This window comes from Euprymna scolopes, chromosome 6 (assembly GCF_053919585.1).
Source record: "Euprymna scolopes isolate OS-2025 chromosome 6, ASM5391958v1, whole genome shotgun sequence".
NCBI lineage: Eukaryota > Metazoa > Mollusca > Cephalopoda > Sepiida > Sepiolidae > Euprymna > Euprymna scolopes.
The window spans coordinates 33819176-33891264 of record NC_136487.1 but is presented as its reverse complement, the minus strand read 5'-3'; positions in this window follow the sequence as shown (position 1 = coordinate 33891264).

Sequence of the window (72089 nt, the reverse complement as noted above, 5' to 3'; positions counted from 1 at the left end):
ACTCTCTTTTGAACCCTTTCATGGAAAGTGCTCGACTCAACTTCAATCTATGATTTCCCGTGCTAGAAATTTCCAGCAAGGAACCAACGCATAAAAACTTTCATTTCTATCCCTGTATGTGTAGCTTCAGGCAAAATTTCAACCAATAGAACTTTTTCAAAATGGCTTCCCGTATGTGAAAAAAAAATGCAACAGGTTTGCTTCTCTTTATGAGTGTTTGTGAATCTAATGTCAATATCTTAACCCGTTCCCACAAGTAATCAAACTTAGTTTATTTATTTGATCATCCTCTGATGAGGTTCTTTATCTTTCAACAATCATTCTGTCCCATTACCTCTTATCCTCAACTTGTCTTTAGCATTGATCAGGGATGTCTCATTAGTACAAAAGAAATCTAGGTTATTTGGACCATCTATAACTATAAAATCTGATTTTCATATATAAATTAAGCTAATAAATTCTCTCTGTGGTACCAGTCTACGAAAATTATTGTGAAAGAACTGACCAGCTCAATTACCACCCTATCAGTGTCCTCTCCCTCTTTGCTAAAATCTTTGAGTCATTAATAAATCAAACATTAGTCCACCACCTGATAAAAGCTAATCTCCCTGATTTAGGCAATACTTCAGATATTTTAACAATCTTCTTTGATTTCATATACCATGCACTGGATAAGGCAGGGGAAGCTGTAGCCTTTGACATACCCAAAGTCTGGCACGAGGGACTCCTAATAAAAATGAAATCATATAGTATTACTGGATCTAACCATTTAAAATTTTACATAAAGGGTATTCAGACATGCAGCAAGCTCTTTAATCAGTTTTTGGGAGAAAATTTTGCCGCCACGAGGTCAAAGTTGAAAAAGTTAACCGTTGCAAACTCTACCAAACTCCTCCAGCAATTTTAGGTCTAAACACTTGAAATTTTAGATGCAGATTACCTGTACATGAGTCAAACTTTTTAATATATATATACACACATATGCATATAAAGTTATGAACAATACATAGGGGCTGAGCAAAGCCGAGCTGTACTACTATTGCTAAATATAATTAGACAGAAGGAAAATCTAGGTTGTCCTTGATGGACATACATCCAAGCAGCATTATTAATACAAGAGAGTCTAAGAGGTTGGTTCTTGTGTCCTTATTATTCTTGATATTCATAAACGACCTCTTTGATAACATTGTGTCTGAGATGGGTATATATGCTGATTGTGTAACGTTCTATAATCGGCATGAGGGACAAACGGGTATACACATATCTAAGACAATGACAAAATCCCTAGAAAATGATCTCCAGTTCGTAGTGGACTAGGGTCGCAAATGCATGGTACTAAGACTAAACTTTTTTCCTTTTACAATTACAAATCGCCTTCTGAGCCACCGATAGCCATGATTAATAAGACCCTACCTGAAAGCTCTTCCTTCAAACCCATTAGATTAACATTTGTTATGCTGTTAGTCTACCGGAAAACACTGGAAAGGAAAATAATCGATTATTATGATGCATATTATAATAGTCGATTATTATGATTTGAAAAAAGTAGAATTTTAGAAGGAATATTATTAAAGTGAAACAAGTATTTACAGTCGAAATATTTATATTAAATAGGGTCCAGGAATGTAACTTAATAGATGAAATGTCATTCTGATGTTTTTCACTAAGAATCTATTGAGCAATTTTAGGAATTTAGGACAAAGAAAATGGATCAACAAATACATTTTGGAAGCAATAGGTGATATGTTTTGATGATAACGTAGAGAGTGATGTCAGAAAAGGACGTCAGTTGTAGATTACATGTAAAAAGAGGAGAGTTAGATTGAACGATCTGTAACTGATAGTCGTTGTCCAGCACAAATGTAAAAGATGTGTATCGGTCTTTCCGTCTATAAACTGTTTAGTATGTCGACACGTACAAATAACCATTATAAACAAGAGAAACATTTAACCATTATAAACAAGAGAAACATTTATACACTAGATGAGAACCCATTGGAAGACGTCACACACATTCAATAGACAACACGTTAACAAGATAAAAATACACATTATAGGCAACACACATATATATGCTCGTTATACATCCCTCTATACAACTTATTCACAGATAACATAAATTAGAACAAAAACATTGAAGACATTGCAAAGGCTGCTGCAAAGAAGGTAGGTTCCCTTTACCGTCTAGAAAATTACTCATTTTTGAGAGTATCCTGCATCTCTACAAAGCGACAATTCCCACATGCATAGAGTATTGTTGCCACATCTGAGCTGGTGCAGCCACCCCTAGTCTCTCCCTCTTAGATAGGATCTCAAAAAGAATTTTCAATCTACTTCACTGTTAACTAAACGCCAACCTTTATCCCATCGCTGCAATGGTGAGTCAATGTGCATATTTTACAAGTAATTTAATGGGATATGTACAGATGATCTCATCGCACTTATGCCTCTTCGACGTACATACCCCTGAAAAACCCGTTTAGCAACAAAATCCCACCTCTTCACTATCGATGTTCCTGGAAAGCTTTCTACCCTAATAGCTTCTTTCCTCAGATTGCTAAACTTTGAAATTACCCTCCTATTACCTGCTTCCCTGAGTGTACTGACATGCAGAAGTTTAAATGTAATATAAATTAGCATCTCACTAATCTCCTTGAGTAGTTCCCTGTGAACGTGATCACAAATAGTAGCCTCTTACGTTCAAGTGGCAATATGACTTGTTTGGGCCATAATTATAAAAGTCTGTTTTTTTCATAAATAAATTCGTGTAATCATAAGAAAATTGATTTTATGGTTCAAAAAGCAGCACGGTGAATGAGAACAGACTTTTTGAAATCTTTATCAATACTTTCTGTCAGTGTTGTTTTGTTTTGCTTGTTGTTTCTCCTAAGTTAGTTGGGAATAATAAATACCCTCTAGATTAATTCACCTGCTCGAGCAATAGAAATTCTCAACCACTCAGCATTTGCAGGAAATGTTCAACATCAACTGCCAAGAATCAAAGAAGATTTCTTAAAAACATAAAACGTGAAAAAAAAAAGAAAAAAAAATTGTTCTAAATGAACTTTTGCAATCGATTCAGCAGATTCCTCCTCTTTATCTCTTTCACATCTTAACAAGAAATTTTATGAAATTTGTCTTTGTTTAGTTTTAGACGCATCCGCTCTCTCGCACATCTCTATAAGAGTATATGTCTCTCGTCTGTCTGTCTGTCCCTTGTTTTTCAAGTTTTATTTTGAAATATCATACACATATGGAATCAGATGTGATTTGGAAACAGTAAATGCCAAAGTGGGGCTCATTTCTCGGTCAATTAAAATTACCTTATTTCAAGTTAATTCAAGTTTGCACAATACCCCTAACCCTATATACTGTTTATGCATATGTGATCTCAGTGTTAAAGTTTACTAATTTGCATATTTGTTGTGAGCGTTGTTAAATGCTGTCTACCACATCGAGAAGGATAAAAGCAGTGGACGAACAACAATAAAAGAAACCACGCTCACAAAAAATGTGACTTGCAAATCGGGTGAATTTATTACGTGCGACTGGTACAAAACATCTTTATTAGAAAGAACAGGAGGAGAGACATCTCCACATATCCTACACATTCATACCGGATGGCGTCCAGGTGAAAGAGAGAGGGAGAGAGAGAGAGAGAGAGAGCAAAGAAGTTGATATCGCTATTTATCGGTTAAAACATGCAACTCTAGGTGCGGTAATCATATATCTCTCAAGCTTGAGGGTGTTGTGCATTGTGTCCATGTGTGCACTGCATGCGAGCGAAGTTGAAATATAGTAGTTCGACAACACGCCTCTATATATTTTTGTACACAAAGATACTTTATTAATTAACTATCATGTTTAGTTTTTGTTTTAAATTCATCGATTGTTTTAATATAATAATAAATAATAGTTCTGTTTAAAGAGGGGTAGAATCGAAACAGCACACTCGATGCTATATGTCCGTTACTTTTCTTATTAAACTCTTCAGACATTTGTTAGGTCGACATTAAAGTAACATAAAAAAAAATCGGATTTATGCGTTTGAAGTTTCAAGTGGGTTCTGTCCCCATGAATCACTTATAGGTGGGACCTGTTTAGGAATGTTAGTTTATTTCAACTACAAAAGGTTAGCAAGTCAATGAAATTTATCTGTGCCTAAATCAAAACGTGGATTCCATGAACAAAGCTTCTTTCTTAGAACTGCACGCCTGTGGAACTCTGTTCCGTCTGCCTGCTTCCCACCTGACTACAACTTGGATGTCTTCAAGTCCAACGTAAACAAATTCCTAATGAACCGCCCCCTTAAGTAAACACTTCATCAAATCTTCACACTAACGTACTGTACTTGCAATAGCCCTTATCCCTGAGTGGCTTCCGGGCCTTGATAAGTGGTGACCACCGTTTGAAAAAAAAAAAAGAAATTTAGAAATACCAATGATAACGGGTTCACATCTTCGTTATGACGACAGTTGTTGCTTTCTGGCTTATTATTTGGATGAACTGACTTGCTTTTTAGCAAGTTTTAAATTAAAATAAAAAACAAAGTCACCTACACAGGCATACATTCACCATCGTCACGACAAAAAGAGTTCTTCTTTCTTTTCTTTACAGCCATATTTTAACGACAAATAAATCTCTATAGAATTTACCAAAATCTTAACGTTTATCTATACATGAATAAATGCAAAAGTGGTCATTCCCTTTTTACAACAATGAAATATTTGGATTATTTGGATTATTCGGAATACTATTTTCATCTTGCGTATTATTATCACAACATTTTAGCCGATGTAAACTACAACCTTCTTCAGATGCTTTTTGGTGGACCTGGAAATTTGCACGGACTTTCAAACAAAACCTTTTACTTAATACAAGCATACTATTCTTCCATCAGCCATGACTGGTAGAAGTCTTAATCTGCAATCGTTTTCTGAGTATCATCTGCACTCAGGGTTGAACCTTTAACATCCAGACGAGTGTCACTGGGAACTGAATGCTACCTAGTACTTTATCTGTTACGCCAGTGGTCCAAATAATACAAATTATCAATTCTCATCTCCAAAGTTCAGAAACATAATAAAATGTTTATTTTTTAACATTTTTTTAAAAATATGTTAAATAAAGAACATAGTAATTAATACACTCCAACTGGCATGAGTAATTATAGGAGAGGTGACCTTTGTATGACAAAGCACGATCTAGACACCCATGCACACCCATCGTTCATCGCTGGCAAAAGTGCATTGAGAATGGTGGTGACTATGTAGAAAAAATTAAATTCTGGAGCACAAAAGGTCACTCGTTTTTACTGACCATTCCTATCTTCGGAGGTCTTTAACTTTTTGAGTTAAAACCAATGGGAGGCTATACTTTTGAAACGACGCTCGTAGTTATTTGAGACTACTTATAGATAATAGCAGAATATGATTTTAATTAAAATGAGAGAGAATCTACACCAGCTGGCTTTAAAAAGCGGAAATTATATACAAGATCGTTATCTTTTAAAATAGCATACTAGCCTCAGAGACTCTTTGCGCTCAGCAAAGCAGCTGATGCTGGCATATTGATACCTGCCATGTGTCAAGAGATATTCACACTACCTAGATTGCCTTAAGTTCTTTAGAAAACAGGTAATGCGTCTCTGGTATATACTAAACGGTCATCAAAGCATGCGAGAGAACAGCATCTGTGAGTCGACGTAGCCAGAATGAAGGAAATGATCGCGAAGGAGGAGAGCCAAACTAAATAGATTAGAGGCTGAGAACAGGGGAAGGTGGTTTATTTAGAGAATGGACACAACTTAGCCTGATACGTAGTGCTAGTTAATGCCCATTACTAAAGTAAAATAAATTTGTATGAATCAGTATTGTGTAACTTTTTTTAACTAGATTTATTCTATTGTTATACCAATATTTTATTTTATTTTTCTTTTAGAATCAGATATTTACATGAAGGTTGCCAACATCTATAAATGAAAGTGGTGCTATGGAATCGACTAGATTCGAACTTGATGCTGCAGGGAATAGACAGCATCAGCACCCACTTTACTATTTTTTGTATCAATCAGCATGGTACAACCTTGTTTTCAACTGGCTTGATTCCGTTGGTAGCATTGGTTTCCCAGATTATTTCTAGAATCTTGTACTTACAGGGGAGCTCACATGAAGGTTGCTAACATTCATAAGTGACGGTAGTGGTATGGAAGTGACTGAATTCGAACTTGATACATTAATCAACATGTTACAACTATTTTTTCATTGACTCGATTCTGTTATTGATATTGCTTTTGTTGATTCTTTTTAAATTGAACTCTTAAAGGATTGACCATGTGAAGGTTGCGAGCATTCGTAAGTGGTTCTATGGCACCGATTAGATTTGAACTTAGGATCCAGGTTGCAAGTCAGCCTCATTATCTATTCACCTGCCCTTTTTAAGTATGTAAGCGATCCAGAGTATGCAAGTATGTCGACAACAGAATGAAGCTGATCAAAAACCTAGTGACTTGTACAAAAAGTGGTAATTACTCAATTTAAGAAAGAAAAACAAGTTACCATTGTTTGAGGACAAGCTCGTTCCTCTACAACTGAAATCAATTTTATTAATACAGTTTTATAAACACAAGAGAATAATCAGGAAAGAGTGATGTTGGCAAGTATACAAAACTATGTAGAGTCAGTAGATATGCATGTTGTTGCAATATTTTTTATATAAAAAGGAGAGCATGATCACCAAAAGTTGGAAGGTTCTGCCGATAGACACTGGTTATAGGAACTGACGAATCAAATAGAGCCACGTTCTGCTAGCAACCAATTAGAAACCAGAATTACTCCATAAAAATATTGAATCGTTTAGCATTCCAGCGCATAATTTTTCATGTCAACACGAGAAGGATCTTTTACTCTTTGCCTCTAAAATTATAAAGTCCTGGACTTGTACAGAACAAGTATCCACTGCAAATTCTTTATCTCCAGGAAACTCTTCTTAAATAAAACATGGCTTTCAATTAAAAATATGTAATATACAAGAGGGATTGAGTCCGTATATTTCATTTTGCTTAGCTTAAGTCGTGGCTAATACCTAGACGTTTTTTTAGTGTGACGTTTAAACAGACTGTTTAAAAATGTAGTAAAAGGTTTGGCAAAAGTACCTGCAATGTTCTTTTTTTTTTACATAGGCGTCACCACTTATCAAGGCCGATAGGCCACTCAAGGATAAGGGTTAAAGAGTGTACAGTAGTCAAAAGGACAATATAGTAATCGATAGTAATGGAAGTTCGGTAAATTTGTTAACTTAAGTGAATCGGCTCATCAGAAACTTGTCCACGTTGGACTTGAAGACAACCATATTATAAACAGCTGGAAAGCAGGAAAACGGAAGACAATTCCACAGGCGTGCAGTTCTAAGAAAGAAGCTTTGATCATGGAATCTATGTTTAGGTTTAGGCACAGATAAAGAGTGGGGAGAATTATTGATAATGTTTTCAGCTAGTCGAGTGTTTCTTGTGAAAGTTTGGCGAGGAGGGACCATAGATTGAAACTCAGTCGAACACTTTCCATGAAAATAACGATAAAGCAGAGACAAACCCGCAACCTCTCTTCTGTGAGATAGAGGTTGCAGCAAAGAGAAAAGGACATCTCCCACCAGGCCACGAAGTCTATTTTGAACTCTATCAAGGCAGGACAAGTCTTTTCTAGCAGCTCCTGCCCACATCTGGCAACAGTATTCCATCCTTGGACGTATCTGGCTCTTATATAGATAGAGAATTGCATCAGCAGTGAGATATCTACTGGATCGATAGAAGGATCCGACCATTTTTCCAGCGGCCTTGGCAACAGATTTGATGTACGTATTCCATTTAAGATCAGGAGTAAAGGTCAAGCCCAGAAGCCTGTCAAAACTTGAGATCTCCCCAAGACGAGAGCCATTCATTTTAATTGATGCTAGATGGGGATCAGAACGTTGATGATGTAAAGATAGAAGCTTGGTTTTAGATGCATTAAAAGTAACCAGCCACTCCTTGCCCCATTGTACAACGTGATCAAGATCAGAGGAGAGAGAATCGGAGAGAACTTGGTCATTTACAGTCTTAGATGTGCTACCATAGATGGTAGTGTCGTCAGCAAAAATGTCTATGAATGATCTAAGGATGTGATTTGGAAGATCATTAATGTAGATCAGGAAAAGAGTTGGGCCCAGGATCGACCCCTGAGGGACTCCAGCATTTATACTGTGAGCTTCTGATTTTTGCCCATCAACTACTACTCTTATGAACCTATCAGAGAGAAATGATTTAATAATTGAGAAGACATTTCCAGCTATACCATAGCTGGAGATCTTGTGAAGTAAACCTTTATGCCATACCCCATCAAAGGCCTTTGATATGTCAAGAGCAATTGCCCTAGAAAGGTTGCCTCTGTCGGAAGATTCGCTAATCCTATGAGATATAACTGTAAGCACATCTGGTGTAGATCTAGCAGAACGGAAACCATATTGTGTGTCCCTAAGAAGGTTATTTTTGCTGAGATGGTTGATTACTTCTCTATTTAACACAGATTCCAGCAACTTACTCATGACGCACAGGAGACTTATTGGTCTGAGAGGGAGATGAACGATCACCTGAATTCTTAAATACAGGGCATACTGATGAGATTTTCCAGGGTGATGGGAAGCAATTCTCCTTAAGACAACGTTTAAACAGTTTTGTAAGTATGGGCGCTAGTTCTAGTTGAAGTTTTTTGAGTACTATAATTGGAATACCGTCAGGGCCGGTTGCTTTACTGGAATCAAGGTTTTTGTAGAACTGTTCTGATCGGACAATTCATCAATCACTTCCTGATAACTTGCCAGTGTAAAAAAAAACATATCAGTGCAAAAGTTTTTGCTGGTTCGTAGAAGGAGCATCTTAAGCTATTGTAATTTATTTCATGCATATTACTATTGCTTAAACATATCAACATCAATTTATAACTTTTTTTGGTTTCAAACTAGCAGGGAGACCCAATGTTGCCCGGGATTGAATGAGGATCTAGAAATGTTATTGGTCATCAAAATGGGTGAAATCAACCATTTTTCAAGCAAGTCAATTGATTGCCTGCTCTAGTTGGAGACCCACTGCAGTGCACCAGGAGGAAGCTTCATACCAGATTAACTCGGTAACCTTTCCATTTAAATAATAAATTAAATTCAAACATATTCCACCTGTTTACTTTCAATTCTTGCTATCATACACAAAATTATAACATTGGTATGAATTTACTCCCTTATAATGTGTACTTATAATGTGTCCTTATAATGGAGTAAGTGTTGACTGTTATGAAGTGATCATGCTAACTTAGTTCTTATTGAGCAAAATACAACGAAAGACCATACCTCCACCGAGACACAACAATGTGTTACCTGAATCAGCTTTCATAGATTTGTAATAAATGTTAGCATAATAGCAAGTTATTTTTTTACACTATATATTTTTTTACACTATATATTTTTTACACTATATATTTTTACACTATATATTTTTTACACTATATATTTTTTTACACTATATATTTTTTTACACTATATATTTTTACACTATATATTTTTTACACTATATATTTTTTACACTATATATTTTTTTACACTATATATTTTTTACACTATATATTTTTTTACACTATATATTTTTTTACACTATATATTTTTTTACACTATATATTTTTTACACTATATATTTTTTTACACTATATATTTTTTACACTATATATTTTTTACACTATATATTTTTTACACTATATATTTTTTTACACTATATATTTTTTACACTATATATTTTTTTACACTATATATTTTTTTACACTATATATTTTTTACACTATATATTTTTTTACACTATATATTTTTTTACACTATATATTTTTTTACACTATATATTTTTTACACTATATATTTTTTACACTATATATTTTTTACACTATATATTTTTTTACACTATATATTTTTTTACACTATATATTTTTTACACTATATATTTTTTACACTATATATTTTTTACACTATATATTTTTTACACTATATATTTTTTTACACTATATATTTTTTTACACTATATATTTTTTTACACTATATATTTTTTACACTATATATTTTTACACTATATGTTTTTTTACACTATATATTTTTTTTACACTATATATTTTTTACACTATATATTTTTTACACTATATATTTTTTACACTATATATTTTTTAACACTATATATTTTTTACACTATATATTTCTAAGCTTTTGTAGAATTGCAAAACTATGCATGTTTAAATCCTCAGAGTGTGAAAATAGGAAAATCAATATTAATATTTTAATCGATACTTGTCTGGCTATCATTATTATCATATTTGGTTTAACAACTGTTTTATAGAAGGAAAAAAAAAGACCAAAATCATGATCAGTGGAGCAGGTCTCATTCTTCTTTAATGTTCAGGAAGATTCTTGTGTGCTATCTATTGGCAGCAATAGCGTTTTTGCTTGCAAATAGTCGGTCTGAAAGGTGTGCAATGGCGTTTCAGATGTGCAAGGTGTTAGTAATAAGCATATTTCATTGATATTAAAAAGGCAAGTGTTTAGGTTGATTCTGATAGTTTATCTTGTTGGTTGTTTTTTTTACATGGAGGTCACCACTTATCAAGGCCCGGAAGCCACTCGGGGATAAGGGTTGTTGCGTGTACAGTAATCAATGGGATAGTATCGTAGTAATCGTTAGTATTGGAGATTTGATAATGTGTCTTACTTAAGGGGGCGGTTTGTAAGGAATTTGTTTATGTTGGACTTGAAGACATCCAAGTTGTAGTCAGGTGGGAAACAGGCAACTGGAAGAGAGTTCCACAGTTATGCACTTCTAAGAAAGAAGCTCTGCTCATGGAATCTATGCTTGGATTTAGGCACAGATAAAGAGTGGGGAACATTAATGGCACTGGTTTCAGCCAGAGAGGTGTTTTTCGTGAAAGGTTGGCGAGGGGGGTATAGATTTGAGCTCAGACGAGCCCTTGCCATGAAAATAATGATAAAACAAAGTTGTTTTTGTTTTACAGCATATCAACCCTTTTCAGGTTATTTAATGCCGAATCCAGTGAAGAAATTTTTTAATAGAATATATTTTTTTTTTCAAGTCGGTTTCTATTTAACCCATAGTTGGAACCCTAACAGGTACTACCACTCCGGGTCAGAGTGGACCTGGAAGCAATGAAAATTAAAGGGTGGCTCCACACTCCCCAAAGCCTGCAAACTGGGGCCTCACCATTCGATATAGTTTTAGGTCATATACAGGATCAGATAGTTTATCTAGAAGACATTATATGAGTTTCTGGTACTGTAAACTGGCTACCAAATCATCAGTCAAAACTACCTGGAAGAAAGTCAGTGAACTGTAGCCATTACTTCTCTCACGTCACGAACAAAATTCATAGCCATGGTTATAGCATCAATGATAACAGTGCAATGTTTCGTGTAGATGAAACCTGACTTTTGGCCAAAGTAAACCTGGAGCGATTGCACCACAAATACAAAGCAATGATTAGACAAATGAGAAACCAAAAGATGTGAGAGCTGCATAGTTGTAGAATCTGCTGGAAATGCTTAGTCTCATAGACGTTGACGTCATTAATTGAGAAAAAAGGTTTCGTTGGTATAGTATGCAGAATGCTTGCGTGGTCTTTTCATGATAGTTCATGATTCGCAAGTTCCCAGTAGAGGGAGGAGAGGTTACCTTGGAGAGAACTTCTACAGAGAGATTGCATAGCATGGAAGCTCTCTTCGGTCGAGCCTCATGATATAGTTTCTAGGAAGTGTGAAATTATATCCATCATACATGCAACTAATCAGCTTCCGGTATGGGGTGGATGTGAGGTAGCACCAGTGTATGTAACGCCCTTCATCCTCCATATGAATAAAAAGAATAACTAACGCGTGCTTAATAACCGTAATAACTTGTTGGATGCTTAACATTTCAAGAAAGCGTATGCATAACTTTCATTATATAGACTACTGCTTTCATTTGACGCAAAGGATAAAAGTGTTGTGTACACTCAAGTAAAGTGCCAGTTTTCTAGAGATTGAAGGTTCAATAACTACTATAGGTGATAATAACCCTAGATTATTTTTTTAATTACTTAACACGTCTACCTTGTCATGGCTGAAAGAAATGTAGCAAGATCCCTGGCGATACCAGATGGTCTTGCTTTTCAAAGAGAGGAAGAGAAGGTAGGAGAGGGGGTGTGATATTTGATTAAGAAGAAAAGAAAAATGTCCCTAGGACTTCATCAAAGAAAGAAGAAAATAGTAGATAATAATTGTTCTTTAAGGGTTTTAATTTCCATTTTGTACTTATGTAACGATAAGAAGGGGCAAAAATGTCCATAAGAAATAAAATATTTCAATGCAAAAAAATAAATAAATAAATATAATGAGATTCTTGAGTTTGGCAGAAAAACAATACAGGATCGTTTTCTCGTTGAGTTTAGAAAGAACAATTCAAATATTATGGAAACAATGACTTGTGTTCAAAATGTTTGGGTCAACCTGTTGTATTTAACTACCAGGCCACCAAGCCAGTGATAAGTTAGTTGGACAGATAAATAAATAAAATTGACCCTAGAGAGAGATATTGTCACGAAAGAGAAGTAAGAGGTTCACAAGAAAAGAGAAAATGAAAAGAATATAAAATAAGGGGATAGAGAAAGAAGTTCACGAGAGAAGAAAAGAGAATAAGATAATGGAATAGAGAAAAAAAGAGGTTCAGAGGGGGAAAAAAAGAAAAGTAATCTTCAATATGACAGAGGGGGAAAGAGGTCAGTTTTATAAAAACGATTGTCTTTTTAGAATTAGGGTCTTTTTACTGGCTGGCATCGAGACGTCCACATCCCTCTCGCCCTACCTGGGGAGAGGGTGGGGGCGAAACTCTCATAAGAGCTAAGTTGAAAATCTCTTGTTCTTAGCTGGGAAATTAACTAGATGAACTTAAGTTATACAACCTGCATCACAAAGCTCGGATCAAAGAACTCGACTTTAAACAAGTGTAAAAGGATTTATAAATAATTATTTCGTTTGGTTTATATGGTTTTTCTTTGTTTCTCGATTGCCGGCCTGAATGAAGATGCAGTTTGTTTCAGGTATGCCCTGACGCCAGATGATGAAAGAGATAGACCGGATCCAGCACAAAGCCAGAGTGATGGCCGAAGTTGACAATGTTGCCACACGGACTTAGGGTTATGCACGTTTCGCGTGCCCTGAGCAGCAGAGAGATATTTTCCAGTGACCAGTGAGAGTCTGGTATCCTTTGAGGGGTCCACCACTAGACAAGTAAGAATGTAGCCCTGCTGGGTTGCATCTATGGTCCTGCGAGCCGGGAGCGATGAACACGGCCAAGAGTACATCACAAGTATGCTCCCGTGAACCAGGTTAGCGACGGATGCGGCCTGGTCCCAGACAAAGAGAGGGCGTTAGTGTTATAGAACGAGAACAATCTACCTTCATGATTCATGATAGATACGACATAATGATGTTGACACACGTTGGTTTTTCGTTAGTTCATTTTGTTTTTGTCTTCGAATTTTTATTTGAATGAAAACTCAACTTGTAGCGTTTTGGGTTAAAATCTTGGTTATTAAAATTCAAGCAATAAATTTTTTTTATCTCAATGTTTTTAAGCGGAGAGAATTGCTGCTGTTTTTGCTTTTTTTTTTTCATGGAAGTCACTGCTTATCAAGGCCCGGAAGCCACTCGGAGATAAGGAATATTGCGTGTACAGTAATCAATGGGATAGTATCGTAGTAATCATTAGTATTGGAGATTTGATAAAGTGTCTTACTTAAGGGGGAGGTTTGTCAGGAATTTGTTTATGTTGGACTTGAAGACATCCAAGTTGTAGTCAGGTGGGAAACAGGCAGAGGAAGAGAGTTCCACTGGCGTGCACTTCTAAGAAAGAAGCTTTGTTCATGGAATCTACGTTTTGGTTTTGGCACAGTTAAAGAGTGGGAACATTTTTGACAGTGGTTTATGTTCGTTTGTCTGTTATGCTATTTGCGTGTCCGTTATTCTCTTTGTCTTCTGATTTTCTCAAAAATTGGTTCATGAGTTTTCTCAAAATGTATAACTTAATAATATAATGATAAGCACATATAATATTCTGAGGCGGATCTTTCAGGGAAATTCTTGTCCAGCTCTTGGAGGTCAAGTTAATTTTTTTCTTTTTTTACTTACGTTCATCCCCAACAAGGCATATCGTCACTTGGATGTAAGGGACTATTATTTGAGACCATGCCTAGGAAAGATTAACAAGATGTTTGTTTACAATACATTTAAACTTCTGTATATCAGTAGAGTCACGGAAGCATGTAGCAGAAAGAGGATTCCAAAGTCTAGCTGTTCAAAGAATAAACTATTACAGTAGAAAGCTTTCTGGTATTTAGAGACTTCAACAGTGAAAGGGTGTAATTTGGTTGCTAAGCAGGTTTGTCATCGGATATGTATGTTGAGGCGGCACAAGTGCAATGAGTTCATCAGAACACATTCCGTTAAAATATTTGTAAAACGGACACGGAGATGCGACATTGTGGTGATGAGACAGGGGTTGGAGCTTAGTTGACAAAGTGGAACCTATTAGATTAAAGACTTTTTTGAATGCTATCCAAGAAGGAGAGACTAGTGGTAAATGCACCAGCCCAAATGTGGCCACACTACTTCATGCATGGGCGAATAGTGGCCTTGTAGAAGTACAGGATACTTTCAGGTGTGAGTAGTCTTCTAGCATGATAGAAAGAACCCACCTTTTTTGCAGCAGCCTTCGCAATGTCCTCAATGAATTTGCTCCAGTTCATATTTCCTGTGAATGCTAAACTGAAGGGTTTGAAGGAAGAATTCTCAGGTAGAATGTTATTTGTCATAGATATCGGTGGTTGGAGAGGCTTCTTGTAATTGTTAAAGGAGAGCAGCTTAGTCTTACCAGCATTAAATGTTATTATCCATTTATGGTCCCATTACACTATGGTTTAGAGGTCATTTTCTAAAGATTCTGCCATTGTTTTTCTTTCCCTCGTGTATGTTGTATCATCAGCAAATATATCCATCTCGGACACAATATTATCAGAGAGGTCGTTAATGAATATCAGGAATAATAGTGGTTCAAGGATCGACCCCCTGAAGCACTCCTGCATTAATGTTATGCTGTTTAGGCGTACGTCCATCAATGGCAACTTATATATTTATATTTAGTATACGTCCAGTTATACTGTAAGATTTAATTTTCATTAGTAGCTCTTCGTGCCAGACTTTGTGAAAGGCCTTGGATATATCAATGGCTACAGCTTTGGTTTCGCCTGGGTTATCTAATGCATTCAGAGATGACTGTTAAATCATTTGCAGTAGAACGACATTGTTATACAAAGAGTATGAAAAAAAATATTAGTGAACCCCTCACACCCAAGAAACCTCCAAATTAAGTAACTTTGAGCCTGGTCAGTATCAAATGAGTGACCATTCGGTAACATCGTATATTATGTGGGAGGACGATGACATACTACAAAATAAAAAAATATCTAAAAACTAATATCATTCAAATTATCTCACCTGAGCGAAATAGACATATGACTAGGAACCAGCTGTGAATGATATTCTCTAAAAATTTCCTCCCTTGAAGAAACCTAGCTGAATCCATTGAGGTTGTGTATTACACCAGAACAGAAGAACCTCCACGATAGTGTTCAGTTTGAAATTCTGTACAGGATTCCAAGTTGGACATAAAGATTTCAGAATTCAAAAAGATGTAGCTGAAAAAAGTTGGATTTTATATAGACTGAGACGTTGTGAAAATAACAACCAAGATGTTTGTTTGTTTTTGTTTTACGGCATATCAACCCTTTTCGGTTTATTTAATGCCGAATCCAGTGATTTTGAAGAACAATTTTTTAATAGAATATATTTGTTGTTTTCAAGTAAGTTTCTATTTAACCCATAGTTGGGACCTTAATAGGTACTACCACTCCGGGTCAGAGTGGATCTGGGAGCAATGGTAATTAAAGGGTGGCTTCACACTCCCCAAAGCCTGCAAGCTGGGGCCTCACCACTGGATATAGTTTAAGTTCATATCTAGGACCGCAACCAAGATGTGAACTTAACACTAATCTGAATCAGCCATACAAATCATGTGGGTTTGTCTAAATTGGTTTCATTTACATAACAAATGTAGCTTTATTTGTTTATGAAAAAATATTTTATTTTACAAAACACTAAAAAATAAAATAAAAATAAACAGCATTACTTAGACATAAAATAAAAACCAATGAAAACTTTCAGGGCCAATTTATTTTATCTTATACTATTATTCTTTTGTTTTTCATAATTTCTTTCTTTTTTTTTCTGTTGTTTAACTAATTTTGGTTGGAAGAAAAAAACATTTTTATGGCTTTCAGGACTACCTTCTCATTTAGGTTTTATTACATTACCAAAGACATTTCGCAACACAAGAAAAAAAAATGTATTTCGAAGCAATAAAAATATATTTTTTAATGATCATCGCGAAAAGATCTCTCTTTACCATATCATTAACAGAAAGAAAACGAATGCAAAATTCAATTGGAAGACTGGCGATTTTCAGATTGGCTTTAACGTAAATTCAATTTAAAGTATTAATTCTCTAAGATGTTGCTTCATGTGGTCATCATAAAATTGGAATAAGAATGGTTATTCTTAAAATATGTCCCATTAATATGCGTATTTAATAAACTTAAGATTAACTGAAAGATGGGATACTAGGAAATATACAAAAATGCTATTTAGAACTTAGTTATAAGGAAGCTAAAATGCACTGTAAAATGCTATCTTAAACTTAATTGAGAGACAAGTACATTTTTTAACAAGTTAACAAGAAAGTTCTTGCGGTTTTTAACTTTTAAATTCAGATAAACACATCTCGGCTTTATGCCAGTAAAGTAAAAATCTTGCGTTCTGATGGCAATGAAGTCACTAAAGGCGTTTATGATATTGCTTAGGTTTTCAAAGCATTTCTCACCGAGAAAGTGGTCCAGATGCTTGAAAAAAGTGATAGTCAGTAGGTGAGATGTCTAGAGAGTATGCCAGTAAAGTAAAAAATCTGGCATTCTGGTGCCGATGAGATCGCTAGAAGCGTTTTTGATATTGTTTAGATTTGTGAGGCATTTCTCACACATGAAGTTGTCGAGATGCTTGAAAAAGTGGTAGTCGGTTGGTGAGAGATCCGGAGATTATAGCAGATGAAGCAGAGTTTTGTAGCCCAATTCGTTCAACTTCTGCAGGGTGGGTTTAGTAACATGACGTTGGGCATTGTCGTGAAAGAGAATTGGGCTTTTCTGTTAACTAATGCTGGATGTTGTTGTCAAAGTTTCTGATGCATTTCATCTACTTGTTGGCAACACTTTACTGTCGTAATGGCTTCTTCTGTATAAAAAAAAAAACGTTAATAGATGAGACCGGTCACAAACCACCAAACAGTTAGCATGATCTTCTTTTGGTGCAACCCTGGCTTCGGGAACTGTTGTGGAGTTTCGTCAGCATCTAAACGCTAAGGTGAGCATTGCCAGTTGTAAAGAATCCACTTTTTATTGAAAGACATAACTCGGTCGAGAAACAGGTCGTTCTTTTGTGTAAAAGAAGGGAAGATTACACTTCATATCGGCGTTTATTTTGGTTGTCGTTCAATTTGTGAGACACCAATTTCTCAAGCTTTTTCGCTTTCCAATCTCTCTCAACTGGTTGAAAATCGTCATATATATTACGTCAAATTCAGAAAGAAGTTCTCGAGCAGGATTGGCTTTGACTAAGACTCTTAATTGATCATTATCGAGATCCGATGGCCAATCACTATGCTCATCATCTTAAAGATTTTCGTCATCACTATGGAATTTCTTAAACCACCATTGTGCTGTGCATTCTGTAATGGTCCCTGGGTCAAATGTTTCGTTGGTATAATATGAAAATAGAACGAATTTGCTTTTTTCCATCTTGTAATCAACGTTCTGAAAAGAAAACATAATTGTTTTAAAACGATTGTAATTTAAGCGATAAGATAGAGTGAAAAACGCTCTTTAAAATAATATAGAAGGTAAAGGTATCATAATGCACAGATATTTGGAAATACTTAATTTGAAATCAAAATTAAAAATTCTGAAAAATCTTTCTTTTCAACCTAATATGAGGAAGCTAGGATGCATTGTAAAATGCTTTTTCATACTTAAGTATCAAAACTTTTTTAATTCATTTACAACAGCATTAAGCCCGAATTTATTGAGTCAGATCCTTCTAAATTTTTATTGTTCACTTGTTTTTGTCATTAGAATCCAATGCTTTGCTCTGACTGTAGTGTAAATAATGTAGTCTCACTCAGTATAATAGTGTTTTTTGTTTAGAGCTCACAGCGATATTTGTTTTTTTGTTTTACTAACTTGCAATCAGAACTCTGAGCTCAACTCAATCAAAAACTATGTCCAACCAAACATAAAAAGTCATCTTAGGGCTCAGAGACCCATTTTTATCTGAGATCCACAAGAACTCAACTAACCCTACTCCTTTCACATCCTGTTAGAAAGATAAATATATATCACTTGCACAATACTGCAAGACCATGCTAGATTTATAAGCTGTTAATCTATGGATATAAAAACTCACTGTCCGTAGAGCTCACTATGTGTTATGAACATTAATTTGCAAAGTCTCAAGTGGCTCGCGTTCAGATCATGGAACTTCTTATCCAGAACTACATTATTATTTCAAAGATATCATTCCATTTGATCAATTTTACCATTACTGGCCTTTGTAACATGTATCTTTTGCATTTGTAACATTATTAAACATGCAGCATTGTGAATGTTTACTGTGGCGAAATTAATGCAACATATGACTTACACAAGCGACAGCACCTCTGTCTATCCTGTCTATTGAAGAAATCAAAAAAGGAAAGAGAAAAGAAAAACTTTCGTCTATAACTCTTTATTAATATATATATATATATATATATATATATATATATATATATATATATATATATATATATATGGCATTAATTTGCATATAGAAACAATGACTGCTGTGAAAAGAAATGATGGGGAAAGCACATGGCGGTCTACTTTTTTTGGACAGTTGAGAGAGAGAGAGATAGAGAGATAGAGATAGAGAGAGAGAGAGAGAGATAGAGAGAGAGAGAGAGAGGGAGAGAGAGAGAGAGAGAGCGGTCGGTGAGGATTACCGTTGAAGTTAGGGGGTTGGACGAATATTTATTATTTTTAAATCCCAGTTTCATTAATTACATCAGAACAAGGATGAATTCGCGATGGTAAAATGTAAAAGAGTATAACTAAACACGCAAAGTCATTTTTCTGAAGGGGCGAGATTTGGTATCACATGCGGACCACCACGTTTGAGATAAACTGCTGCTTGCAAACCCAGAATCGATGCAGACAGTATAATTAAATATCTCTAGTTTGTGAAGGCATGCAGCTGTCGTCAGCAAGATCTCACATCAATAGAGGAGAATGGTGTGAACAAAACAAATGAAGCTGTTATTAAAACAAGGTTAATGATGGAATTTCACTATTGCACGAGAAATGGCTCTTGCTGATTCTCTACTCGTTCTTCTACAGGACATACTGATGAGGTTTTCCAGGGTGTTGGAAAGCACTTCTCCTTAAGGCAACGGTTAAACAGTTTTGTAAGTATGGGGGCAAGTTCTGGTTGGAGCATTTTCAGCGCTATAACTGGAATGCCATCAGGGCCAGTTGCTTTACTGGAATCAAGGTTCTTGATTAGCTTGGCGACCTCATGCACGGTTATTTGTATGTTGCATAGCGTGTTGTCTGTTATAGGAGGAAATACAGGGAGTTGATGGTCATTGTCGCATAGGGTAGAATTAGCTGCAAAGTTCTTGGCAAATAGTCTGGCCATGTCTGATGCTGACGAGATGAGCTCAGGTCCATTGATGATAGTTGGGATAGAACGCACACTTCTGTTCAAGATCCTGTTTGCTATTTGCCAGAAATGGTGGGAACCTAGCTGCTGCTCAGCTACTTTGGATTTAACAGACTGAGTATATTACTCTTTTACAGTGGTTGCTGGTAGTCCTGAAAGCAGTTTCAGTACATCTATTATGTTGGTAGCTACGGAAAAAGTGATTTCTGTGCGCGATGGCAGCAGCACATTCAGGGGAAAACCATGGCTGGTTGTTAGGTTTTTGTTGGAATATTTTCGATGGTATGAATCGGTCTATGCCTATAATTAACCATTCGGTCAAGTCTGATACTATAGAGGACACATCCTTGTTAAACATGGAATGCAGAGGTAGGTTAGATATGAATGTACAGAAGCTATCCCAGTCAGCCATAGAGTATCGATATACAGTATGGCGGAGAGGTACATCTGAAGACTTATTACATTTCATTTTTATCTTAACTGCTACAACAAAGTGGTCGGAGGATCCCAGAGGAGATAGAAGGGAACATGAACACAGCTCAGGGGAAGTTGTGAGGAAAAGGTCTAGAAGGCTTGCATACTGACCGGGTGTATTGGGCACACGTGTGTTTATGAACAATCTGAGTGAGGTCATAGGCAATGGCAAAATCATGACAAAACCTCCCCTCGTCATCAACGTCTCTCTCTCTCTCTTTCTGTGTGTGTGTGTGTGTGTGTGTTTGTGTGTGTATATATATATATATATATATATATATATATATATATATATATATACGAGGGGCGTTCAATAAGTAATGCCCCTGACCCACTTCTCATAATAGTAGAGCAACGAAACTTGGCAGAGTTATTAGTCTTTCTCTACATAGGAACCACCCAGAGTTATGCATTTCTCCCATCGTTTGATGCAGTGCTGGAGACCGTTTTTGTAGAACACCCCAGGTTGGTCCTCCAACCATGGCGAGGGTACCTTTGCTGATCTTGCTCCGCCTCTTGATTTTAATAGCTTCTCTTAATTTCCTCAAAAGTGAAGCATAATAGGCTCCTGTAATTATGGTACCCTTTGCCAGGAAATCTGTCATCACAACTCCATCCTGGTCCCAGAAGACTGTGAGCATGATTTTGCCAGCGGAGGGCTGCACCCTATCCTTCTTTGGAGGTGGTGAGCCCAAGTGCTTCCACTGCATTGACTGGGCTTTGGTCTCTGGTCATAGTGATGGACCCAGGTTTCATCCTGTTTAATCAGTCTTTTGAAAAACTTTGACTCATCTTCTTGGCACATCTCCAAATTCATCTTCGAGCATTCAACGCGTTCTCGCTTCTGGAATGGTGTGAGCAACCTGGGAATCCATCTGAGAGACACCTTATGCATATGCAAATGGTCATGAATGATAGTATCCACAAAACCTGTCCTAATCTTGACATCTTGGGCTATTTAGCGAATACTAATGCGCTAATCTTCCAAAATGGCAGCCTCAACTTGATGGACAGATGCCTCAACAATAGCAGAAGCGGGGCGTCCAGATCTGGGAGCTGTTTCCACAGACTTCCGGCCATGTTTGAATTCACGATGCCAGCGTTTTACTAGGTCATATGATGGGGCATTATCACAATAAGTTTCTTTCATTTCATCAAAAGTCTCCTGTGGTGTGCGTCCTTTCAAATACAAAAACTGGATCACTGGACATTCAACAGGCTCCATTTCACACCTGACTCAGTTCAAAGACCTGTAAAACAGAAACCACAATTAGTTCACAGCTGTAATTTGCCAGATAATCCGTAGAGATATAAATCATTGCACATGCAAAATTTCAGATAGATCAGACAACTGGAAGTGGAACAGGGGCATTACTTATTGCACGCCCCTTATATATATATATATATATATATATATATATATATATATATATATATATATATATGGCACATTTACATTTAACACACCGGTTCCTGCCAAATCACTGAAGTTAAGCAACGATGAGCCTGGCTAGTACCAGATAGCTGACCATTTGGGACCTCTAGGTGCTGTATGTGCTTTCCGCTATCTCAGCGTTGTTTCCAGTCGCCCTGAACTTCTTACCACTAGTCTCAAGAAGTGCCGATTCAAGAGGGGTGTGGTTATGGATTGTGCAACCCTTGACACAAAATTACATGCACAGCTGCCCCTACAAGAGATATCCATTTGTCTTTCAAGAGTGAACAGCAGCATCGTATATATATATATATATATATATATATATATATATATATATATATATATATATATATATATATATATATATATATATATATATATCTTCAATAAAAATACCTTGAAGTTATCTTACAGTTGTTGTGAAAATTTAGAGATGATAATTAAGGCACATAATAACAAAATACTAAATAAAAACAATGTAAACAACAACAAAATAAACAATAAAAAAGTAGACACCATGACAAAAATAAAACCAACACTAGCAGAAATAATAATAATAATAATAATAATAATAATAATAATAATAATAATAATAATAATAATAATAATAATAACAATAATAATAATAACAAACCAACCCCGGACAAGAACAACCATACCATAAATAAAAATAATAATAACGAACAAGATAAATGCAACTGTAGATACAGCACACTTTACCCAGTTCAAAATAAATGTCTAACAAAAAGCGTAGTTTATCAAGCAACAATATTTGCGAAAGAAAACCCGAATAACAAGAAATATTACGTAGGCATGACTTCCTTAGATTTCAAAACCCGATACTATGACCACAAAAGTAAATTCAAAAATAAAAAAAAACACCGTATAAAAACAACACTAGCGAATAAATACTGGGAACTCAAAGAAAGCAGACATTCGCCGGTAGTCGAATGGAAAATAATAAGACAAGTTACCACGTGCAGACATTTAGATTACCCATGTAAATTATGCCTCCATGAAAAATTTGCTATCCTGTACTTTAAAGAACCCCAAAATCTATTAAACTGTAGACGAGAAATAGCAAACAATTGTGTTCACAAAATAAAACTTACTCTAGAATAGCGATACAAAAATAGCTTTAAAACTAACAAAACCAATAGAAAACAAATAAATAAATTAAATAAACATGAATATACATAAACGACCACACACACACACACACACACACACACACATATATATATATATATATATATATATATATATATATATATATATATATATGTGTGTGTATGTATGTATGTATGTGTGCATGTATGTGTGTACACATACGTATATTTATATATATATTTAAAAAAAGAGCAGAAATAAGGAAAATCGTCTGCCTTAAACCACTAACCTAGTTCTAAAACAGATCCTTTGTTCGATAAAATGCATGCCAATTGGCTGATAGGAAGGGGCGCGGTTGATACTAGAAAGCTGATTAGCTAACTAAAATCCTCAACATGTATAAAAACGAGAAACAACCACAGAATTCGCGCATAAGCCTGACGAATCCTATAGTGGATGAAACGCCGAATATTCAATGTAGCTTAATCGCCATATATATTTTATAAATTACTAACTAGCTCTACCTACGTATTGAGCACTTTTGAAGTAAATACTTAAAGTTTACGCATAAATCTATACTTTCATATATTAATTTTATGTGAGTAAATGAAGTAGTTATATATATATATATATATATATATATATAACTACTTCATTTACTCATATATATATATATATATATATATATATATATATATATATATGATGCTACTTGGAATTTCATCGTTATATTTTTGTATTGTCATCTTTGTTTATGAAAAAAGAAAAACCAGGCCATCTTTAAATTGTTCTGAATCTGCTTTTTATTGGTTTTCTGTATTCAGAGAAAACACCACAATGATTGTTCATGTTCATTGTCAGTAGTTAATTAGCACATTTAGTCAGACTGAAATACCCAACTATCGCATGTGATGTCACAGTGACATGAGATCTCCACTTTTCCTACTCAATATATAACATTACTAGCTGTATGTGTAGACATTTAATGCAGTTAAACACAATTGATGTATGTCGATAGTCACACCGTTACTGATACGCAGGAAAATTTTCTACACAATCTCACATGGAAGATGACAGTGGCTAAGTGGTTAACAACAACCTAGTGTGCATAGTTCGAATCCAGTTCGTTCAACAGAAACACTTTCATTTAGGGATGTTGGCAACCTTCAGCTAGTCTCTCCCATAAATACCCTATATCTTTCTAGAAAGAATTCTAACTAGAAAGATATCAGGGAAACAAATGTCAACGATAATCATCAGATTCATATGAAATAAATGAATGATACTCAACAGCAGCAGCATCATACAATTTATTTAAAAACTTAGTCTGCCTCAGACTAAATTAATATCTTTAAATAATCACCTAAAAATAAAATCGCCAATATTATAGCAGTTTTTTTACCTTAAGTTTACAAATGTGCAAATAAATAAAATATCAAAAACTAAAATGGTTTCAGTGTATTCAGGGCAAGGCCAGATATAAACACAAACAGCCAGTTATTAATAAATAAAAATTTAGTTGCAGCCATCTGATTTTTCTTAATGTGAGACGACCAAAATTGGAAGAAATGTGACACTGATCATGATAATGAGAATCTAAAATTAAGCAAATTCGTCTTGGGTGACAGAGGAAAAAGATATATATTGATGTTTTCAGCTTCCCTGATGAACCAAATTCAACTCATCATCTCAGGTGAAGGAGCAAAAACTGGTGCCCATATGTGGTCAAATGAAATTATCATTACGAAATTAAAGGGGATATCCTTTTTAAGCTACCAGTTATAAACACTCACCTCAAATTGGCAAGTACTTTGCTTATAAAATAATCTTTCCTTTTCTCTTCCATTTACAGTTCCAATAGTAAAAGAAACGACGACTTTCTAAATAAATCTTTTGTGCTCATCACTTATATCACTTCTGTGAGCCTCTGTGTACATTACTTCCTCATTCAAAATTTATTACATTAATTCCGAAAAGAATGACTCTCAAATACGCATTCCAACAAGGTGATAGCAAAGAGTTTCATTTTTTATCGAGTAAGTCTTCTTGCACCTCTCTATTCAGCGTCAGACTTTCTTAAATGATTATTTTTAGACAGCCACTTATTTCACTCTAATTCATACATATTATGCTAGATTTTTATAATAATAATAAATAAATAGCACTTCCTTAGCTGCAATTAAATTCTATCTTGTATTCAAAGTATAAAATATTATCAGAATACTTGACATTCAAGACTAAACTATGGCTATTAACATTACTTTTCATCATTCTTTAGAATACTATAATACATTACACTCATGTCAAATTGTTAAGTACATCAATTAGTTATAAAATAATTCTATTTATCTAATACAAAGTACTGACTAATGAAGTCAACCATAATATCAAAATTAACCAAAACATTGTTCAAAAGGTTTATCATTTCCTTTCTCTCGGATTTTCTGTTTCTAAATGTATTAATCGATGTGAAAAGAAGGATTGCTTTAGCTTCAGAGAACTAAAATAAACTTTCTGAAACAGAAAATATTTGTTGTACAGTCAGAAACTCTATAATGCACTTGTGGTTCCAACAGTTGCATATGCTTCCGAAACTTGAAAGTTAAAAGAAGAGGATGAACGCATACTCCCTGTATTTGAAAATGGCTGCCTGAGAATCATGATCGGCAAAACCATCTGCATCACTATAGGAAAACCCAAGTTAAAGAAAGTTTCGGTTTTGAAATGACATCGTTGAGATTATCAGGAAACGAAAAATGAATTAGTATGGTCACGTGATCAGAAAATGTCCTAAAACAATGTATACTGAGCATTCGAAGAAGAACTTCTTGGTAACAGACCTTACGACAAGCTTCTATGTGCTGGACTGGTTCAGAGATTCCTTCACTAACGACAGAAAGTTGGCAAATAAACAAACAAGGATTGTGTAATGTTGATCTAGAAAGTAGACACAGATCCTTAGAATTAATTTACTTGCCTGAATTTTTTCCATCTTTGTTTGATTCATGGTGTGTGTGTCATTCTTAAGATATATATGACATAATCATGTTGACGCACTGGTTCTTGTTACATCATCAAAGTTAAACACTGTTGAGCCTGGTCAATACCAGATTCGTGACTATTTGGGAATACCAGGCTCTGTATGTAAGAGGACGTTTACACCTCATTGTAAGAACTGTAAAAACCTAACGTCATCATCTCCCTTAATACATAGGATATACATGCGACTGGGAACCGCTTGTGAACTTAATATTCCCATGGAACTTCCTCTTTCGGGGAAAGCTGGTTCAACTAGCCTAGGATGAATGCTGCTAGCATATATATTTATCAAGGAGTAAACTCGTTTCTTTTTAAGGAGTTTTTATTTAGTTTTTCCTCCTCCTTGTAGTAGTGAAGCGATCAAACAATATCATAAAAGAAAACAGGATCCTAAAAACATAAAGAAAAAGAATATTTTTACAAAAATAATTTATATAAAAATTAAACATTGCTAATGATAAAATAATATGGTTTTTTTATTGATCAACAATAGCAATTTTCCTTCTTCGTTGCTCCACTTAATCTTGATCCTTTATAATGTTGAATGTTTAGTGATCAATTATAATTTATCCTTTGATATGACTTAACTAAAGATTGAACTTCGGTTTCCCGAATTATTAGCAAATACTCTAAGAAACAGAATAATATCTTTTAAGAAAGTCTGATGACGAATTCAGAAGTGTACGAGGACTTAATCAATAGAAAGTAAAAATGTTTGCTACCTACGTTGTTGGGATACGTATTTGAAAAAGTCATTATGTTCGGAATAAATGTAATAAATTTTGGATGGGAATGTAATGTTCGCGAATGTTATAAGTGATGAATGCAAAAGATTTAATTATTTCAAATGGGGTGCACCTAGAATTAAAACTATGATCTAACTTGAGTTCATCTTGGAAAAGACAATGAAATTTGTATTTGAACCTAGTACTTAATTCATTAGTGCCATTGATTTTCTTTATTACCAATAGTCTTTATAAATACAATATCATATTTGAGCAAAATTACTTTCATAAGTTTTCCTGACTTTATTGGATAATTAAAGTATTCATTTACACTATATATAAAAACATTGGTTGGTTATAAGGACTATTAGCTACAAAATATTTTACTGAATAATGGATGAAACTGATTGTATCCTTACGCTAGATTTTTAGAGTTTACTGAAAACTGACACATCAGTGTGGCCAATATATATCAGGCAGCATGTAATATTTGAAAGACACTTTAATATCTATGACTAACTACAGATGTTATTTTATTTGTTTTTATTTTTGCGATACAATTTGAATAAATTCAATTATTTATAGCAAAGTGCATTTTTGCCTAAATGCGAGTTGGGAATAGTTTTCCCCTTGACCTCCAAATGGAAAGAGGCATATATATTGTTTTAAGATATAATTATCTACTGACACGTGTTTCACTCTGATGAGTCGTAGACGACGAAACACGTGTCAGTGGATAATTATATTTTAAAAACAATATGACTAACTATAAATATCACTAAAAAATACAGATATTCTGAAATATGCTTGATTCTTCTTCTGGTCTTCAAATAAACAAGCATGGTCGTTAATATGTTCATTGCATAAATGTGTCTGATGACAGAATGTTGATATCTGTATTTTTAGCCCTTCTCCTCCTCCAGTGATTTTTTCACTTTTGCTATTTGTCAAATATTCATTTCGAATTATTGACATTATTACAGATCTAATGTCTCCATTAGTAATGCATAATATTATTCCTTCACGAGAGATCTTGCTTAATGATTAGAAGTGAATTATTTCCTGCAATTTTCTTCAGATTCAAATTATCATTTTCCGTTTAATGTTAAAGAGATTTCCTTTCATTTGTGCATTCCATATTTGATCGGACTATATGCTTACAATTCTACTACAATATTATCATAAGTTAGTCGAAAACTCCAAAAATTGTTATTTCATTCACGATGGTAGACTGTGTTAAGTTGTTTCCCTAATATTAAAATAAAAAAGTTCTATTCTTTGTGTTGTGTTCTTGAAGTGATCTCCCTTGCTTGTTGCTGCGGATTATTGACTGGAAAAATAGATGGGGTTTTGATAAACAGCCGTATGTCTGTGATTGAATTTATGTGAAGAGTAACTCAACATTAGAATAAATCAAGAGATTGTTCTCGTTCTATGTGCCATAACTGAGTTAATTATTATGTTATTCTTACTTATTATCGCCTTTAGTGAGGATTGAATCTTCAATCTCCAAGAAATTTTCACTTAGAACTGTTTGTCACTCAACACCTTTATCCATTGTATCATTTGCCCATTTGATTTAAATAAAGAGTTCAGTTCGAAATTCTTTATAGCCTCGAAGAAGGTCGGAGGTAACATGGGCGGAAACATTGTGAAAATAACAACCAATATAAATTTAGAAATTCGACTAATGCAACTGATTACCAATTTTGATCTAAAAAATTGTTTTCTTGATTTTTACTCTGTTTCTATAATCTATCTGAATTGCATTATATAATAAAACTATTCTACATTGAAGTTCTTTGATTATTTATATCATCCCCAATTAACTCTATGTATAAAAGGTATTAAATGAATAACAAATAATTGTTTTGTTGACTTTTATATTTTGTTCATATGATATTTGTAGGATTATCCGGCGCCGCTCGGGTTAAATTGTGGAATAGCATCATATGCATCATAAAACCCACTGACCTATTCATAAAAAACCTCTTAACGCTTATAAATAGATTAATTTTATTGTGCAACATGTAAAAAAAACTTTCATTAATATGCAGCTAGAGACGCAAAACTATTTCCATTATTTTCACATGCAAATCATACATGTAAATACGCTTATACTGAAATTAAAATGCATGTGTTTTTAGGAACAAACATTCACACAGTAGAGAAGTGTACTCTGTATTACGTACATACATATATATCAGTAGATACATAGAGAGTGATATATATATATATATATATATATATATATATATATATATATATATATATATATGTACATATATATACTAGCTGTACCCTGCCACGCGTTGCTGTGGCTTAATTTCGTGTAATGGAAAATTCTAATAAAAAGAGAAAAGGCATGTTTCTTATATTCTTAGTACAGCAATCCACTACAAAAAGTAAAAAAAAAAAAAAAGGCGAAAATGAAAAAAAAAAATGGTACTCTTGCAGAATTGAATCCGAATCCTTGGGAGTTACCATCATTCTTGGCTTGGGCTCGACCAACATTCAGTGGATTAAGCCGAAAGTTGCTAAAACGTTGAAACGCTAAATAGTTTTCTTTTTTATTGTATTCAAAAATGTGAGTTTTCAAATAATATTTGGGTAAGGGGGGGGTACTATACACAGATTCGAAAAAGTTATCCAAAAACGAATAAATGAAAGCAAAGGTAAAATAAATTACGTTTCTATCTAACTGGATAATTTTTTTAGCGTTTTTATTTAATGTAAAATTTTTAATTGGCTCAAAACATTCAGTGTTTATCTATGTATTTGAAAAAGATGAATGGTCGCGGACTCTGTTGAATACGTTAAGTTTGGGAAAATCAGTTAAAAACTATACAAAACAGTGTCAAACACCTACTGATTATATGTTATTGTGACATAGGCTGACATATTCGGTGGGTTTCTGATAGTATTTTGTATAGTTTTTTAGTTTTAAATCATTTTCTCAAACTTGACATCAACAGTGTCCGTCACCGTTTGTATTTTTCAAATACATTGATAAACACTGTTTTTCGAGCCGACTAAATGTTATAGTAAATAAAACGGGTTTGTATTACTAAACACAGAAACGAAAAAGTTGTTAAAAAATAAATATAACAAATAAATGTTATCAAGGCAAAATAAGTTACTTTTCTACCTAACTGGATAAGATTTTAGTGTTTTTATTTAGTGTAAAATGTTTAATCGGTTCGAAAACATGTAGTGTTTATCTGTATATTTGAAAAATACAAATGGCGGCAAACTGTTGAACACGTTGAGTTTGGGAAAATGAGTTAACATTAAAAAACTATACAAAATACTGTCAGGAACCCACTCAATATATATTACCGTGACATAGGCAGACATGTATTCGGTGGTTTTTTACAGTATTTTGTATAGTTTTTTAGTTTTAACTCATTTTCCTAAACCTAATGTGTTTAACACAGTCTGCCGCCATTTGTAATTTTCAAATATAGCAGTAAACGCTGTGTTTTTTTAGCCGAATAACCATTTTACATTAAAAAAAACAAAGAAATTATCCATTTTGGTAATAAAGTAACATATCTTGCCTTTGATAATAGGTTATACATTTATTTTTGACAACTTTTTCGAATCTATATGTACAGTAGTACAAACCCAATAAAAACACTAAAAATTATCCAATTAGGTAGAAAAGTAACTTATCTTGCCTTTGAAAATATTTACTTGTTATATATTTGTTTTTGTTGACAACTTTTTCAAGTCTTTGTGCAAGTACAAACCCAAAGGTGTATTTTTCTGTCTAATTTTATTTTTAGTACCACACTTAAATTTAAATTTCACAATATCTTTTTGGGGGGAGGGTATTTTTTTTACATTAGGTCCACCTCCACAATTTTCGACTATGCTGACTAAGAAAATCTCATTTAAAATTTGCAGAGGCAATTAGTTTTCGAGATATAAAGACCTGTACTATGCACTATAATTCACTGACGGCCATGAATAAACGCTCCCAACCTCCCCATATTAAGAACGCCTTTCGGAATAAACAACACCCATGCCTAACCACATGTTTTAACCTTTTACCTGTCTTTAGTCTTTTAAAAACGGCTTTTGGAATAAATACCACCATTCTCCCCATGTTAAGAACGGCTTTCAGAATAAACATCCCCCAACCTACTCATGTTAAAAATTGTGGAGGTGGACCTAATGTGAAAATTTACCTTTTGTTTTTTTAATAAATTGTTAGTTGAAAGCATAGAATAGTGACAAAACACCATCCCCTCCCCTTGGTAAGAATAGCAAAAAAAATAAAATAAAATAATGGTTTTCTTGGTAGAAACTTTTCTGTATTTCACCTAACAATTTCTGGTGCTAATGAACTTACTGATCCATGCTATTTTTTAAATTGTATTTCCAAGTTTAATTAAAGTTTTATGATATGTTTATTTAATTGTAAGGTTAAAGTACAGAATAGATACAAAACACCCTCCCCTCCTCATGTTAAGAATGGCTTTTTAAATAATAACGTTATTATTTCAGCACGGATCACTCTCTACATGAGTACCTAATATTTTTTTTCAGCCATTCTTACCATAGAGAGGGGATGGTGTTTTGTAACTATTCTGTGCTTTTTTAACTAAATTATTAAAAAAAAAGATAGTGTTAAATTATAAAAAAAAATAAAAAGATATTGTGAAAGTTGAATTTAACTTGAAAAACAAAAACAAAAAAAACAATGTGAACGACGCGTTCAACATTGTAGCCGGACCTTATTTGGCAATAAGGTCACGTTAGTCGATTAATGGGTGCTAATGCACTTACTGATCCGCGCTATTTTTTTAAATCGTATTTCCAAGTTTAATTAAAGTTTTATGTTTTTTTGGTATTTTTTTAGATTAGGTCCACCTCCACAATTTTCTTTTAAATGACGACTTTTAAAGGTTTCCGACTATGCTGAATACAGAAATCGCATTGAAATTTTGCTGAAATAAGTAGTTATCGAGATATAAATAGTTGTTTTATGCATTGTATTCTTTGGCGGCCATCTTTGTTAAGCGCGTAGATTTGTTTATGACGCGCTCAAGCGTGTAAAAAATATGGCTGCCAGAGATTACAATGCATTATACAAATTTTTAATATCTCGATAACTACTTATTTTTGCAAAATTTCAATGCGATTTCCGTATTCAGCATAGTCAAAAACCTATAAAAGTCGTAATTTAAAAGAAAATTGTGGAGGTGGACCTAATCTAAAAATTTACCGTTTTTTTATTCAATTGTAAGGTTAAAGTACAGAATGGGTACAAAACACCCTCTTCTCCCCATGTTAAGAATGGCTTTTTAAATAATAACGTTAATATTTCAGCATGGATCAATAAGTGCACGAGTACCCTATTTCTTTAAAAGCATTCATATTTTCTCATATAAAAACAACTTCTGTAAAAAGAAAAGAAAAGACGTGCACTTTCAATTTTTGTTAAAAAAAGGTTTTCTTAAAAAAAAACATATGGTAAAAAAAAGCAAAGAACAAAAGATTAATCGGTATTCATGCAGAAAGTGATCCGTGCCGAAATAATAACGTTATTATTTTAAAAGCCATTCTTGACATGGGGAGGGGAGGGGGTCTGTACCTTATCTGTACTTTAACCTTACAATTGAATAAAAAACATATAAAACTTTAATTAAACGTGGAAATACGATTTAAAAAATAGCACGGATCACTCTCTGCATTAGCACCGAAAGTACAGAATAGTTAGAAAACATCCTCCCTCCCCATGTTAAGAATGGTTTTCTAAATAATGTTAATGCTTCAGTAATGTTCCTTGTCTGCTTAAGTTTAACTTTTGTTTATTAAATTGTTAGGTGAAAGTCCAGAATAGTTACAAAACACCCCTATTCCCATGTTAAGAATGGCTTTCTAAATAATAACGTTATTATTTCAGCAGGGTAGCTTCTCTGCATAAGTACCATGTTTTGTTTTTAAATTGTTAGGTGAAAGGACAGAATAGTTACAAAATACCATCACCATGTTAAGAATGTCTTTCTAAATAACATTATTTCAGCACGGTATTTTCTATGCATATGTACTATCTATTTTTGTTCATTAAATCGTTAGGTGAAAGTATAGAATAGGTGCAAAACTCCCTCCCCATGTTAATAATAGCTTTCTAAATAACGGTATTATTTCAGCACGGTACCTTCTCTGCATAAGTACTATCTTTTGTTTATTAAATTGTTAGGTGAAAGTATAAAATAGTTACAGAACACTCCCTCTTTCCCATGTTAAAAATGGCTTTCTTAATAGCATTATTTCAGCACGGTACCTTCTCTGCATAAGTACCATGTTTTGTTTATTTAATTGTTAGGTGAAAGTATAGAATAGTTACAAAACGTCCTCCCCATGTTAAGAATGGCTTTCTAAATAACGTTATTATTTTAGCACGGTACTTTCTCTGCATACGTACCATGTTTTGTTTATTAAATTGTTAGGTGAAAGTCCAGAATAGTTACAAAACACCCCTATTCCCATGTTAAGAATGGCTTTCTAAATAATAACATCATTATTTCAGCAGGGTAGCTTCTCTGCATAAGTACCATGTTTTGTTTTTAAATTGTTAGGTGAAAGGACAGAATAGTTACAAAATACCATCACCATGTTAAGAATGTCTTTCTAAATAACATTATTTCAGCACGGTATTTTCTATGCATACGTACTATCTATTTTTTGTTTATTAAACTGTTAGGTGAAAGTATAGAATAGATGCAAGACTCCCTTCCCCATGTTAAGAATAGCTTTCTAAATAACGGTAGTACTATCTTTTGTTTATCAAATTGTTAGGTGAAAGTATAAAATAGTTACAGAACATTCTCCCTTTCCCATGTTAAGAATGGCTTTCTTAATAGCATTATTTCAGCACGGTACCTTCTCTGCATAAGTACCATGTTTTGTTTATTAAATTTTTAGGTGAAAGTATAGAATAGTTACAAAACGCCCTCCCCATGTTAGGAATGGCTTTCCAAATAATGTTATTATTTTAGCACGGTACTTTCTCTGCATAAGTACCATGTTTTGTTTATTAAATTGTTAGGTGAAAGTACGGTACTCATGCTGAGAGCGATCTGTGCCGAAATAATAACGTTATTATTTAAAAGCCATTCTTAACATGGGGAGGGGAGGGTGTTTTGTACCTAATCTGTATTTTAACCTCACAATTGAATAAAAAAACATATAATAAAACTTTAATTAAACCTGGAAATACGATTTAAAAAATAGCGCGTACCACTCTCTGCATTAGCACCAAATATTATTTAAGCTAGTTACCAAGTGTTAATAATTTAAAAAAAGTTCATATTTTCTTCTATCGAAAATACAAAAAAAAACAAAAACAAAAAAAAACAAAAAAACGACTCCGACTCAAAAAGCAAGCGACAAACTTTTTTTTTGCCTGATATAATAAAGAAAAAATGTTCAAATTAAAAAATTTGGAAGATAAACAAATGAATTGTTTTTTTTTTTGTTTGTTTCTTTTTTTTTACTTATCAAGTAAACAGAAAATGAAATTTCTTATTCGTTTCGTCAATTCGTAGGTATGAAATGAATCAAAGCGGAAGTTCAGTTCTATCAACAAAACAGGTTCGCACTGACGGCTTACGACAATATATTTATTTTATTTAATATTTTAATAATTGGCGATGTAAATTTATTTTAATAACATAAAAACATCCCTGGACTCTAAAGATGGGTTGTCTGAAAATTTCAAATAAATTGGTAATGTAGAAATATGGTTGTATAAACTTTGAACGAACCAAGAATTACATTTTCATATATATAGATATATATATAGTAAAACTGATAATTAGTAAAAACTTGAAGAGAGTGCTCAATACTATTGCAGAGCAAATATGTGTTTTATTTTTTTATTACCGTTTTATCTGTTTTGTTACATATGTTTCGGATATTGGACCATGTTTACGATCCAACAGCCACGCCAGACCTTACAGAAATGGTTGTTAGTATTTGGAAGAAGTCCATAAACAAAAACACACACACACACACGTATATATACATATATATATATATATATATATATATATATATATATATATATATAATAAAATTACCCCCCACTGCCTAACTGACCCTGCCCTGTTTCTGCAGTCCAGTCGCGTTCTTTTCTGCCATCTTGAATCCACTTTTGTCTTTTGAAAAAGAGAGATCCCTTTCTCTCGAAATTAATGAAAGTTCCATACCACCCACGGACTTTATATACACTGGACATACCAGCAACTTGGTTATAAATAATTATACATTGAGGTGAGGAAAGATAGACGAATAAAGGCTAGACATTTGTTTGTTTTTCTTTCTTTACTTTCATAATTCCGGTTTTTCCCCCCGCATTGTCTTTGGCTTAAAAAAATTATATATATATATATATATATATATATATATTTAAAGGTAAAGGGAGAGAGAGACAGACAAACAGACGAGTATAATAGTTACCTATTAAATATATCAAAATTCTTAAATTTTATCATATTAAAAAAACGAAAAATATATACTCTAATATTGACGGGTAGAATCGAAACATTACACTCGATGTTATCAATCTGCTACTTTCTCAGCTAAAAAAGTCAAATATTTATTAAGTCGATTTTTAAAATAAGACTCGTAAGAGTAATAGAATGAGTACATAAATGGATGGTAAAACTTACTGCTACTAAGATTAAGCTTCTTTCCTTTAACAATTACAGGAAACATGAGTGATGACACTATTTGAGAGCTTATCATTCAAACTACTTAACTTAACATTCATAGACAACATGAATTGGAGCAAATGCATTAAAGACATTGCCAAAGCTGCTGTAAAGAAGGTGAGCACTCTCTACTATGTTAAAAAGATAATTTTATGTATTTGATATGCATTTCATCAAAATATGATATATTTAATCGTTTAAAATAGGTTCAGTCACTATAGTTCTCTTAGATTCACTTAGAGATTTAGGATCACTTCCATTTTTCTTCCCATAAGAATGTGTACATAGGATTTTTTTCATAGGCATCACCACTTATCAAGGCAAGAGGCCACTCGAGGATAAGGGTTAAAGAGTATACAGTAGAAATTGCACAATATAGTAATTGTTAGTAATGGAAATTCAGTAAATTTGTTAACTTATATGGAACGGCTCATCAAAAACTCGTTTACGTTAGTCTTGAAGACAACCATATTTTAGTCAGCCGGAAAGCAGGAAAACGGAAGACAATACCACAGGCGTGCAGTTCTAAGAAAGAAGCTTTGTTCATGGAATCTACGTTTAGGTTTAGGCACAGATAAAGAGTGGGGGAAATTGTTGATAGTGTTTTCTGCTAGACGGGCGTTTCTTGTGAAAGTTTGGCGAGGGGGGCACCATAGATTTGAGCTCAGTCAAGCACTTGCCATGAAAATAACGATAAAGCAGAGACAAACTTACAACATCTCTTCTGTGAGAAAGAGGTTGCAGGGAATAGAAAATGACAATTTCAAAAGGAAATTTAAATTTCATAAAAACAAGATATATCTGAAATTTTATGGAAGTTATGCTTTCATAGCACTTAAAGATTCGAGAACCTTTACATTATCTTCCCTGGTAAATTATATATAAGAATACACGGTACTTGTTCAGATTTTAAACTGGCCATATCTAAGCGTCCACTCGGCTGTGCCCGGAACATGACGCCAACCGCACATCACCGATGATCAAATCTTAACAACAATACCAAATGGAAAAATAATAAAACAAGTGAAGCATGCATGGTCCCCCGTGAGTGCACAGTGAACGAGGCATAAAAAAATGACTAAGTTCAGCATTGCCCCCACCCCCGCCATTCAGCCCAAAAAATTTCCAGGGGGCGTCAAATCCTGGTGAAAATGAACAAACGGTGCAGTTTTACGCCTTAACATATGTAAATTTAAGTTCTGCACCATGCAAAAAAAGAAATGACTAAGTCCATCATTTGCCCCTCCTCATTTAGCCCCAATCTGAACTCCAATCTCTGCTCCCCCCCTCGCCAATCTTTCACGAAAAACACCCGTCTAGCTGAATCAACTGTGAAAAATTTCCCCCACTCTATATCTGTGCCTAAATCAAAACGCGGATTCCATGAACAAAGCTTCTTTCTTAGAACTGCACGCCTGTGGAACTCTGTTCCGTCTGCCTGCTTCCCTCCGGACTACAACTTGGATGTCTTCAAGTCCAATGTTAACAAATTCCTAATGAACCGCCCCCTTAATTAAACACTTCATCAAATCTCCACACTAACGTAATGTACTTGCAATAACCCTTATCCCTGAGTGGCTTCCGGGCCTTGATAAGTTGGTGATCACTGTGTAAAAAAAAAAAAGTCCCCAAGGCCTTAAACGATCAATAAGCCATTCTTTCCCAATGTCAGATATACTCTAATTGTTTCTTCTCTATGACTGCTCCTCTCAATGTACTGACATGCAGAGTTTAAATGTAATGTAAAACAACAGCTCGCTCATCTCTTTACACAGTAAACCTTGTGACAAAAGACATCCAAGTTCATTACATTGCTATTTTACATCCATTGACATTTTTGTGCTTTAGATATCAATATATCTACACTATTTAAATATGACACTAGCCATAAAGGCATTAGAATTCTCAGTTTTACAGATCTGAAGGTGGACTTAATCATCATCAAATTCACACAAATCTTGGGATTCATCTTTCCACATCAATATAATTAAATTATGATATTTTGTTCACTTTCATTATCAAAAATTTCCCCAGAAATGAGTGATGATGTTATTTAAAATCTGTTTACAAGAAATAATATAAACCTGCGAGATATAAGGTTTGGTTCAGTTGTTTTATGAGATATCAACTCTTTTCGGTTTATTTAATGCCGAATCCAGTAATTTTAGAAAAAAAGGTACAGGCTTCAAGTTCTTTATGTTTTCAAATATTTATTCACCGTGTTTGGTTTGGTTGTTTTTAAGAGCAAAATTGTTTTGTTTTTTCTTTTTTGACTTTGCAGAACACAATCGGGTTCACAAAAGAAATGGAAAGAAAAAACAATAACCTAATTGTCTGGTGAAATTTAGGTCAGGAAGTCGGTATCTTCAGATAGCCTGATCCTGATAGTATCAGAGTGTGTGTGTGTGTGTGTGCGTGCGTGTGTGTGTGCGCACGCACGCGTGTGTGTATGTGTGTGTGTGTGTGTGAGAGAGAGAGAGAGAGAGAGAGAGATTATGATTAAGTTTTGCAAAGAGGAGAGGAAAAAACAATAACATCAATGTTTAGTGCATTTGGGGTCAAGAAGTCGGTATCTTCAGATAGCCTGATCTGATAGTATCAGTATATGTGTGTGTGTGTGTGTGTGTGTGTGTGTGTGTGTGTGTGTGTGTGTGTGTGTGTGTGCCTGCGTGCGTGTGTATGCGTATATGCGTATGTGTGTGGGAGAGAGAGAGAGAAAGAGAGAGAAGGGGGAGTATGATTAAGTTTTGCAAAGAGGAAATGAAAAAAAAATAACATTAATGTTTGGGGCATTTTGAGCCAGGAAGTCGGTATCCTCAGACAGCCTGATCTGGTTGCAACAATTAGAGTTATAAGGATAAATTAGACAAAACTCAAACGAGCCAAATCAGAGATGAAAGGGAACAGAAGGAAAAGGTATTTCATGTCACTTTTAAATTTACAAGATAAGTTGGTTGAAAAAAAAATAGGAAAGAAAAGAAGAGAGCCATAACTCTGAGAAAATCTTGTGCATTTAGTATGCACCGCTGTATTGAGACAAGAGCAGAAAGGAGGAAATATATATGGATAGATAACAGCAGTATTCTGTTCATGTCCAATAATATGCCTGCTTTATTTCTGCGTTTGCTGTTAAATAATGCGTACGGCTCGTATCTTTCCAAGTAACCATAATAGCTTGTACTGTACTATCATTATTTCCATCTATTATTACGCTTAGAAAATATCAATAAAATATTACGTAAAATGCATGCCATAGCTTGGCATCTGGGTGAAGGGAAACATAATAAAACAACAATAAAATATTTCGGTTTTGGTGTAAAGGGGAAAAGGTTGTTTTTATAAAAGTGAAACATGGCTTTGAAGTTAAAATGAAAAAAGAAACAAATATGGCCGACAAGTTAAAAAAGAATGGAAGAAAAAGAAACAAATATGGCCGACAAGTTAAAAAAGAATGGAAGAAAAAGAAACAAAATTAAAATAAGAAGAGCAAAAGAGGAAAAAAAATATTTGGTAGCTTAAATTAGAAACATATTTTTTTGGCATACCAAATATTTTTTCTTAAATGTTTGAAAAGCAAGAGTAATTATTTGAAAATTTATTTTTAAAATCTCTCTAATAGAAGAAAAACCTAATAAAAATTTTCAAAAATGGATTGGTTGATGTTTTACAAGATAGGGTGATATAGTTCTGGAAGAATATTAAAATATTTTGCCTCTGGCAAAATTTATTTGAGTTATCGAAATAAGTCACATATATGGCCACTAAATATTGAACGGAAGCGAATGTACTATTATTTTTGCAAACTTGGAATAAATAAACAAAAAATTGAAAACTTAGTTTAAGTAATTTATGAAGGGAGCCGGACTTTATTTTTTTTCTCCAAATAATGTATGGTTATTTTTCTTGGTTTATTTTGAGGAATAAAGGCGAAATGTAAATGGGTAAAAGCAAACGAGAATTGATAATGCAAAGATAAATATTATTGAAATTGGAAAATGGAGGAAAAGAAAGAAAATGTCTGACATTGGGAAAGAATGGCTTATTGATTGTATTAAGGAGTGAATGCAGAATCGGATAGGTGGAATTTATGTAAATGGAAAAGAATCGGTTTGTTGGAAATAACTGAAATGCATTCAAGCTAAATGTGAAAGGAATAATAGGCCATTTTTGGAGAAAAACTGAAACAGGAAATAGATAAGGGGGAATAATAAGTAAAGATGAAGATGAAAAAAAAGAAAAACAAAGACTAAAGGAAAATCAAAAAAGTAAAAGATAAAGAAATGGATGGGGAAAATAAGGGAAAAAAGAAAGAATGAAATAAAGACCAATTAAAAACTAAAGATCTAGTGAAATAAATTAAAAAGGAAAGAAGGAAATAAGGAAAGGCTAGAAACTAAAAGAAAAGACAATATGAAAGAAAGATAAAAAAATAAAGAAAAAGAGAAGACGAAAAAGATTCAAAAAGAATATTAAAATTGAAAATAAGTTAACAAAAGTGAGACAAAAAAAAATAAAAAATGAAGGAAAATATACAAAAAAAAAGCAAATTAATGAAAATAAAGAAAAAGGGAAAATATAAAAAATTAAAAATAATCAATAAATGACCGAAAGAAATGAAATAAATAAATATATAAATAAATAAATTCAACATAAAGAAATAAAAGAAGACAACAAAACGAAAACTGAAAATAAAATCTTAAAGAAAATGCAAAAACAAAAGAAGGACAGAAAATAAATACTAAAATTGGAAATTATGAAGAAAATAGATAAAGCAAAAAGAGAGAAAATGAAAGCAATGAGGAAAAAGCAAAAAGAAATAGAATTAAAAATTACAAAAGAAAGATGGCAAAAAGAAAGAATGTTCGAAAATTGAAATAAGAAAGAGAAAAAGAGAAAATTCATAATAACCAAGAAATATAAAAAAATACAAAATCAAATGAAAAGAAAAACGAAAGATTAAAAAACAATAACGATGTAAAACAAAGAAAATGAAAATATGAAACAAAACAATGAATGTTAAAATAGGATAAAAAAAGTAAATCAAAACAATGAAAAATATTATAAAAGTTAAAAAGAAAAAAGAAAAACTTAAAAAGAAAAACTTAAAAAAGAATAAAGTTAAAAAAGAAGAAAGTTAAAAAAGAAAAAGTTAAAAAAAGAAGAAAGTTAAAAAAAAGAAAAAATAAGAAATAAAAAAGGTTAAGAAAGAAAAAGGTCAAGAAAAAACTTAAGAAAAATGTTAAAGAAAATTTAAGAAAGAAAGGAAGAAGAAATGAGGATACTAAAATAAACAGGTTGCAAAAAAAAAAAGAATTAAAAGATTAAGAAAGAAATAATAAACGAACGAAAAGCGAGAAAAGAATGGAGAGAATAATAAAGAAGAGGATAAAAAGAGATATGGTTGAAACTGAATAAAAAGTCGGACTTTCGGAAGATTACTTAATAGGCAAGCATTTCCTATTGGGTTATTTCAACTTGAAAGTCGTGGCTTTAGTGACCAGTGACCTGTATGTTTTGCGACAAGACATTCCAGCTAAATCGACTGGTTTTTAATTAGATGGATAATCCAATCACGAACGAGAAGCCCATAAATAAATGGTCAATGGAATTCCATTAGGCAGCTGCCGGTGATGCTGTAATATTGGGTTGTATCATAGCCGATGCTGGGGGCGTGGCGGGAGTTATGGTCTGGGTGTATAAATAATTGGAAGCATGAGAAGAAACTTAGTGAAAGAGGGAAAGTGTTTCCACTTCCGCGGTGGACTGCGTTATATAGCCTGACATGTTCTCTCTGTTGATATATATATATATATATATATATATATATATATATATATATATATATATATATATATATGCACACACATGTTATATTGGGCGGAAATCTGGAAGAGATTCTGATTTAGAAAACGATGAAGGGAGGAGAAGACCATAGGGAAAAACAGAAGGAGGCAGATGGGTAAATGTCGGAGGAAATAAAACAAATATTGGTAAGTGTGTACTTATATGAGAGCTGAAAAAGAAAAATCGATGAATACATAACAGATAAATTGATGAATAAAGAGAGAGAGAGAGGGAGGGAGGGAGGGAGAGAGAGAATATGACGAAACAACTTAATTGGAAAGAGAAAGATAGATTGTGAGATAGATATATTTAAAACCTAGATAACGATGAACAAACCTAAATGTTAGGAGGATCTATCTGCGAATCGACTCCTCCACATTTAATAACTACGGATCTCAATTCAGAGCGAGGGTGGGTGGCCACAAAGTGAGTGATTGAGTCCAAATAATTGTGAGAGAAAATATCAGGTTGACAAGAAAGTTCTTGCAGTTTTTAACTTAAATTCAGGTGAACAAATTACGGCCCAAACAAAAAAATTATTAATCGAAATAAGTACCATCAGAATCAACACACTTTTGCCAACGCAAAACAAGTGGATTTATGTCAGTAACGTAAAAGTCTTGCGTTTTGATGGCGATGAAGTCGCTGAAGACGTTTTTGATATCGCTTAGATTTTTTAACCATTTGTCATGCAGAAAGTTGTCAAGATGTTTGAAAAAGTGGTAGTCGATAGGTGAGAGGTCTGGAGAGTATGGCAGATGAGGTAGAGTTTTGTTGCCCAATTCGTCCAACTTCTGCAGGATCGGTTTAGCAACGTGGAGTCGGGCAATTTTGTGGAGGAGAATTGGGCCTTTTGTGTTGACTAATGCCGGGTGTTGTTATCGAAGTTATCTGATACATTGAATCCATTTGTTGACAGTACTATTTGCCGTAATGCTTTCGCCTGCACTAAAAAGAACTGTAATAGATGAGACTGGTCGTAGACTACCAAACAGTCATGATGACCTTCTTCAGGTGCAACTTTGGCTTCGGAAAGTGTCGTGGGGCTTCGTCAGCGTCAACCCGTTGAGCTTGTTGTCAAAAGGAAGCCACTTGTCATCGCAAGTCACAACCCGGTCGAGAAACGGGTCGTTTTGTTGCGTAAAAAGGGGAAAATTATACACTTCATAACAGCGTTACTTTCGGTTGTTGTTCAATTCATGAGCCACCTATTTATCAAGTATTTTGTCTTTCCAGTCTTTCTCAAGTCGTTGGAATCGGCGTATACGTTACATCTAATTCAGAAGCAAGTTCTCGAACAGTTGTGCATGGATTGGCTTCAACAAGGCACTTAATTGATCATTGGCAACATCTGATGACCGATCACTATGCGCATCATCTTCGAGACTCTCATTGCCGCCACGAAATTTCTTAAACCACTGTTGTGTTGTGCGTTTAGTAATGGTCCCTGGGTCAAACGCTCTGTTGATATTGCGAGCTGTTTCAGCAGCTTTTCAGCCTAGCTTGAATTGAAATAAAAAAGTTGTCTCGACATAGCCTTCATCAATTAGATAAGAATTGCATCAAAACAAGCTACTCCTGCGTTATCCTATGAAATCCAAAATTACTGAAAGAAAGATCAAAATATTTGCTTAATAAATAGGATTTTCAATAAAAGATATCAGTAATAAAAAATTTAGATCAATAAGATATCCTGTTATTTTTCAGGTTTTAATCGAGCGTAATGCGAAATTAGTGTAAATCAATTAATGCTATTTTATTTTTATTCAAACAAAAAGAAAATTTCACCGTAAAAATGTGAATGTAAATACAGGAGAATATTTTTTTTTATTCAAGCAATTCTTGGATAAAATGTGATGTATTCTTTACTGTATGTCTAATTAAAATATGAAAAAGTGAAACATTTAATTAAATAAAAATGACATTCATAAAATCAAAAATAAAACATAATAAATCTATAGTAGGAGTAATAATAGCATTTGATGAAACGTTAATGAACACATAATTTGGTTTGTTCCTTTTTTTATCATTTCTCTCTCTATATATATATGTGTATATGTTTCTGGCGTGTTCTGTGGTTAGTTTTGATTTTTAGTTAGTACCGATTACAACGAAAGTTGTTAACAGCCCATTTTACATTGTAGCTATAATAACAAAAATCCTTTACAGAAGCTTCCATTAGAGCGTTTAAAACATGAAATAAAATTTCGATAAAAAAAAGAAAAAATGTTTATGAGGGGCGTGCAATAAGTAATGGCTCTGGCCCACTTCCAGTTGTCTGATTTAGCTGAAATTTTTCACGTGCAATGATTTATATCCCTACGGATTATGTGGCAAATTACAGCTCTGAACTGATTGTGGTTTCTGTTTTACAGTTGTTTGGACTGAGTCAGGTGTGAAATGGAGCCTGTTGAATGTCGAACCGTGATCCGATTTTTGTATTTGAAAGGACGCACACCACAGGAGACTTTTTATGAAATGAAAGAAACTTATGGTGATAATGCCCCATCATATGACCTTGTAAAACGCTGGCATCGTGAATTCAAACATGGCCGGAAGTCTATGGAAACAGCTCTCAGACCTGGTCGCCCCCGTTCTGCCATTGATGAGGCATCTGTCCGTCAAGTTGAGGCTGCCATTTTGGAAGATTGGCGCATTACTATTCGTCAAATAGTCCAAGATTGACATCTTGAAAGATTAGGACAGGTTCTGTGGAAACTATCATTCATGACCATTTGCATATGAATAAAGTGTCTGTCAGATGGATTCCCAGGTTGTTCACACCATTCCAGAAGCGAGAACACGACAGGTGCTCAAGGATGAATTTGGAGATGTGCCAAGAAGATGAGTTACAGTTTTTCAAAAGACTGATTACACAGGATGAAACCTGGGTCCATCACTATGATCCAGAGACCAAAACCCAGTCAATGCAATGGAAGCACTTGGACTCACCACCTCCAAAAAAGGCAAGAGTGCAGACCTCCACTTGCAAGGTCATGCTCACAGTCTTCTGGGACCAGGATGGAGTAGTGATGACATATTATGCTTCACTTTTGAGGAAATTACGGGAAGCTATCAAAATCAATAGGCGGGGCAAGATCAGCAAAGGTACCCTCCTCATGCAGGACAACGCTCCAGTCCACAAGTCGCATGTCGCCAGATTAGAAGCACGGGCATGTGGTTATGAAATCCTTCCCCATCCTCCCTACTCTCCTGACCTTGCACCCTCTGACTTTCACCTCTTCCCAGCTATGAAGTTGTTTTTGAAAGGAAAGCGTTTCCCAGATGATGCAGCCTTGATTTCTGGAGTCACGTCGTGGTTGAAGGGCCAACATGGGGTGTTCTACACAAACGGTCTCCTGAGCTGCATCAAACTATGGGAGAAATGCATAACTCTGGGTGCTTCCTATGTAGAGAAAGACTAATAACTGTGCCAAGTTTCGTTGCTCTACTCCTATGAGAAGAGTGTCAGGGGCATTACTTATTGCACGCCCCTCATAGCATATTGAATAATGGATAAACATGTCAACAGAAGAATAGAAATAAAAACACAAACATATCATTGAAAGTGAACTGATATTTTGGTCGATTCAAATGACATTAATCATCAAGTGTAGATAAGCTTTATTAAAAAGAAAACAATACAGTGGTGCTTGGAATGTGATCCAGGCAAGTGAGGGGATGCGCAGAGAAAAGTGGGAGGCCAGAAGGGTGTTCGTGTGAGGAAGGAGTGGTGGGCCGAGTATAAAAGAAGAGAGGATGTGGTGAGAGACGGTAGATGAGAGGCAAGATGATGTAGAACAAATGAAAGATAGTTGAATTCATTAATTAAACTGTTCAACAATATGACCCATCTGTAGTAGGAGTAATAAACAGTAAAATTGTGTTTCTTTATAATGCGGAATACATCAGTACTGTTTTAGTACAACTACAATGTTCTAAATTTGATGTTCTTATGTCTAATAAAACTGTTCAACAAATTTGATGTTCTTATGTCTAATAAAACTGTGACACAAATTTCATGTCTAATAAAACTGTGCAACTAAGTATTTAGATAACTTAACTGGCTGACATTCTAAGAAAAAGTATAACATTTTGTCACTAAAAAAACTGTGCAACAAATTTCATGTCTAATAAAACTGTCCAACAAATTTCATGTTCTTATATCTAATAAAACAGTGCAACAAATTTCATATTCTTATGTCTAATAAAATTCTGCAAAAAATTTCATGTTCTTATGTCTAATAAAACTGTGCAACAAATTTCATGTTCTCATGTCTAATAAAACTGTGCAACAAATGTCATGTCTAATAAAACTATTCAACAAATTTCCTGTTCTTATGTCTAATAAAACTGTGCACCAAATGTCATGTTCTTATGTCTAATAAAACTGTGCAACAAATTCATGTCTAATAAAACTGTGCAACAAATTTCATGTTCTTATGTCTAATAAAACTGTGCAACAAATTTCATGTTCTTATGTCTAATAAAACTGTTCAACAAATTTCACGTCTAATAAAACTGTTCAAACAATTACGTGTTCTTATGTCTAATAAAGTTGTGCAACAAATTTTACGTTCTTATGTCTAATAAAACTGTGCAACAAATTTCATATTCTTTTGTCTAATAAAACTGTGCAAAAATTTCATGTTCTTATGTCTAATAAAAATGTGCAACAAATTTCATGTTCTTTTGTCTTATACAACTGTGCAACAAATTTCATGTTCTTATGTCTAATAAAACTGTGCAAAAAATTTAATGTTCTTATGTCTAATCAAACTTTGCAACAAATTTCATGTCCATATGTCTAATAAAACTGTGCAAAAAATTTCATGTCTAATAAAACAATGCAACAAATTTAATGCCTAATAAAACTGTGCAACAAATTTCATGTCTAATAAAACTGGTCAACAAATTTCATGTACTTATTTCTAATAAAACTGTGCAACAAATTTCACGTTCTTATGTCTAATACAACTGTGCAACAAATTTCATGTCTAATAAAACTGATCAACAAATTTCATTTCTAATGAAACTGTGCAACAAATTTCATGTTCTTATGTCTAATAAAACTGTGCAACAAATTTCATGTCTAATAAAACTGTGCAACAAATTTCATGTCTAATGAAACTGTGCAACAAATTTCATGTTCTTATGTCTAATAAAACTGTGCAACAAATTTATTATACTTATGTCTAATAAAACTGATCAAAAGTTTCATCTTCTTATGTCTAATAAAAATGTGCAACAAATTTCATATGCTTATGTCTAATAAAACTGTTCAACAAATTTCACGTCTAATAAAACTGTTCAAACAATTACGTGTTCTTATGTCTAATAAAACTGGGCAACAAATTTCATGTTCTTATGACTAATAAAACTGTTCAACAAATTTTATATTCTTATGTCTAATAAAATTGTGCAACAAATTTCATGTTCTCATGTCTAAAAAACTGTGCAACAAATTTCATGTTCTTATGTCTAATAAAACTGTGCAACAAATGTCATGTTCTTATGTCTAATAAAGCTGTGCAACAAATTCATGTCTAATAAAACTGTTAACCAAATTTCATGTTCTTATGTCTAATAAAACTGTGCAACAAATTTCATATTCTCATTTCTAATAAAACTGTTCAACAAATTTCACGTCTAATAAAACTGTTCAAACAATTACGTGTTCTTATGTCTAATAAAGCTGTGCAACAAATTTCACGTTCTTATGTCCAATAAAACTGTGCAACAAATTTCATATTCTTTTGTCTAATAAAACTGTGCAACAAATTTCATGTTCTTATGTCTAATAAAAATGTGCAACAAATTTCATGTTCTTTTGTCTTATAAAACTGTGCAACAAATTTCATGTTCTTATGTCTAATAAAACTGTGCAAAAAATTTAATGTTCTTATGTCTAATCAAACTTTGCAACAAATTTCATGTCCTTATGTCTAATAAAACTGTGCAAAAAATTTCATGTCTAATAAAACAATGGAAAAAAATTTAATGCCTAATAAAACTGTGCAACAAATTTCATGTCTATTAAAACTGGTCAACAAATTTCATGTACTTATTTCTAATAAAACTGTGCAACAAATTTCACGTTCTTATGTCTAATACAACTGTGCAACAAATTTCATGTCTAATAAAACTGATCAACAAATTTCATTTCTAATGAAACTGTGCAACAAATTTCATGTTCTTATGTCTAATAAAACTGTGCAACAAATTTCATGTTTAATAAAACTGTGCAACAAATTTCATGTCTAATAAAACTGTGCAACAAATTTCATGTCTAATAAAACTGTGCAACAAATTTCATGTTCTTATGTCTAATAAAACTGTGTAACAAATTTCATATGCTTATGTCTAATAAAACTGTTCAACAAATTGCATGTTCTTATGTCTAATAAAACTGTGCAACAAATTTCATGTCTAATAAAACTGTGCAACACATTCCATGTCTAATAAAACTGTGCAACACATTTCATGTCTAATAAAACGTTTCAACAAATTTCATGTTCTTATGTGTAATAAAACTGTGCAACAAATGTCATGTTCTTATGTCTAATAAAACTGTGCAACAAATTTCATGTTCTTATGTCTAATAAAACTGTGCAACAAATTTCATGTTCTTATGTCTAATAAAACTGTGTAACAAATTTCATGTTTTATGTCTAATAAAACTGTGCAACAAATTTAATGTTCTTATGTAAAATAAAACTATGCAGCAAATTTCATGTCTAATAAAACTGTGTAACAAATTTCATGGCTGATAAAACTGTGCAACAAATTTCATGTTTTATGTCTAATAAAACTGTGCAACAAATTTCATTTCTAATAAAACTGCAACAAATTTCATGTCTAATAAAACTGTGCAACAAATTTCATTTCTAATAAATTGTGCAACAAATTTCATGTCTAATAAAACTGTTCAACAAATTGCATGTTCTTATGTCTAATAAAACTGTGCAACGAATTTCCTGTCTAATAAACTGTTCAAAAAATTTCACGTTCCTATGTCTAATAAAACTGTGCAACAAATTTCATGTTCTTATGTCTAATAAAACTGTGCAACAAATTTAATGTCTAATAAAACTGTGCAACAAATTTTGTGTCTAATAAAACTGTGCAACAAATTTCATGTCTAATAAAACTGTGCCACAAATTTCATGTCCAATAAAACTGTGCGACAAATTTCATGGCAAATAAAACTGTGCAACAAATTTCATGGCAAATAAAACTGTGCAACAAATTTCATGTTCTTATGTATAATAAAACTGTTCAACAAATTCCATGTTCTTATGTCTAATAAAAATGTGCTACAAATTTCATGTTTTTGTCTAATAAAACTGTGCAACCAATTTCATGTTCTTATGTCTAATAAAACTGTGCAACAAATTTCATGGAAAATAAAACTGTGCAACAGATTTCATGTCTAATAAAACTGTGCAACAAATTTCATGTCTAATAAAACTGCAACAAATTTTGTTTCTAAAAAAGTGTGCAACAAATTTCATGTCTAATAAAACTGCTCAACAAATTTCATGTTCTTATGTCTAATAAAACTGGTCAACAAATTTCATGTCTAATAAAACTGTGCAACAAATTTCATGTTCTTATGTCTAATAAAACTGTGCAACAAAACTTATGTCTAATAAAACTGGTCAACAAATTTCATGTTCGTTTGTCTAATAAAACTGTGCAACAAATTTCATGTTCGTATGTCTAATAAAACTTTACAACAAATTTCATGTCTAATAAAACTGTGCAACAAATTTAATGTCTAATTAAACTGTACAACAAATTTCATGTCTAATAAAACTGTGGAAGAAATTTCATGTCTAATAAAACTGTGCAACAAATTTCATGGCTAATACAACTGTGCAACAAATTTCATGTTCTTGTAAGAAACATAAGAATATTAAATTTGTTGCACTGTTTTATTAGACATAAGAACATGAAATTTGTTGCACACTTTTATTAGACATAAGAACATGAAATTTGTTTCACTGTTTTATTAGACATAAGAACATGAAATTTGTTGCACAGTTTTATTAGACATAAGAACATGAAACTTTTTGCACAATTTTATTAGACATAAGAATATGAAATTTGTTGCACTGTTTTATTAGACATAAGAACATGAAATTTGTTGGACAGTTTTATAAGACATAAGAACATGAAATTTGTTGAACAGTTTTATTAGACATAAGAACATTAAATTTGTTGCACAGTTTTATTAGACATGAAATTTGTTGCACAGTTGTATTAAACATAAGAACGTGAAATTTGTTGCACAGTTTTATTAGAAATAAGTACATGAAATTTGTTGACCAGTTTTATTAGACATGAAATTTGTTGCACAGTTTTATTAGGCATTAAATTTGTTGCATTGTTTTATTAGACATGACATTTTTTGCACAGTTTTATTAGACATAAGGACATTAAATTTGTTGCACAGTTTTATAAGACAAAAGAACATGAAATTTGTTGCACAGTTTTATTAGACATAAGAACATGAAATTTTTGCACAGTTTTATTAGACAAAAGAATATGAAATTTGTTGCACAGTTTTATCAGACATAAGAACGTAAAATTTGTTGCACAGTTTTATTAGACATAAGAACATGAAATTTGTTGCACTGTTTTATTAGACATAAGAACATGAAATTTGTTTGACTGTTTTATTAGACATGAAATTTGTTGCACAGTTTTTTTAGACATAAGAACATGAAATTTGTAGCACAGTTTTATTAGTGACAAAGTTTTATACTTTTTCTTAGGATGTCAGCCAGTTAAATTATCTAAATACTTAGTTGCACAGTTTTATTAGACATGAAATTTGTGTCACAGTTTTATAAGACATAAGAACATCAAATTTTTAGAACAGTTTTATTAGACATAAGAACATCAAATTTAGAACATTGTAGTTGTACTAAAACAGTACTGATCTATTCCGCATTATAAAGAAACACAATTTTACTGTTTATTACTCCTACTACATATTGGTCATATTGTTGCATAGTTTTATTAATGAATTCAACTATCTTTCATTTGTTCTACATCATCTCATAAAAGTGTGCAACAAATTTCATGGCTAATAAAACTGTGCAACAAATTTAATGCCTAATAAAACTGTGCAACAAATTTCATGTCTAATAAAACTGTGCAACAAATTTCATGTTCTTATGTCTAATAAAACTGTTCAACAAATTTCATGTTCTTATGTCTTATAAAACTGTTCAACAAATTTCATGTTCTTATGTCTAATAAAACTGTGCAACAAATTTCATGTTTTTGTCTAATAAAACTGTGCAACAAATTTCATGTTTAATGTCTAATAAAACTGTGCAACAAATTTCATGTCTAATAAAACTGTGCAACAAATTTCATTGCAAATTTCATGGCTAATAAAACTGTTCAACAAATTTCATGTTCTTATGTCTAATAAAACTGTGCAATAAATTTCATGTGTAATAAAACTGCAACAAATTTCATGTCAAATAAAACTGCAACAAATTTCATTTCTAAAAAAACTGTGCACAAATTTTATGTCTAATAAAACTGTTCAACAAATTTCATGTTCTTATGTCTAATAAAACTGTGCAACAAATTTCATGTCTAATAAAACTGTGCAACAAATTTCATGTTCTTATGTCTAATACAACTGTGCAACAAATTTTATGTCTAATAAAACTGTTCAAAAAATTTACTGTTCTTATGTCTAATAAAACTGTGCAACAAATTTCATGTTCTTATGTCTAATACATCTGTGCAACAAATTTTATGTCCAATAAAACTGTTCAAAAAATTTACTGTTCTTATGTCTAATAAAACTGTGCAACAAATTTCATGTCTAATAAAACTTTAACACAAATTTCATGTCCAATAAAACTGTGCAACAAATTTAATGTCTAATTAAACTATACAACAAATTTCATGTCTAATAAAACTGTGCAACAAATTTCATGTCTTATAAAACTGTACAACAAATTTCATGTCTAATAAAACTGTGCAACAAATTTCATGTCTAATAAAACTGTGCAACAAATTTCATGTCTAATAAAACTGCGCAACAAATATCATGGCAAATAAAACTGTTCAGTAAATTTCATGATCTCATGTCTAATAAAACTGGTCAACAAATTTCATGTTCGTTTGTCTAATAAAACTGTGCAACAAATTTCATGTTCTTATCTCTAATAAAACTGGTCAACAAATTTCATGTCTAATAAAACTGTGCAACATATTTCATTCTCTTATGTCTAATAAAACTGTGCAACAAATTTCATGGAAAATAAAACTGTTCAAGAAATTTCATTTTCTTATGCCTAATAAAACTATGCAACAAATTTCATGTTCTTATGTCTAATAAAACTGTGCAACAAATTTCATGTTCTTGTGTCTAATAAAACTATGCAACAAATTTCATGCTTTTATGTCTAATAAAACTATGCAACAAATTTCATGTTCTTATGTCTAATAAAACTGTGCAACAAATTTCATGTTCTTGTGTCTAATAAAACTGTGCAACAAATTACAGGTTAAAAAATATATATGCCACATAAAACGTTTTTAGGTGTAAGAAAAGTTTCCTGATACGAAATCTGACATTTATTTTTTTTAGATTAAGCATCGTTTTCATCGTTTATTATTCTTGGTTATGAATGCAAAACACAGATTTGTCATTTTAAACAACATTTGTCCTCTTACTCCTCTTGTGTTGAGTGTCAATCTCCATTTTTATATTCCAACAATAGTCTGCCAACATGCCAAGGTTCTATTTTCCTTTAAAACGCATTTCCATCACTGAAATATCCTGATGGAATGTTCATCACTCATATCACTATGGTTCTCCGCAAAATTCTCGAAAGTGACGATTTCGCAAAAAACAAACCTATCTCATTCAACAAAAAGAAGAGTTGAAATGGATTTTCCGTGTCATTGTACATATGGAAATGGTCCAGATGGTCTGTACTTTCTCAGTGTCGCAGAGTGTCATTGGTTATTTCCGTTGTTTGTATGTAGGCGACTAAATTTTATGGCATTCTACTAGTGTTCATAATTTTTAAAAGTGATTTTAACAAACCATGGACTGCGAGTCATCTTGAAAAACAATTATTAGATGACGATGCGATAATAAATTAATAGATGATGATGTAATAAAAAATACTTTTTTATTACATCATCAAATATTATAAAAAATAGAAAAAAACAGTAAATATTATTCCTTATTCCATGGAGTTTCGAAAATTTACCATTTTGCCATAAGAAGAATAAATAATCCATTTTGCCATAAGAAGAATAAATAATATATATCTTTATATATATATAAATATATATATAAAGATACAATATATATATATATATATATATATCTTGTATCTTTATATATATATCTTTATATATATAAAGATATATATATCTTTATATATATATATAAATATATATATAAAGATACAATATATATATATATATATATATATATATATATATATATATATGAACATAATTAACTGATGATGAATACAAATTTATGCTATTTATTGCATAATAAAATATTTAAAAACCAGTGAATGCAACAGTATTCCATTGAGATTAAAAAATTTGCACGTTTCTCATGAGAGGAATTAAATAGTCCAGTGGTTTACAAAAGTAAACATTTCTTGAACAGTATGAAAATTGTTGAAACTTTATAAATTTGAGTTTTGAAATTGGTTGTAGCAATGGAAAAGAAAGTAGAATCCAAGATGAAAAGATAAAATAAAAAATAGAGTCTTTAATTGTATGGCAGTTAAAATCAGAAGCTGCAATCCTGCAACCTGATTGCTGGAATAGGGAAAATCGTCCACACTGAAAATGAAAAAATATACATGTAAAAGTTTTTATAGATTTTTGTTTTATGATATGTAGGAATACAGAAGGGACTTTTTTAAATAACAAAATTTTCTGTAGTATGTTTAAAATGAGGCTAATTCCTTCCATCCGCATGTATTATTACATTTTCAACACAACGATGAAAATCACCAGATGTGATTAATTCTTTTTAATAAAGAGATTTCGTGCTCCCACACATTAATAAAAGATGTAACAAAATTTATAAGAATGTTAATATATTACATTTTTTTACACATTGACATAAATCACAAGGAACACACACATATTTAATAAAACTATTCCATCCTTAGTAAACAACTATTATATAGGAAGTAAAACCTTTAGTTTTTTTATGACAAAGGTATTTACTGTTGTAAATTGATAGACCATCATATTGTTTATGACAAAGTTATTTGTTGTATATTGAGTTACCATCAGTTTGTTTCTGACAAAGGTATTTACTTTTGTATGTTGTGTGTTCATTAGTTTGTTTATGACAAAGACATTTGTTGTTGCGTATTGAGTGACCATTAATTTGTTTATGACAAGCGCATTTCTTGTATATTGAGTGAATGTCAGTTTTTTTATTAAAAAGCTATGTACTCTGGTGTACTGAGTGACGATCCGTTTGTTTATTAAAAAAAACTATTTACTTTTGTATATTGAATCACCATCAGTTTTTTTTATGACAAAGTTATTTACTGTTGTATATTGAGTTTCTAACAGTTTGTATATTACAAAGATATTTATAATTATATATTGTGTTACCAACTGTTGGTTTATGAGAAAGTTATTTATGTTGTATATTAAGTGATTATCAGTTTGTTTATGACAAGCCTACTTGGTCTTGGATATTGAGTGACCATCAGATTGTTTATGACAAAGGTATTTACTATTGTACATTAGGTGACGATCAGTTTTTTTATGAAAATGGTATTTACTGTTTTATATTGAGTGACCATTAGTTTATTTATGACAAAAGTGCTTGTTGTAGTATATTGAGTAGCTATGGCTTTGTTTATAGCAGATGTATGTACTGTTGTATATTGAGTGACCATGATTTTTTATGACTAAAGTATTTGATATTGTATATCAAATAACCATCAGTAGTTTATGACAAAGGTATTTACCGTTGTCAGTTGAATGACTATCAGTTTGCTTATGACAAAGGTATTTTATATTGTATATTGAGCGACAATCTGTTGCTTATGACAAATATATTTACTATTGTATATTAATTAGCCATTAGTTTGTTTATGAGAAATGTATTTGTTGTGGTATATTGTGTGACCATTAGTTATTTTATGACAAATATATTTACTGTTTCATATTGAGTGACGATTAGTTTGTTCATGACAAAGGTATATGTTCTTGTATATTGAATGACCATCAGTTTATTTATGACAAAGGTAATTATTATTGTAAATTGAGTGACCGTTAGTTTTTTTATGACAAAGGCATTTACTGTTGTATATTGAGTGACCGTTATTTTTTTATGACAAATGTATTTGTTGTATATTAAGTGACCATCAGTTTTTTATGAGAAATGTATATAATGTTGTGTATTGAGTTAATATTAGTTTGTCTATGACAAAGCTATTTGTTGTTGTATATTGAGTAACCATTAGTTTGTTTATGATAAACGTATATGTTCTCATATATTAAGTGGTCATTAGTTTGTTTATTACAAAAGGCATTTACTACTGTATATTGAGTGACCATTTACTTGTTTATGACAAAGCTATTTTCTGTTGTATATTGACTATTAGTTTGTTTATGGAAAAGGTATTTGTTGTTGTATATTGAGTGACCTTCAGTTTGTTTATGACAAAGGTAATTATAGTTGTATATTGAATGGCCATCAGTTTGTTTATGACAAGCGTATTTGTTGCTTTTTATTGAGTGACCATCAATTTGTATATGACAAAGGTATTTGTTGTTGTACATTGAGAATCCATTAGTTTGTTTATAACAAAGTTATGTATTGTGGTATATTGAATGACCATTAGTTTTTTTAATGACAAAGGTATTTGTTGTTTTTTATTGTGTGACTATCAGTTTGTTTATGACAAAGGTATTTATAGTTGTATATATGGAGTTTGATTCATTGACATAATGAGGGACGTGTCAGAAAAGTTCAATAAGTCACATTTTAGTAAATTATTTATTTACTAATCAATCCTAGTGTTCTTACGTTCTTACTCCTCTTGCAACTCTCTTCATCCCTCACAAACTCCCTCATACCAATCTCTTATGCCACTCAAAAACTGATACTTGATTCATGCAAGATGGTCCAAGAGCAGCCTGAAGCATTCCATACGTTTCTATAAAATGTCTTGCAATTTTAAAAGAGAAATTTATTGCATACCGTTCTTCTACAGTCCTCACGTCCAGATTACATTTTTGGAAATTCACCAGCTGTGACAATCAGACTTTAGTAGGGTGTATTCCAATTCCTGCTGTAGATTTTCATTATAACCTTAAATCATAAAAATTAGTCAGTCATCTCATAAGATATATATAGCAATAACATACTGAATTTTCAAGAGTTTACAACAATTTGAAATGCTTGTACAAAAAATATCTGGAAACTTATTGAATGTACCTCGTATGTTAAAGACATAGTGCTATATGATAAGTTGATTGTTGGTTGGTAGGTTGTTTTTGTTTTATGGCATATCAACCCTTTTTGGGTTATTTAATGCCGCATCCAAAGATTTTAAAGAAAAATTTTTTTGATAGAATATATTTGTTGTTTTCACGTCTGTTTCTATTTAACCCATAGTTGGGACCCAAACAGGTACTACCACTCCGGGTCAGAGTGGACCTGGGAGCAATGGTAATTAAAGGGTAGCTCCACACTCCCCAAAGCCCACAAGCTGGGGCCTCACCACTGGATATAGTTTAAGGTCATATCCAGGACCCCCATTGAGGGACTTTTACCCTCTGCAGGGGGGCAGTCGGCATATTCTAATGCCCCACCGACAGGGCCTGCGTTGATTGTATTAATCCCTCTTTCTATCACAGAGATCTAACAGAGAACAAATAAATAAAGAAAAGTGTGTTACCAATAACCGTTTGTGTAAAGTAATTAAAATTAGCCTTTTGGCCAGGAGCAAAGTGTAGTATCTGTTATGATACTTCACTTTTTCTGACCTCGATCAGTTGAAAAGAAATCCTTCTAGATTGAGGTAATTTTATCTTTGTTCCAATTCAGAGTACCCCTTTTGGGGGAGCTGGATTTCCCCACATTAAAAACCGACCTTGTGTCTAACTCTGTCCTCGTGGAGAGGCAAGTAAATAGGGACAAAGATTGTGTGTGTTTCCATTTCTTTCAGTTATTGTAGTAATAATAAGACATCATCATAATCATCATGATAGTGATGTGCAAGAAAACAGACACAGCTGATGGTAAAGTAGCTGTCCAGCTACTGGACAACTGATGGATAAGTTTGCATAATGAACAACTGTAATAAGGGTTGACAGTTACTTATAATGCACATGCGTAGATGCAAACGGTCGTGTGGGTGTGATTATGCATAGAAATGTTAATTGATGGGTCAATATAAAACTAATGCTATTTAAGAAGTGCAAGGAACAGTTGGGAAAGCAGTTGTTATGGAATATATTATTAAAGACGATGATGTAAAGTAGGTTTGGTGTTGCACAACATAGAATCAATATGATAATTGGCATGAATATAAAATTACTTGGCCAAACAATGTGTGTGCGCGCGTGTGTGTGTGTGTGTGTGTGTGTGTGTGTGTGTGTGTGTGTGTGTGTGTGTGTGTGAGAGAGAGAGAGAGAAAGAGAGAGGGGGGAAGGTGTGAAAGAGAGAGAACATAACCTACCAGGTACATGAAACATTTATAACAGGTTTGAGTTAATTAAGTTACTAAAATTGTTGTTTATTCATTACTAGTGAACAATTTGTGTCCAAAACGACGAAGGAGGAAATTATGCTCCCCAAGTGTTTTGCACTAATATCCATAAAAATCATAGAATTACGTTAGTAATTTAATTATTCACATATAAATTATCATCATCATTTCCGATGACCTAAAGAAAAATAACGCATCAACCACTAACATATTTAGAGTGAGGATTTCTTTCTAAATTCATTCAACATAATAGGGATTGTCTGACTTGCTCTTTACTTCCTTGCGCTTTATAGCATGCAGGTTGGAAAAAAGGGCCCTTTTTTACTTACTAATTGTTTTGACCGATTTATATTTATTCATATATGTTCAATCCGTTATATCCAAAGTAGCTGAGCAGCGGCTTGGTTCCCACCAGTTTTGGCAAATAGCAAACAGGATCCTGAACAGAAGTGTGCGTTCTATCCCAACCATCATCAATGGACCTGAGGTCATCTTGTCAGCATCAGACAAGGCCAAACTATTTGCCAAGAACTTTGCAGCTAATTCTACCCTATGCAACTAAGGTCATCAACTCCCCGTATTTCCTCCTATGACAGACAACACGCTATGCAACATACAAATATCTGTGCGTGATGTCGCCAAGCTAATCAAGAACCTTGATTCCAGTAAAGCAACTGGCCCTGACGGTATTTCAATTATAGTGTTGAAAAAGCTCCAATCAGAACTTGCCCCCATACTTACAAAACTGTTTAAGCATTGTCTTAAGGAGAAGTGCTTCCCAACATCCTGGAAAATCTCATCAGTATGCCCTGTATTTAAGAATTCAGGTGACAGGTCATCTCCCTCTCAGTACAGACCAATAAGTCTCCTGTGTGTCATGAGTAAGTTGCTGGAATCCATATTAAATAAAGAAGTAGTCAACCACCTAAGCAGAAATAACCTTCTCAGTCACATGCAATATGGTTTCCATTCTGCTAGATCTACAGCAGATGTGCTAACGGTTATATCTCATAGGATTAGTGAATTTCTTGACAAAAGCTTCCTTTCTAGGGCAATTACTCTTGACATATCAAAGGCCTTTGATGAGGTATCGCATAAAGGCCTACTTCACAAAATTTCCAGCTACGGTATAACTGGAAAAGTTTTCTCGATTATTAAATCATTTCTCTCTGATAGACTCATAAGAGTAGTGGTTGATGGGTAGAAATCAGAAGCCCACAGTATTAATGCTGGTGTCTTTCAGCGGTCCATCCTGGACCCAGCTCTCTTCCTGATCTACATCAATCATCTCCCAAAACACATACTTTAATCATTTGTTGACATCTATGCTGATGACACAATCATCTATAGCAACACATCAAAGGCTGTAAATGACAAAGTTCTCTCTGATTCTCTCTCTTCTGATCTTGAGCACGTGGTACAATGGGGGAAGAGGTGGCTGGTTACTTTTAATGCATCTAAAACCAAGCTTCTATCTTTACATCATCAATGCTCTGATACCCATCTCGCATCAACTGACATGGATGGCTCTCGTCTTGGGGAGACGCCATGTTTTGACAAGCTTCTGGGCTTGACCTTTACTCCTGATCTTAATTGGAACACGTACATCAAATCAGTTGCCAAGGTGGCTGGAGAAATGGTGGGATCCTTCTACCACGCCAGTAGATATCTCACTACTAATGCAAGTCTTTATCTTTATAAAAGCCAAGTACATCCAAGGATGGAATACTGTTGCCATATCTGGGCAGGAGCTGCTAAAAACAGCCTATCCTGCCTTGACAGAATACAAAATAGACTTCGTAGCCTAGTGGGGGATGCCCTTTTCTATTCCCTGCAACCTCTCTTCCACAGAAGAGACGTTGCAAGCCTATCTTTGTTTTATCGTTATTTCGATGGCAGGTGCTCATCTGAACTCCAATCTCTGGTCTCCCCTCGCCAATCTTTTACGAAAAACACCCGTCTAGCTGAATCCACTGTCCAAAACGTTCCCCACTCTTCATCTATGCCTAAATCAAAACGTAGATCCCATGAACAAAGCTTCTTTCTTAGAACTGCACGCCTGTGGAACTCTGTTCCATCTGCCTGCTTCCCTCCTGACTACAACTTGGATGTCTTCAAGTCCAACGTAAACGAATTCCTGATGAACCGCCCCCCTTAAGTAGACACTTTAAATATCCACACTAACGTACTGTACTTACAATAACCCTTATCCCTGAGTGCCTTCCGGGCCTTGATAAAAAAAAAACATAAACCCGTTCCTGATGAACCGCCCCCTTAAGTAAGACACTTTATCAACCCTCTTTTACTAGCGATTACTATGATATTATCCCATTGATTACTGTACATGCAATAACCCTTATCTCCGGGTGGCCTTCGGGCCTTGATAAGTGGTGACTTCCTTGTCTTTATCATTAGAGCAGAGGATGTGTATATATGTATATATCTATACAGTGTTTTTTTTTTGTTTTTGTTTTTTTACTCATCTTCACCCCAAACAAGCGATATCTCCACTTGGGTGTAAGGAGTAATTGGGACCATGCCTAAGAAAGATTAACAAGATGTTGGTTGACATTACATTTGAACTCTTGCATATAGTACAATAGTACAGTTAGGGAAGCAGATAGCAGGAAAGAAATTCCAAAGTCTTTCAGAGGAAAGACGCTATTAGAGTAGAAGGCTTTCTGGCATTTAGGGACGTCAACAGTGAAGGAGCGTAATCTTGTTGCTAAGTGGGTTTGTTGGAGATATTTATGTCTAGGGGCACAAGTGCAATGAGTTCATCAGAGCACATTCCATTAAAATACTTGTAAAACAGACACAGGGATGCAACATTACAGTGATAGTCCAGGCGTTGGAACCTAGTTAACAAATTGGAACCTATAGATTGAAGACATTTTTTGGACCCTATTAAAGAGGAAGACACTAGTGATAGATGCACCAGCCCAAATGTGGCAACAGTGTTATTTATTTTGAACCACAAAAGCTATAAAATCTTGATTGTTAAAACGAGACTTAATTATTCAAGTTAATAAATATAATTATATTATATAAATATAATTTAGAACATTTTAAAGTAAAAATAACTAGAATGAATAGACATAAATGGCATCCCATATCATTCCTTCTCTCCTCTAGCTCTCGTAGAAAAAGACTCTGAAATAATTTTTGCATCATAGCAGTACAATCGAAAGCCATGTGGACCATCAAGATTAAATATTTTCTCATCTAAGAACAAAACATTGTTCCATTCATAATTCCACGTTTGATATTTGTTTTTGTGAATTGGAGCCTGGTTACTTTATGCCTTTTCGACAGGTTTAGTCTGTTTCCTCTTCTTTTTTTTTCAACCCATTGCTGTTAAAAAGTTCTAATTGTTCTATTTTAAACTGCACAGCTATTTTCAGCTTTTTTTTTTCTGAAGAATCCTTTTATCCATTGCTGGCTAATGCTTTTTGGACGACCTCCTGGATGTGTTGGAAATAATTATTTGGGCTGCTCCAAAACGTGTGCACCACCTTAACAGACTTTCCAATCTTGTCTGCTATTGCACGAATTGTTAACCTTTGATCCAAATCTTCCCACACTCAATTTCCGGTAATTCCTTCCATTTTAAAAACTGGGTTGCGGGATTTTTATGGTGGTAATATAATATTCTGAAAAGATTGTAAAGCGTTCTTCAATTATCGTCAACAACAAAAAAAAAGCAGCAAAACGGCTTTATTTACAAAGTTTTTGCCAAATAAAAGTTTAGTTATTTTAGATAGCTAAGAATTTATTCAATTTACCTTTTCGTATTAATGACTAGATTATATATTTTCTTAATAGGTATAAATAAAAATATTTGCATAAGATAAAATTTTGAAAATTAGCAAAAATGATTCACAAAGGCTTGTTTTTAGAATGTTTCTAAAGTTATTTCCAACACTGTGTGTATATATCTATACTGCTATAATTTTTTTTTTGTGTGTGTGTGTGTGTGTGTGTGTGTGTATGTGTGTGTGTGTTTATATTTATATGAAAAACCCTTTTTTTCTATTAATATTTATTTGCTTCCCGATGAAAGCAAATGTGACACAAGATCGTTTTTAATGAGGGGGAAAACCCAGCTCCTTTAAAATTAGGACAAAAAAGAGCACTCTGGCAGTACCCCCTCCATTGATCAAGGACCAATTAACTTAACTTGAGTGTAGCATCAGAACAGATGCTACACTTTGAGGTATCAAATCTTTTATTCAGATTAAAATACAAACATAAACAAAAAATTTAGGCAGAAAGCCAACTCAAAAAGGGGGAGAAAATGGGAGGGAGGTCGTTAGTCATTCTTGTCATTCTAGAACTAAACTGAAGGTTCTCTTAGCTAGCATCCTATTTCACCATAATACCGTATTTACCCATTCGTACTGGGGAATGTCCTACTTAGAACCCAATCATTTAAAATATTTTTTATTGACGTGTAAAAACAAAAAAGATAACAATAATGATATTACAATAATTCATTTGTGTCAAGGACGATGGAGGAAAAAATACAAAAGTTGTTAGTAGGACCCTTCCAACCTCGTCTAATTGATATACCACCCACTTCGGTTTGTAAAGGAAGGTCCTGTGGGGTCAGTCTCTAAGTGGGGGTGTCCTCTTGATGGGATGAAGGGGAGAAAAGAAAAAGTTGGTGGGTGAGGAGGGGGATGTTAGTAATTAATTTCATTCTCTTTAAGATGGGTGAAATTTAGAGAGGGATGAAGAAAAAAATGCAGTTAGAAGGGGGTGCAGATCTTGGAGGCTTTCCAGTTGGGGAGAGATAGGGCATTCACTCAGCGAGCTAAGAGACTAAAGTAAAATTGGAGTGGGTTCGATAGACCCCGGAACTGCACGCTCCACACCTAGGTGGGAAACACATATTCAAATTTGGCTCCTTTTTGTACACATAGACTTACTACATGTATCCATCTTCTGTCAAATACCGTGCAATGCAGCCTTCTTCTATCTCATCTGATCTTCACCTGAAATTGGTGTTTAAAGAAAGCGATCAGATCCTGATCAGAAATAGACAACATCCCTGGCCATCTTGCAGTTGCGACATCCAAATCACCATTTTCACCCTGGCCAGGATCATAATGTAGACCACTTGTCTTTCCCGGTCCCATGGCAGCCTCACGTTGTCAATGACATTGGATATGGTAATCGGGTAAAGATGCTTGGGATTGATGTGATCCATCACCTTGCTGACTAATACCGGCGGAGTTCGCAGCAATTGAAGAAAACATAATCAGTCGTTTCTACAGCCATTATTCCACAACGGAGACAAGCAGACGATTAAAAAAAAACGGAACTGTATTGTACATTGTTGAAGGGAAGTGCATTTTAGGCCATTCGCCAGGCTAGAGAGAACTCTGAATTGTTCAGATGACTTGAATCTAGCGCCCAACTCAATGCAGAGTGGATCCCACTCTGCTGCCAACCCAAACGCAGCCTTCATCTTTAACAATACCTCCGATCAATTCTTTTTGAGCTGAAGACCCGATCCAAACCACGTGCCAAGGATCTGAACTAGACCATCTGTCCAGCTGAAGGATGCCAGGAGGTTTGTGTCATCACTCTAGGCGCGCAACCACAGTCCGACCAATGTACTATGGTTTATCTTGGCTCCTGCGATTCTTTTGTACCAAGCAAGTCCCTCCGACACAATCTCAATGTCTCGGAAGCTCGACACAAAGACTGTGATGTCATCGGTAAATGCAGATACTCTGGCGGCTGAGCCACCAGACAGAACTATTCTGCACAGGGCCGAATTTGCCTTTCTACATCTCAGCTTGTGGAGCAGTGTCTCCAACGCCAGGTCATAAAGCAGGAGTGACAGCGGACAACCCTGACAAACCGACTGTGAGATAACAGAGGGCTTTGAGTGCTTTCTGCTGATTTGTACGATAGCCGTGGGCTGGTGATACATCACGGAGATCCACTTGCAGAAGTTCAGTTTAAAAACGGTGGTCTAATAGACAGATGCCAGGAAGCAATGGCTTACCCTATGGAAAGCTTTAGACTGGTTTAAATTGATCAGCGTGGCTACTGTGTGGTCTTCTTCCTCCACCTCTAGGATCGTATGGATCAGGTGCAAGTTGTTCTGAATTCATCACCCCTTCACCACATAGTTCTGCTCTGGTTCGATCAAGTCACTGTTAACAACTTTCAGCCAATTCGACAAGATCTTGGCCAAAATCTTCAACTCTGTGTCAAGAAAGAAAAAAGACAAACCTTTTTTCTATTTATTTAAAAAGAAAATACAACTTTCTTATATGAGTTGTGGAATTGAATTCATCTGCAAAAGATCTAGCTAATTTGCATATTCTTTTAAACATCCAATTTAATTAATTCCTTATTAGTTTTTTCGGTTTTCTTATGGGATGATCATTTTAGTTAACTATTAGGTATAATTATATTCATGCAGATATTCTACATGATTTATACTTGCGTAATATTTGTATAAAAAGCTTATAGTAAACACAAACCTCTTTCTATATACACTTATGTATGCATATATATGTTTTAAAAATTTTGCCTCCTGTCAGTTTTTGGTCTACAGACATGAAACCTAATATATAGGGTATTCAAACCCATGCAAAACTTTATATCTAGGTTTTAGCCGGGAAAAATCGGTGTAAAAGTGTGAAAATTAAAGAAATGGAATTGGCCAGGTGAAGGTCGAATGACGGCATTACAAATATGCATGCGTAACGTAATAGCTATTGGCTAATGTTTGAATTTTGAGCCTTGCAGCAAACATGTCTTCATAGCTCAGGCATTAATGTCAAAAGAAAAGTAAATTGTAAGCTAAACGTGTTGGTTTCGATTCTTGCTGGTGACGCATGAGTCATTTTTTTTTTTACTTTTTAAATCATTACTATATATTGGGTCCAATATAATATAATAATAAATACGAAATCTGCATTAATCGAAATATCATATTTAAGCATATTTTACGACCAGGCAATGCCGGGCAGCTCGCTGGTATATATATATATATATATATATATATATATATATATATATATATATATATACTAGCAGGGTGTTGTCCAGGATTGAATGATGATCGACAAATGTTTCACGCTTGCATATTCTTATTGTCATCAAAATCTGTGAAATTTTCAATCAAATTGATTGATTGCCTGCTCTAGTTGAGGACCCATCGCAGTGCACCAGGAGGAACCTCACATGCCTCTCGCAGTTACTTAGTTCACAATGAGTTGTAGTCTACATTGCACTGTAGAAAACCTACTGTTGATTTCATAAATTATTTTTATATATAATGATTTGAATTAAAGTTTAAAAGGCAAAATCAACTATCATGATTTAATTGTTCACTAAGCAAAAACATTCATTTAGAAGGCTCCCCTATCATATCAAAGAACTTAGTATTTGTATATGCCTAGCCATAGTGGGTGTGCAGTGATAATGACTTCAATTTAAATTTACAATGAAAAATTCAAGTATCATGGTACAATTGTGCTTTACACAGAAACATTGATTTCAAACGCACCCATGTCATATTAAAGAACCTACTGTTGATTTTTTATGTGGAGCCTTTCGGCTTGTATTGTAATAAAACTTCTCAAATGCGCTTGTAAGTTAGGCTGTGTAAGATGTTAACTTTGGTCAAAATTGCATGTTTCTCCTTTCATCAGATTATTTCGACTATCTATACTGATCAAAGACATTTCGATACAGAACCTATCACTGCCAGGTACATAAAGTACCTTGATGTGAAATTTCATAAAAATTGGTATAGCCATTTTCGAGTCCATAAGGGAATGAACTCACATGCACACAGACTCGCATGCAAAGTTATTTTTATATAATAGTAGAGATAGAGATTTCTTTTTATGTATATATATAAGCAGGGAGACTCGATGTTGCCCTGGATTGAATGATGATCAACCAATGTTTCATGCTCCAATATTTTCATTGTCATCGAAATCGGTGAAATTGCCCATTTTTCAATCAAATTGATTGATTGCCTGCTTTAGTTGGGGACACATCCTGGTGCACAGGGAGAAAGCTGCACATATTTTCCACGGTGACTTGCACTCTAGAGAACCTACTGTTGATTTTAGAAATTTTTATCAAGGAAGCCACTCGGGGATAAGAGTTATTGCGTGTACAGTAATCTATTGAATAGTATCGTAGTAATTGTTAGTATTGGAGATTTAATAAAGTGTCTTACTTAAGGGGGCGGTTCATCAGGAATTTGTTTATTATTTTTTATATATAATGACTTGAATTAAAGTTTAAAATGCAAAAGTCAAGTATCATAGTTCAATTGTGTTCTAAACAGAAACAATAGAAGCATTCATATATATAGGATGAGTTGTTTTTTATTTGTATTTTTAAATTTTTATAGCACTTCCCTGATTATATCAGTAGCATCATGATTATTACAAACAGTAGTGGAAATAGGGAGTCTACCTGAAAAATGCCTCTTTTTACTCTTATCTTATTTATATCTTATCCTCCATGAGTTCCAGTCGCCATTCCTTTCTCCATAAAGTAGATAATTTTGCCATTATTATTTAATCACTATGAGTTCGGGGGTGGGAGTAACAGTGGTCTAGTGATTAACGACACTGACTGACGACCTGGGTGTTCTAGTTTGAATCCAGTTTCATTCGACAAAATTCATTTTAACTTAGGGTGTTGGCAATCTTCACGTGGATCCCCCATAATGCCAGATGTCTTTCAAAAGAGAATTCTGACTAGAAAAATATCGGGAAAACCAATGCCAATAATAGAATCTTTGAATTCATATGATATGATTATGATGCCTATGAGTTCTCACACAAGTTATTACCTGCTGAGAATTCACTTGGTTTTCTTTATTATTATTATTATTATTATTATTATTATTATTATTATTATTATTATTATTATTATTGGCTCACATGGAGCTTTCACACAAGTCAACAAACGATCTGATTGGAAACCTGTGGTGTTCTCTGGAGGCTGAGTGACAACAAGTCTCCCCAGACGTCCAGTTCTCTCCACCTCCTTTGATAGCATTTGCAAATGAATTTGCATCATCGCAACAGCCACTTACCATTGATTTCTCGCCGGCAGTGGCCATTGGTTTATACTGGAATTTGAGTGGCACTAAGCCTCCCCAAAGTCCCAGTTCTCTTTGCGCTTGTCCAACAGAGATTTGGCTGGCACTCTCTCCTCGGTCTTTCAGTCCTTCTTGACCCTTCTCAGCTCTTTGGTGTCACTTTTTTATTGGGAGGAGCGGTGGTGAAACTATGGGGGGGGGGGATGCATGATGGGGGTCTAGAACTTGTAGATATGCAGCTTCGGTGTTCTTCATTCTTTGTAATGTTTATTTGTTATATTGTCTTCTTGTATTATTCTCCGCATTCAAGGGTTTTCCTTAATATTTCAGTTATTTTCATTATCATTAGTCGTTGTACTTTTGCAGTTATTCCTCTGATTCTAATTTCTGACATTCTTTTTTCAAGGTTTTCGGAATTGTTCCTAGTGCTCCTACTATTATCGGTACTATTTTGATTTTCTTCATCATCCAAATCTCTTTTAACTCTCTGGCTAGCTCTGTGTATTTGCTTCGTTTCTCCTTTTCTTTCATATTCACCCTGTGGTCAGCTTGAACAGCAGAGTCTACGATTTGACAGGATTTTTCTTTCTTGTTAATTATTACGACATCTGGTCTTCTTGCTTGGATGGGTTTGTCCGTTTGTATGTCCATGCCCCATAGGATTTTGTGGTTCTTGTTTCCGAGTGCTGTTGCGGGTTTGTGCTTGTACCATTTGTCTGTACGCTCAAAATGCAGTGGTTTGCACAATTCCCAGTGCACCGCCCTCCCCACTTGGTCATGCCTGTTTTTGTATTCCTTTTGGGCCAGTTTGCTGCATTCACTTACTATATGGTTTATCGTTTCGTCTCTTTGTCCACAGAGTCTGCATTTGCTGTTTTCTTGTGTTTTATCGATTCTTGCTTTGATATGGTTGGTTCTTATCGAGTTATCTTTTGCTACAGTTATTAGCGATTCAATTTTTCGGTTTATATGTCCTTTTCGCATCCATGTCCAGGTGTTTTCGTTATTCTCATCTTTTGTTATTCTTATGAATCTTCCATGGAGTTGTTTCTCTTCCCACTTCTCTTTTCTCGTTTTGTCATTTGTCTCTCTGTTTTCTGTTTTGTTGTTTTTTTCAGTGTCTCTCACTGCCATAATTATCCTTTCAGTGTTTTGCATTATGTATTTTTCTAGTTCTTTTTTCGTATCCTTTACACAGTCTTCTATAGAGATCAGTCCTCTCCCACCGTCTTTCCTTTTCACGTAGAGCCTGTCAATATCGTCCTTTGGGTGTAGTGCATTATGCATAGTCATGAGTTTCCTGGTTTACTGGTGGAGTTATCTCAGTTCTTCTTTTGTCCACCCTATAAACGGTCCACAGTATCTTACTAGTGATACTGCCCATGTATTTATACCTTTTATTAGGTTTCTACTATATAATTTCGTTTCCAGGAGTTTTCTTGTTCTCCTGAGGTATTCCTTTTCAACTTTCTCTTTCATTTCTGTTGCTCTGATGGTGTCCACTACCAGAATTCACAAGTATTTATAGTCGTCTTGTTCCCCTAGTGCCCTAATTTCTGTTTGGTTGGGTAGTTCCATGCCTTCTGTCGTTTCCAGTTTTCCCTTTCTTATAACTAGTTATGCGCACTTTTCCATTCCAAATTCCATTTGGATATCTTGGCTGAAGATCCTGGTAGTATTAATTAGTGTCCCTAGCTCCTTTTCGGTCCTTGCAAAAAGTTTCAGATCGTCCATGTACATTAGATGGTTCATTTTTTTCTTCTGTATTGGCGAACTTGTATCCCGCATGCCACTTTTTCAGAATACTGTTCAAGGGCATCATGGCTATGATGAACAGTAGTGGTGATAGTGAGTCTCCTTGGAAGATGCCTCTTTGTATGTTAATTTCTGTTATGTGTTGTCCATCAGATGTCAATTCCAGTCTCCATGTTTTCATTGCATTTTCTATTACATCGGTGATCCCGCTTGGTATTTTATACATTTTTAGGCATTCTATTATCCATGCTTGGGGGATCCAGTCATACGTTCTTTGTAGTCGATCGATGCCATGGCTAAATTTTTTCTCCTCCCTTTTACCTCCTTTAGGATCTTTGGATCTATATATAGCAGATCATGTGTTTCTCTTTTTCCTTTTTTGCATCCTTTCTGCTCCTCGAGGATGAGTCCACAGTTATTCAGGGAGTGATAGATTTGTTCCCTCAGTTGTGCTGTCAGCATCTTCCACATAGTTGGTAAGCACGTGATTGGCCTATAGTTGCTAGGAACGGTTCCTTTCTCCATGTCCTTATGTAGCAGTGTGGTTCTACCTTTTGGCATCCAGTCTGGTACGCTTGCTTCCTGTATACATCTCAGGTTTTGGGCTAGTCTTTCGTGTAAGGTTGTGAATTTTTTGAACCAGTATGCATGTATCCCGTCGTGCCCTGGTGTTCTCCAGTTTGCCATTTTTCCTATGTTTTTCTTTATGGTTTCTTTGCTGATTTCATTCGCTGTTCCTTCTTCTATTTGTTGTAACTCTTCTTTCATGTCTTTCAGTCCTTTGGCGTTTCTATTGTGATCTCGTTGCTCTTCTCATATGTTACTCCAGTAGAGTTTTGTTTCTGTCGGTTTGGTTGTTCTGTTTTTGTTTTGTTTTGTAGAATTGGCTTTCATTAGTTTCAAATATTCTGTTTTGCTTGCATTGTTCAGATTTATATATATATATCGTCTCAATCCCGCTTCTTTTGCTTTTATTTTTTGGTCCAGTTCTTCATGTTTCTTGTTTAGCCTCACCGTGTCAGTTACATTTCCAATATTCCGTTTTCTCCACATTGCTTTCTTCCTGTTGATCATTTTTTTTTATGTTTGTGTATTTCAGTTTCTAGTCTTAAAGTTCTACCTACCCGGTATTGTCCGGGATGCTCTGAAGTTATTTTAGTTTTTGATTCTTATTTGTTTCCGATTTTAAACTCAAGGTAGACAACTACTATAATATTTTTCAACTTAAAAGGAATTATTCTCTTTGTTGATTAATATTTGTTCATTTAACAGTATTATTCGTATTATTCAGGTGCATGGAACTAAGTGATTTTTAAAATCAATTGTACCTAACTACGTTATAATATTGCCAATAACACCAAATAATACAGTACAGTACAGGAACATGCAGAGAGGTGTGCTAGGAGTACCCAAGCACCTGCCCCTTTTACTCCTTGTTGACCATTGTGTCACTTTCAGACATGATAGAAGGCTCATATTGATCTTGGGATTTGTACACAACTGGTTAACTACTAGATAGTCTGCAGCAAAAAAAAACACGGTTTTTATCAAAGGGAAATGGAATCATGTCTTTTCTAGGGCGACAATTTTATTGTTCCACCCTGTAATTGTAGTAGTCGCAACAGTCAAATATTCTTGAGGTGTTGTTGAATAAGAAAAGGCCAAGATTTGCCTAATGGATTCTGAATCTAATGGAAATAATCAATAAATATTTCATTTATTTAATCTGACTCAAAAGCCTAAAATATTTAATGACCCAATATATCGAGAACCACTTGAACAGATAGGTTCATTTATAAAGCGAGGCCAATACACGGCGCTTTTATGTAGAATATGAATGATGATTAGAAATCTTTCCAGCTATGACTGCACCTATAAACCTATAGTAGGTGGTGGGAGGCATATTAGCCGGACAAAATGATATCTCATATTTGCGAATGACAGTGGTTTACTGGCGAAAACCATTTGCGTCTCCATTTGGCCTCCTTCATTATTGATAAAAGATTTATTTGTCAATTCGATGTACAGCTGTACAAGTAGCAGAGTAAAATGGGCTGATATTTCATCAATTTATGATCAGTGATGGAATTCCTCTTCTATGGATGCTGGGCGAGGCAGTGCGGGTGGACAGGTTGTAACTCATAGATGAATATAAGAATTACAATGTAGAAGGCACCGTAATTCCTTGCTCATAATTTATATTTCCCATTTAAATGCAAGTCATAACCTATTCTTCAAAGCTGTGTTACCAATATCTTGATGTTGCTGAGGAATAAACAAAGAGACCTGTGCACTCCTGTTCTTAAACTCCGTAGTAACATTTTTATTTTTTAAATTCTCAATGTTCAAGTTATAAATAAGACAACATTGGCTTGGATTCTCTGCAAATTTAGGTAACTGCATGTATAATTTCTCCATTACACATTCTCTCTCACTTTCCTGACCCGCGTTAACGATCGTGAGGATCAGCAAGTCTCACTTCTGAACCTATTTTTCACCTCACAACCCGAGACTTGTGTGTCAAATTACCATAACCCACGCAGGAACGACAATAATTGATATCACCCTAAGTTTTTAGTTTTTGTTCATCTCCTCTTGCACAATTTTTTGTTTTTTCGACATTACATACAACTTATTTACCAGCAATGCTTAAAACAAACTACCATGCACTTACAATTATATATATATATATATATATATATATATATATATATATATATATATATTTAAATAAGGGAGTAGTCACCAACAATGTGCATTTTTAACATTATTTTATTATTCCGTGTCTTGGTTTTTCATTGAGAATTATGTTTGGATCATTGTAATAATGCTTTTAAGTCATTGAAATCGTTTACGTACGTTTCAGACGGTCTGATGCGTCCTCGTCAGAAATTATTTTCAAATGTGTAAAAATGGCGATTTTCTAGTTAGTTTGAAGTTTTTCCAAGGGGTGGAGGCTTGTAAGTGTTTATTATACATTGGTATGCTGAATTTTTATTGCTTTTTTTTTTTTTTTTTTTTTTTTGTCCAGGGAGATTTTGACCTCGCTGTAGTCAGTCACTATCTCTTTCTGCTAATGTGTTTTTATTTTCCTTTGGGGTGGGGTAGGGTGTGTGTGTGTGTGTGTGTGTGTGTGTGTGTGTGTGTGTGTGTGCGCGCGCACGTGTGTGTGCGTGTGTGTGTTTGCTTTTATTGGTTTGGGAATGTGTATATTGTTTTATAGTATTTTGGGGTTATTTGCTTTCTTAGGAAGGCGGCTGTGGTCCGAGGTCGTTACTAATGTGTGTGTGGGGGGAGGGGGGACTGGCTCTTCTGAAGTAAGGGTAGGCATTCTATTTTGATATTTATTTTTTGGATTCTTGGATTTTAGTATTGTGATTTTTCGTTTTAGTCTTATATTATGTTTGTTTAGAAAGAGGGGTTTATTTAAAATAGGGGATTTTTTAATGTTTCTATTTATTTGTCTCCCCATGTGGGTATGGCCAGACCCAGGATCGGTTCCTAGTGTGGGGAAGATTTTGTTCCCCAGAGGGGGGGCATTGGGGGGGTGTAGGTATGGGAGGGGGATGATAGAAGGGAAGATAGTCGTTTCAGTCATGAGGGGGTTCTCCTCCCCTGACTGAGGAGAGAGCGAGGTGTTGGAACAGATATTATACTATGGTTCTAGGTGTCTCCTAGTGTTGTTGGTTTCGAGGTTAAGTAGGGTTGGTATTGTTCAGTGTGTTGTATTAGAGATAGGGGTGTTATGTCTGTGTGTGGTTGTATGCGTGCACGTGTGTGTGTTTTAATGTGTCGGTTCTGATTTATGTGTGGGTGTGTGTATGTGTATGTGTATGGGTGTGCATGCGAGTGTACCTTGCATTTCATGTTTTTGTGTGATGGTATTAGGTTCTGTTCAGTTCAGGAGTGAATTTGGTGATGAAGTTTTTTTCCTGTGTAAGTAAATAAAAATAATTGTCTGTTTGGAAGATTGGCATTATTTTGAAGCTGTTTCCACTGCATGTGTGTACGTGTTTTGAAACATAGAGGTGTCTGTTATCTGCAATTTTGATGTTGCTCTTATGTAAGGCCACTCTATTGCTGAAATTTTTTTGGTGGCGCCTATGTAGGATTTGTTGCATGTTGTGCATCTTAGTGCATATACTACATTTCTGGGGGTGC